Here is a 72,089-nt window from a genome sequence, read left to right as displayed (position 1 = left end):
ACCGCAGGACGATCATACCCCCGATGATGCTATCGACAAAGCCCTTGCCCTCTGGCACATTGGCCATGAAAACCGGGTATGCCACATCATTCTCGGAGAGACACCGATTCTCCAAAGAAAGAACACTGTCATGCAGACTCCGCATAGCACTGGTTGCAGCATTGAGCAGATTAGTCGGTAGCATCGGCCTACTCGCCACATGCGCCATCCTCGAGATATCCTTAGGTGAAGGTGGCTCGTCCTGAGCACGGATCGTACTCGGTGCCGGCTGGCTCGCACCCTTGTTAGTCTTTCTTTTTCGTCCCTTCTTCTGCTGCTGTAATGGGATCGAGTTCTGCTAAGTGACCACCTTCTTGAGTGTGTTGGGGCTGATAATATTTCGCACCTCGACTATCCGAGGCTCGGTGAAGCCGACAACTGGAGGCGTGTCCTGAGAATTGAACGCCAGACAACGCCTATTGCAATTGGGTTTCTCCGTGGTACCAGCTAGATCTCGATCGTCTTTTGCAGGGTTGGGTTCTTGAGAAGGAGGCGCCAAGAATTCGTCACCGTACCCATGTTCATTCAAGTACTTATCGACGTTGGTAAATGTACCGTCGTCGTCGTCATCATCCGGATCCTGTGCCATATGCATGTCCGGATCCTGTGCCATATGCATGTCCGGCATGTCCGGTAGCGTTGCGGCAGTCTTGCCATGGCTTGGCGCCGGCACGACTGGCGGTGTTGTCTGTGGGGTGGTGTCCCCCACCCCCAAACGAATCTGGCTCTTCGGCCAAAGTAGGGGCCAGCTTAAGCAGGCGTTGAGGGTCATCACATCATCTTCGTCGGCCCCAGTGGGTCGAAATGGAGGTAACAAGTCGTCGCAGCCTGGCAGCACTCGAACCAGTTGAACCCTGTACACGGTGGGTGGCATCGGATTACCGTGGAACACGGGGTTGCCCGGTTGAACGATTCTGCCCTTGGCGACATCGATCAACTCGCCGCCCATGAAGTGCAGGAGAGTGCATGGAATGTCGGTGGCGCCCTGTGAAAACATGTAGGGCATCAGGGATGCCCAGTCAAAGGCAAGGAGATGAAGTCATCAGCCGAGAGGCTTAGTTACCGTGATGGCGTCAAGCTCGGCAAATGTCAAGACACCGCCAACGGCGGGCGTGCAAGTGACGGAGGGGCTGCTTGCTGCCGAGGTGTCGGCCGGCGTATTCTTCGCACACCCGGGTGCATTAAGCTCCAATTCCCGCGCCGGCGCTGGAGACACCAATACCGCCTCCACCAGAGACACCAATGGCACCGCCTGCATGTTGTGCAAGTTGCTAGCCATGAAGCTGGGAACAGGGGGCGGCCCCTGTTGGCCGCCCGCAATCCACGCCTGCAGCCCCTCAATCAAGGTAGGCACAATGGCGGTGATCGTCACTCCTAGTTGGTCTCGCACTTTCTCTTGGACCATCTTCGGAATCCGCGCCACTTGTGCCTTGAGTTCTTGAACCTCGCGCGACTGGCTTTCCGAGCTGGTCTTTCTCTCCTTTCACCTAGCGTTATAGTATTCCGACCATTTTGTGGACAAGCCTTTGCCGGCCACACGACCAGCTGACGACGGCTTACTGAACTTATCCTTGTGTTTCATTACATTCAACGCCCTATTTCAAGTGGTGTCCCAAGGTGAGCTCTGAGACGACCCCGCTCTATTGCTTTCAGTGTCCTGCGGAAGGAACGTGAACCATTTAGAAATTTGGCTTCATTAATTAGAATGCAACCATATCGAGCTAATTACGCGGGGGTGTATTCCTTACTAGAACAAGCTCAAGCGCCTTGGTCTTTGGATCTGTGTAAGCTCCTTTGTTACCGGGTCCATCTTGTATCGGGCCCTGACATAGTTCCTGGTCTGCTTGTCACGGTATTTATCAAAGAGGGGCGGTAGGCCTTGCTCGGCACACTCCGCGTCGTCCTTGTCCCATATAGGTTCCGCCACTCTGTAACTGTCGGGACCGAGTTTGTGGACCCCTAAGTTCAATTCCCGCATTTCTTTCCCCCACTAACTTGATTCCGTGGATGCTTTGCTCTCGCACTTGATCTTGAACTCCCGATAGTCAGCTTTGTTGATCAAAGGATTTTTCTCCTTGATCTTCTCATAACTATCACCACGTAGAATCCTATGCCTCACCGCCCTTATCCAAGTAGATAGGGCCGTGCTCATCTTCGTGAGGGCGGAATTTTTCACTTTATTCCCTGAGAGGCGTGTGTTTGCAAAGTCACCGGGGAACTTGTATCGTTCATGCAACTTCGTGAAGAGGAGGTTGCGCAAATTCCCTCGGTCACGATGCCTTAGGTTCTCGGTGTTGATCGAGACGGTGCTCTAGAGAATGCACCCGAGTTGTCCCGGGTACCCACTGACTAATTCTTTAGGCGTCGTTGGATACCCACTAGAAGACACTTCAGTAAATTCCTCCTTGACGGTGCCAAGCACATTCGGGCGCCGGTCCTTTCGTTGCCTCTTCGGTTGGCTGCCATCTGTGTGTGCGCTGCCATCATCAGTGGTGGCATCCTCGGTGGCACCATCAGTGGTGTCATCCCCGACGCCACTAGGGGTTGTGTAGTCGGGATCGGTGTCTTCCGCGGCGTCCTCATAGCGGTGAGGTTCTTCCTCCATCTCCTGGGACAGCTCCCAGAATGCCTTGCCCGAACCACTGGCCTCATTGTTGTGGGACATGTTCGCTCTAAATAGGAAAAAAGTTTGGTCAAAAAGTTGGTTATTTTCAAGGAACAAGATCTCTAAGTTGACAAAATAACCTAATTCTCGAGGAATGTCACCAAAAAGTTGGTTATTGTCAAGGAACAATTGAGAGATGTTTGTGATATTTCCTAGCTGTTCTCGGATGGAACCTGTTAGTGTGTTGTTGCTAAGGTCCAAGTGCCTTCCTAACCCCCTTCTTCTTGTCTCCTCTCACTATCTCTCTCACACACATGGCAAGCACGGGTGTCTGAGTGTGTGCAAAAATACTAAACTAATCCAAGGGCTGAAAATTGATCATCTGTTTCAGATTGTAGTTTTCTTTCTTCGGGCTTCGGTGTGCAGTACAAAACTGAATTTTGGAAATCTACAGACTGAACAAGCTAAGGGCTGCAAATTCCCGCAAGGCTTCAAGGGTGACGGCATAATGGCTCAGTGTTATTTAAGGGTTGGTTTCTGAGGAACTATCATGGTCTCATCATTTAGGGTTTGTCGACACCGAGGCATCCTAAAAGCTAAGCTTTTATCCTTTAGGGTTTGTCGACGCCGAGGAACCCTAAAAGCCTACGCTTTCATCATTTAGGTTTTTATCAACGCTGAGGCACCCTAAAAGGCAAGGTTTAATCATTTAGGGTTTGTTGACGCTGAGGCACCCTAAATGCTAAGTTAAGTTTTCATCATTTAGGATTTATCGATGCCGAGGCACCCTAGGTTGACTGATATATATGGGTATCTTCTAATAATATACCATATCAAGTATGGCGCAATAGTTAAAAAAATAGCCAATACTGACATGCAAGTGCTGATAGAAAAGGGAAGGAGAATTCTAAGTTGGGCCTAATCACTTGGCTCTATTGCCACCTATGGCAGTTGCATATTAGTTGTGCAAAAAAATTTAAGAGCGGGCAGTAATGAAAAATATTTAATGTGATACCTCAAAAAGCTAATCTAGTATCTCCATTTAACAGTTTTCAACTAGAAAGTGCACAAAGTGCAACAAACAGATTATTTCAACCCCCCAAACAATAATGATAACATTCTTTTCCTGAACTATAAATGACTCATGGTTTCGTCTGTCCACACATGAATTCAGCATATGTGATTAATGCAGCAAGAATAAAGGGATACCACATGTCAAAATTCTCACATCCAAAATTTCACAATTGAGCCTAATGTGACAATGCATATATAACCAGGCTTATGGTGCATTCTACTTTCTACCTGTCCAAACTGTATTTGTCAGACTTAACTAAGTTAACTGTTATCTACACACCCTAATATTTTTATCTGATTAACACAAAATAGACATCTCAACACTTGCATTTGTAAATATAACACCATGAGACACTTCAACTAGGTACTTCTTGAAGGACAAACACCAAGAGACAGTAAACATATCAACCGTTGATAGAAGATTCAGAACTAGTCCTTAGCTTGAGCTTCTGAACTAGTACTGGCAAACCTAGAATAATGGCTCAAATGTTGAACTGTTTGAGCTTCTGAACGAGTACTGGCAAACCTAGAATAATGGCTCAAATGTTGAACCTATAATAGATTATACCATTAGTAATAACTATGCATTTCTCATGCTGTAAAAAGGCACAGAAAGAGAGCAACTGACATTAGTGATAACTATGAGTTGATATCACACTTCTATATGTATAACACAAGAGGCAGTTGATCCTACTTAATTAAGTACTAAGATACCCCGGACCATGCATTAGTCGCAAGTACCCCATATGTCCTATTTTTAGCAAAGTCATGCTAAAATTCACGGAAAATTTCAGCATGACTGAGGGAGTCCTGGATTAGGGGGTGTCCGGATGGCCGGACTAAGACCTTTGGCCGGACTCCCGGACTATGAAGATACAAGATTGAAGACTCCGTCCCGTGTCCGGATGGGACTTTCCTTGGCGTGGAAGGCAAGCTTGGCGATACGATATGAAGATCTCCTCCCATTGTAACCGACTTTGTGTAACCCTAGCCCTCTCCGGTGTCTATATAAACCGGAGAGTTTTAGTCCGTAGGACGAACAACAATCATACCATAGGCTAGCTTCTAGAGTTTAGCCACTCCGATCTCGTGGTAGATCTACCCTTGTACTACCCATATCATCAATATTAATCAAGCAGGAGTAGGGTTTACCTCCATCGAGAGGGCCCGAACCTGGGTAAAAACATCGTGTCCCTTGTCTCCTCTTACCATCCGCCTAGACGCACAGTTCGGGACCCCCTACCCGAGATCCGCCGGTTTTGACACCGACATTGGTGCTTTCATTGAGAGTTCCGCTGTGTCGTCACCATTAGGAAGGATGCCGCATCCCGTCTTTAAAGACGGCGTTGTTGCTAAAGGAACTTTGGCTATCGGCCAAACTATCTGGCTAGGCAGGTTTTTGATGACCGCCTGTCCGGCCGTCGCGCCGACGATGACCTCTCGGGCCATCGAAAGCAATCTTCACATCAGCTCGGAGCTTGCTGAGTAGTTAGATCCGATGGAGCTCTTCTCCCTGAACGAGCTCTTGGATCGCATCGCGGCCCTGGGAGTCGCTACTGATTACGACCAGATTGGGCTTAAACCCAATCAGAGAGAGATTGACTCTCCCGAGATAACTCACCACGTCAAAGTGGTGGAAGAACAATGCGGCGAGTCTTCGCCCGCCCTAAGGACCAGATGCATCCGGATTCCCGATCCCTCCAAGCCGGATACCCACAGAGGGGAAGGTGTCGCCCAAACCCTGAACCTAAAGTCAGGCAGCAAGACCGATTCATTGAATAATATCCGAGAAAGCAAGCTTCCGAATTTGGAAACCGCTCGGCCCCTGAATCTTACATCGGGCAGGGTTCCGGATTTAATTCCACCAGCCCACCCAACTGTACGGGATTTATCCCTAATACGGTAAGAGTCCGGAGAAACAGTACACCACTACTGGGCCAGATTCCTCCTGGTTATGAACAGGATAAAGGACTGCGGTGAGAAAGCAGCAATTTCACTCTTCTTTAACAACTGCACGCACATCGGAATCCTCAACGCCATAAGTCGCCGCGAAATTACACGATTCACCGACTTGACATCCATAGTACGAAAGTACTGTGCGACTGAAAGCGTTCGGAAAACCGAAGATAAATTCTGGGACAATCCGGCCCCGAATATAACACGAGTCCGAAACAAAAGGGTGCATTATCGCCAGGCATCTGAGCCAAACATCAAAAAACAAAAACCCTCTATAGGGTACGGGACCATATTGGAAGGATGGCTCAATGGACCCTGTAAAATTCATAATTCAGGGAAAGCCACACCAACGCACAGCCTCAAAGCATGTTGGATACTACTGCAGGTGGCCAGAAGTGGCGAGGAGCTTTTAGCTCCAGCACCCGAAGAATACCTCCCCAGTACGGTGTCGACAGTCTTCGAGACCTTCACATCAAATAATGCAAGGAAACGAACGCTCCGCAACCTTGCCGAAGTCTACCAAGTAGCAACAATAAACCCATGGAGTGACACGGCTATCACCTTTAATGCCAGTGACGAACCTAAATTCCGGACAGTCCGAGCACCAGCCGCATTGGTCCTCAGTCCGATAGTGGACGGCTTCCGACTTACAAAGGTACTCATGGATGGCGGCAGCGGACTCAACCTCATCTACGAGGAAACCCTGCGAAAAATGGAAATTGACTGGAGCCGCATTGAGCGAAGCAAAACAACTTTTAGGGGAATAATCCCAAGCCGGGAAGCGTGCTGTTCAGGAAAAATCACACTGGATGTGGTGTTCGGCACACTGGACAATTACAGATCTGAGGAGGTCACGTTTCAAGTGGCCCCGTTCAGCAGCGGATACCACGCTCTGCTAGGGTGAGAAGCATTTACAATCTTCCAAGCCATACCCCATTACGGGTACATGAAGCTCAAAATGCCCGGGCCCAACGGAATCATCACTCTCGCAAGTGATCCGGACATAGCGCTCCGCGCTGAAAACAAGACAGCCACTATCACATCCCTGGTCCTGGTCTGCAGTAGGCTAGCCCTTCATGTGTGCATCATGTTTAAACTTTGAAAGAAACTTGAAATGGGGATGTCCAAACCCTAGTACCAAATGGAATTCAAATAGGTTCAACCTAAAAATATTTTCTGTGAATCCAAATGGCTTTCAAAAATGTTCATCTTTTCTGGAAAATGCTAGAAACAATAACCAGAGGTGATGCACATTTTTCCATGACATATTTGGGCTCTGGGTTAAATCATACTCTATTTGCATTTGGGCATTTAAATGCTATTAAATATTTTAAATGCTCAAATAATCATAAACTAAAATGTTTACTGTTGGTTTTATTCTAAACAGTATCCATGATTAGTTTCATGATTTTTGGAAATGCCCTGGCATTTTTAATAAAGCCCAGAACAAAATAACAAAATAGAAAACTGAAATAAAAGAGAGAGAGAGAGTTAGTACCTGGCCTCACCCGTGCAGCCCACCTGGCCGGCCCAGCTGGTGGCCCAGCCATCTGGCCCAACCCACCACCGCTCTCCCTCCTGTCGTCTTCCTCCTGCCAGTAGGAGCAGCTGCGTGCTCGCACGCGCGCGGCCGAGGAGGCCACCTCCTCCCTGCCTGGCTGCCTCCTCCCCCCTTGGACGTCTTCCGCAGTGCCACGCACCCCCTCAGGCCCCTCTCGACTCCCTCCCGTGCTCATCCACCTCCCTGCTGCTCTCCCTCTCGCTCTACAACTCGTGCCCGAGCGCCACCATCGCCACCGATGTCGTTCGCCGCAGCCAAATCCACCTCCCCACCTCGCCGACGCACCAGGAAGCTCCGCCTCGCCCCCCTCTTCATCCTCACCCAGACGAAAGGCGCCGGAAGCCCCTGGATGCCGCTATCTCTGCCGCTCCCTTCCTCGGACACCGAGGATCGCCGCCATCGATTTGCCGCCGTCGATTTGCCGCCGTCTCCGCCTCCCCGAGCTCGCTGAGACCATCACCGACCCCGCTGTGAGCTCCACCTTCTTCTCCCCTGCTCCCCATGCCCGTACGCACCTGTAGCCGCCCGAGTCACCGGAGCCATGAACTCACCGCCGCCGTGGTTCCTCGCCGCCGCGGCCAGAGCTAGCCATGACCGCAACCGAGCACTGCAACATGCTCAGCAGACCGTCAGGAGTCCATAGCACCCACTCGTTGTTCCTGCCGTGCGCTGCAACGCCGTTCTCGCTGAGGTCCGAACTCCGGGCCCCGCGGTTGTCGTCGTCGCCGACGTTCCTGGCCGCCCCGCAACCAACCGCTTGCACCACTGGATGCGGCAGCTCCCCAGCTACGCGTAGCGCATCTCCGCTGTCGATTTGGTCGACGGAGGACCAAATCCGAAGCCTGCCGCCGCATCTGTCCTCACCGGCGGCTAAACGCCGGCGGGTTGACCGGTTTGACCGGTGGGGTTTGACCCCGTCTGCCCAAGGGTTTGACCCTCTCTCTCACTAACGTGTGGGCCTAGGCCCCTGTTTAATTAGTGTTAGGTTAGTTAGTGTTAATTAACTAGTTAATTAGATGATCCATTGAAACGTGGGCCCCGCAATGCTGACGGTTTAGTTAGGGCTAGTTTAGCACTAATTATCTCAATTAGATAACTAAGTCACTGACTAGTGGGCCCCACAGGTCAGGTTTGACCCGGGTCGTGCCCCGTTGACCTGCTGGCGTCATTCTGACGTCAGGCTGACGCAGTAAATCATTTTCTGGATTTATTCTTTTTAGGAAATTCCAGAAAATGGTCAAAACTTTTGAAAATCATAGAAATTCAACCGTAGCTCCAAATCTAATAAATTATATATGAAAAATGATCAGAAAAATCCAATCTATACATCTGTACCACTTGCATGCATGTTAGAAGAACTTATAGCTGCTGTTTAGGACAAATCATTAAATGGCATTTAAACCTTCACATATGGAGTTTGAATTTGAATCTTGGATTCAAACCAACTCCATTTAACCTACTGCTAGATGCATTAGCTCAAATCACAGCATATTGCCATGTCATGATCATGCATCATATTGTGCATTGCATTGATTGTGTTTCTTCCTTGTTTGTCGGTGTTTGTTCCCTCCCAATAGACGACATACCGACGATGAGTTCGATGACACCGATGAAGAAACTATAGTATCTTCAGAAGTGCCAGGCAAGCAAAACCCCTTGTTCATTCCGATAAAATCCCACTCTCTCGCTCCTGCTCTCTTTTACTGCATTAGGACAACAACGATTCATCTGTTACTTGCTGCGGTAGCTGAACCCCTTTATCCTCTGCATGACCTGTCATTGCCACAGTAAATAGATGAAACCCACTAGCATGAGTAGGAGTTGTTTGAGCCCTGATGTGCCTACTCATTCATGCTTGTTTGTCATGCCTGCTATTGCTTAGAGTTGAGTCAAGTCTGATTCATCGGGGATGAATCGGAGGTGCGTAAACATGTCCTACTGTGTGTGAGCTAATTTTGTGAACACGATTTGGTAAAGGTAGCGGTGAGAGGCCATGTAGGAGTACATGGTGGGTTTTCTCATTGAAACCGTCCTCAGGAACTGAGGTCTGTGTTTGTGATCCATGAACAGCTACTACCACACATTGGGTCCCGGTAACTCGGCCCCTCTCGGCTTATTAATCAACTTGATCTCTGTCCAGGAGTTGCAACTAGTTTCTGGTGTTTGTAGGTAGTGTTAGTAGTCTACCAAGTGGCACCCGGTACAGGTGGGCTTGGGACAAACTAGGCACAGTGGCACGGTGTACCAAGTGGCACCCGGATGGTGGGCTTGGGAACCCTGCTCACATCGTTTGGGGCCGTGAGCGACACCCCGGACAAATCTCCTTTTGGATGGAACCCGAATAGGTGATAAACCTGGACGAGAGACTTGTGTGGTTAGTCAGGTCGTGGCCGACACCCTCGATGGGCTTCCGCTTGAAGGTTGCCGAGTACATATCGTGTAAATGGCGGTAAGTGGTGAGAGCGTGTGTGAAGAAGTACACCCCTGCAGGGTTAACATCATCTATTCGAATAGCCGTGTCCGCGGTAAATGACTTCTGGGTTGCCTGTACAGTTCATAGACAAGTGAAAGTGGATACTCTAAAATACGCAAGATAAGCGTGAGTGCTATGGATGGCGTTCTCGTAGGGAGACAGCAGCGGACCCATAGTGGTGTATTGATATGGTGAATATGTGGACTCGTGTGCGCCACCTCAAAAGAGTTACTTGCAGTCGTAGTTCAGGATAGCCACCATGTCAAAGCTGGCTTGCTGCAGTTAAACTCCACCACCCCTTTGTTGATATCGATGCATATGTAGTTAGTTCTGATGTAAGTCTTGCTGGGTACATTTGTACTCACGTTGCTTAATTTATGTTTTTTGCAGAGAGACTTCAGTCTCGCTAGTAGTTCCACGTGGACTTCGACATTTAGCTTGTTACCTCATCTACGATCTTGTGCCCTCGGTAGGATCTGATAGATAGTCAGGCTTCTCAGCCTTTTTCATTTATAGTTGTATGTACTCAGACATGTTAAGCTTCTGTTTGTGCTTGACTTGTGTGCTCTGAATGCTGGGTCATGAGACCCATGTTTGTAATATCTCGCTCCTCGGAGCCTATTGAATAAAATACTTGAGTTGTAGAGTCATGTGGTGATGCCATGTAGTATTTGCACATATCGAGCATATTGTGTGTATGTTATTGAAATGCTTGGTATGTGTGGGATCTGACTATCTAGTTGTTTATCCTTGGTAGCCTCTCTTACCGGGAAATGTCTCCTAGTGCTTCCACTGAGCCTTGGTAGCTTGCTACTGCTCTGGAACACTTAGGCTGGCCGGCATGTGTCCTTCTTCGTTCCTGTGTCTGTCCCTTCGGGGAAATGTCACGCGGTATCTACCGGAGTCCTGTTAGCCTGCTACAGTCCGGTTTACCGGAGTCCTGCTAGCCCAGTTGCTACAGCCCGGATTCACTCGCTGATGACCGACACGTTCGTTGTTGGGTCATGTATGCCTGTTCATGTAAGTTAGTGCCACTTTGGGTTCACGACTAGCCATGTCAGCCCGGGCTCCTTGTCATATGGATGCTAGCAACACTATCATATACGTGACCCAAAAGGCGCAAACGGTCCCGGACCTGGTAAGGCGACACCTGTGGGAATACCGTGCGTGAGGCCGCAAAGTGATATGAGGTGTTACATGCTAGATCAGTATGCCATTGAGTCGGGGTCCTAACAGCTTTGGTATCAGAGCTTGACTGCCTGTAGGATTACCAAGCCAAACTACTCGAAGTTGAGTCTAGAAATTCTTTAGTTATATAAGGGAATTGATTGTAGGATGGAACGTAAGGCTCTTTTTACTCCTTATACCTTATGCCCTTCTGATCTGAGTCAACCTCTTCTCTTCTACGGGGATTAAGAACTAGGCTTCTCATCTTTCTATTAGGATCACGTGTTACTAATCTGTAGTCCTATAGGATTGATGGTTCTAAGCTTGAGTTAAGTTCCTACTATCTTCTGTATGTTCATAGTTGATCTCAGAACCTTGATATTATGATGATCGAGTGGCTATGCCACCATTTTTGTAGCATGTCTCCAATCTTTTTGAGCATTTATAGCCATTATGCTGTCCGAGTCATCCCAGGTTTCTAAATAATCTGATGCAATTGCAAAAACCTTTCCCTCTGTTTTCGATGACCTTTCTGGCCAGGTTAACCACACTAAACGGTGAGTTGAGGTACTCTATTGCCTCGACGTATATGTTGGAGTTATTATTATGACCCTAGGTGTCTGAGGGGATCATCTAGTAGTCTAGCCATGCTTTGAGTTCCCAGTGTGATGAATCTGGCCATCATTCTCGAGAGCATCCAGTGATGCCACTTAGTAGTAGGTATTCCATTCCTGGGTTTTCGAACCAAGATTCACCCTACTTACTTCATGTTGATAGTGTTGCTAGTTCCTTTAGGTTATTAGTAACCTTTGCATTAGTCCTTGAGGTCCATGGTATATCGTTCTTCCAAATACCATGAACTACTTATGGCAGTAGTTCCTCGTCGAACCGAAAGATCACAACCAGAGTGCTCTTGATGAGTCTTCCATTCTATGTTGTGATTCTGCCAGCTCAACCTTTTGGCATGGGTTATCCGGAAGAAATATGTTGAAATTGGTTTGACATACTAACCTATGCATCCACAACTCAGAAAGTCATATGTTCCTTTGAGTTGTCTCTCTTTAGTAGTTATCTGACCTTAGCCTATCAGTTGATAGTCAAGAGTATGTGTGCATCCGTTCTCATCGATGCCCGTTATTCTTGTGGTCCGTCAAGCCATTCTATTCCAGAGTGACTAGGAGAAACAAACTCCAGTACCCCATCCATATCCAGGATTGGGTCAAAGTAGTTGTGCTCCGCAGAACAAATACTAATCCAGCTTTTGCTCTGCTCCACCTTGGAGCATTACCATCTTTATATCAAGAATATCATGGGAATTGCACACCATCCTATGAACTCTTGATACAGTGATACTCTCTCCATCATTATTCATTTCTCGGTTCCCATGTTGTTGCAACCGGAATGTCGACAAGTGAATCGTGATGTGTGAAATCAATACTCCTAGCAACCTTGTTGCTTGGTTGTTAAAGGACAATAATTTCATTCTTATTGTGTTGGTTCTTGAATCATCATTCTAAGACTGAACGTGCTACCTAGTCCTTATTTTCGGTGCACCCTTCGATCAATGAGTTAGGATTGTGCCAATCCCTTGCTCTTTTGATCATCTCGTCTTGCCCTGAAAAGCAAGATTGTTCTCGAGCTTAATAGCATATCGGTGGTTCGTGATTTTTCGATTATCTTCTCAGAAGTATCACCAGGTTGTCACCTGACTGCTATGTTGAGCTCGTGACCAAGTTGGTTTTCGAAACCACCCTTTCTCCAAGAATCCGTGTTGAATACCCTGAGCTAGTTGGATAAGCTAAACAACAACTTGGAGAGTTCGAAGATAAAAGCTTGTCCGACTCAGTTCATTCCAAAGGGATATCCTTGTGTGTGTGTTGAAGAAAGATGATATTCTCATCGATTGGTCCTCGTGATCAGTTGTTGGATCTGTTGTCTTGTCAAAACTTTGATTTGAGTGTGGGCTATCCTCAAATCAAATCAGAACCAACGATATTCGTAATGTTATCTTACTCGTGGTTGATTCCTCGAGCATACACCATTACATCCTTTGGTCTGACCAATACTATCACATTGTTCACATAACGGTGGAAGTCCAGTGATATGGAAATTCCGATGAGTTGCTGTTGAGCCCATCAGCAGCATTTTGTCTCCTCCATGATTTGTGTTGAACATCCAGCTAGTGTTGAAAACTTGTGTAAGCATTTTCTTCATGCCCCGTTCATGAAGTATATGTTGGATGAAAGACGTCACTTCCTTTGATTCACGTGCATTTGATGTAAGTTGCCGTCGTGAATTCGAGAAAGTTTATTTTTGCCTCCTCCGGAATCATCCCAAGTTAGTCAAGCATATGTGCGAGGTATTATGTGGTTTGGAGACTTGCAACCTTCATCCCATATGTATTCCCTAGCACCCCAAGCCACTGATTGATTTGCTCAAGGAAAAGGAATTGGTTGTGTTAATTCTAGATCATGCACAAGACTCCGATATCCTCGATGATGGTTCCCAACCAGAACTCGGTAGTGTTTTGTTGTAAGACTACCATGTGGTCATGCTTGTCTGGGATAACATGTTCACATGTGTGTAGCAGAACCAGCTCATGTTTTGGAGCTTACTACTGTAGATCATTCCCCGAGAATTTCGCAACACCATCTCATCGATTTGTGTTGCAAGCTTTCATTTTTCCTTCTAGACTTGATGAGTCTGGAATATTCTGACACCAACCAGATCTGAATCTCAGGCAGATATGATGGTTGGAACGTTTTCCCAAGAACTATAATTTTGGTCCCTCGATAACCGGTAAAGTGGATGTCATGGCCAACACACCCAGCCGGAAGACCTATTATTGTAGTATCTTGTTTGAGGAAGTTGGCCACCTCCCCATAAGGATTTCGTAGGATTACTCCCTAGTTGTTCCTTATGGATTTTTGTGTTCCCGAAGTCCGACCTTTTACTTGATGTTCTAGATATCAAACCATAATTATCTATGGATTACGCTAGCACATCAAGGAGAACATTAGAAGCGGAGTGCTAAATGTCTCTCGGTCGATCATCCAGATTTTGTTTCCTTGGCCTCGCTAAGGTGAAATCTGAGAAGATGTTATCTTCCTATGCATATACATCATCCATCACTATCCATCATGGTAGTATGTTGTGTTGCCAGGATCCTTGACACAGATGTTGGTAAAACCTTGATGAATATGGAAATGCTCAAGTTCTTGAGAGCATGCGCAAGCGCTAGGTGTTATCATCGGCACTAACTGGGTTTGCTCTCAGCTTCCTCGGTTATGCTATAACTTCTCAAACAGTGGACTCACTCTCTACTGTTGAGCTTCTCCTCAGTTACTAAAGTCATCCCTTGTGTTGTTTTCAACAAGGTAATCCACATCATCCATTCTAATCAAAGCATGCCATTCTACCGACCCCCTCCAAACGATCGCTCAAGAATTGCCTTAGGCTGGTATAAAGAGTTTCAATGATCTCTAAATCAAAGGTAATTCTTTTTGCCACTTAAGGGGATATTTCTACAAATCACCTTCCCTAAGGTGCCCCGTTATGGTATCATGGCAACTCAACTCCTCGCTACGTTGACAATCGTTTACCACCTTCTTAAGTGTGGAATTATTGTCTACCTAGTGAACCCTCGTCATCTGTTCCACTCCATCCCTCTAGATGTATGCCTCGTGTCTCAGCTCGGGGGATGCTGCTATGTCTCATCCCATGAGTTGATCCTGAGTTGTTCGGTCTTCGAGAAGATCAATTCTTCTAGAGTTTTCCTTTCCTCTTCTTGTCTTGTTAGTTGGAGTTCTCAGAGGAAGACATCGAGTCAAAGATGGTGATCGAATCAACGCCCCTATGAAGTGCAACCTGGATTGTGAAGATTGTGTTAGTTTGCGTTCCCCCTTCATCTTACCCTATGCTTGAATCTCGGGACGAGATTTTTGCTTAGTGGGGGTGAGTTGTCACATACCTGGTCCTGGTCTGCAGTAGGCTAGCCCTTCATGTGTGCATCATGTTTAAACTTTGAAAGAAACTTGAAATGGGGATGTCCAAACCCTAGTACCAAATGGAATTCAAATAGGTTCAACCTAAAAATATTTTCTGTGAATCCAAATGGCTTTCAAAAATGTTCATCTTTTCTGGAAAATGCTAGAAGCAATAACCAGAGGTGGTGCACATTTTTCCATGACATATTTGGGCTCTGGGTTAAATCATACTCTATTTGCATTTGGGCATTTAAATGCTATTAAATATTTTAAATGCTCAAATAATCATAAACTAAAATGTTTACTGTTGCTTTTATTCTAAACAGTATCCATGATTAGTTTCATGATTTTTGGAAATGCCCTGGCATTTTTAATAAAGCCCAGAACAAAATAACAAAATAGAAAACTGAAATAAAAGAGAGAGAGAGTTAGTACCTGGCCTCACCCGTGCAGCCCACCTGGCCGGCCCAGCTGGCGGCCCAGCCATCTGGCCCAAACCACCACTGCTCTCCCTCCTGTCGTCTTCCTCCTGCCAGTAGGAGCAGCTGCGTGCTCGCACGCGCGCGGCCGAGGAGGCCAGTTCCTCCCTGCCTGGCTGCCTCCTCCCCCCTGGATGTCTTCCGCAGTGCCACGCACCCCCTCAGGCCCCTCTCGACTCCCTCCCATGCTCATCCCCTTCCCTGCTGCTCTCCCTCTCGCTCTGCAACTCGTGCTCGAGCGCCACCGTCACCACCGACGCCGTTCGCCACGGCCACAGCCACCTCCCCGCCTCGCCGACGCCCCAGGAAGCTCCGCCTCGCCCCCCTCTTCATCCTCACCCAGACGAAAGGCGCCGGAAGCCCCTAGATGCCGCTAGCTCCGCCGTTCCCTTCCTCGGCCACCAAGGATCGCCGCCATCGATTTGCCGCCGTCTCCGCCTCCCCGAGCTCGCTGAGACCATCACCGACCCCGTTGTGAGCTCCACCTTCTTCTCCCCTGCTCCCCATGCCCGTACGCACCTCTAGCCGCCCGAGTCACCGGAGCCGTGAACTCACCGCCGCCGTGGTTCCTCGCCGCCGCGGCCAGAGCTAGCCTTGACCGCAATCGAGCACTGCAACATGCTCAGCACACCGTCAGGAGTCCATAGCACCCACTCGTTGTTCCTGCCGTGCGCTGCAACGCCGTTCTCGCTGAGGTCCGAACTCCGGCCACCGCGGTTGTCGTGATCGCCGACGTTCCCGGCCTCCCCGCACCGAACTGCTTGCACCACTGGATGCGGCAGCTCCCCAGCTACGCGTAGGGTATCTCCGCCGTCGATTTGGTCGACGAAGGACCAAATCCGAAGCCCACCGCCGCATCTGTCCTCGCCGGCGGGTTGACCGCTTTGACCGGCGGGGTTTGACCCCGTCTGCCCAGGGGTTTGACCCTCTCTCTCACTAACGTGTGGGCCCAGGCCCCTTTTTAATTAGTGTTAGGTTAGTTAGTGTTAATTAACTAGTTAATTAGATGATCCATTGACACATGGGCCCCGCACTGCTGACGGCTTAGTTAGGGCTAGTTTAGCACTAATTATCTCAATTAGATAACTGAGTCACTGACTAGTGGGCCCCACAGGTCAGGTTTGACCCGGGCCGTGCCCCGTTGACCTGCTAATGTCATTCTGACGTTAGGCTGACGCAGTAAATCATTTTCTGGATTTATTCTTTTTAGGAAATTCCAGAAAATGGTCAAAACTTCTGAAAATCATAGAAATTCAACCGTAGCTCCAAATCTAATAAATTATATATGAAAAATCCATCTATCCATCTGTACCATTTGCATGCATGTTAGAAGAACTTAGAGCTGTTGTTTAGGACAAATCAGTAAATGGCATTTAAACCTTCACATATGGAGTTTGAATTTGAATATTGGATTCAAACCAACTCCATTTAACCTACTGCTAGATGCATTAGCTCAAATCACAGCATATTGCCATGTCATGATCATGCATCATATTGTAATTTGCATTGATTGTGTTTCTTCCTTGTTTGTCGGTGTTTGTTCCCTCCCAATAGACGACATACCGACGATGAGTTCAATGACACCAATGAAGAAACTATATTATCTTCAGAAGTGCCAGGCAAGCAAAACCCCCTTGTTCATTCCGATAAAATCCCACTCTCTCGCTCCTACTCTCTTTTACTGCATTAGGACAACAACGATTCATCTGTTACTTGCTGCGGTAGCTGAACCCATTTATCCTCTGCATAACCTGTCATTGCCACAGTAAATAGATGAAACCCACTAGCATGAGTAGGAGTTGTTTGAGCCCTGATGTGCCTACTCATTCATGCTTGTTTGTCATGCCTGCTATTGCTTAGAGTTGAGTCAAGTCTGATTCATCGGGGATGAATCGGAGGTGTGTAAACATGTCCTACTGTGTGTGAGCTAAGTGTGTGAACAAGATTTGGTAAAGGTAGCGGTGAGAGGCCATGTAGGAGTACATGGTGGGTTGTCTCATTGAAACCGTCCTCAGGAACTGAGTTCTGTGTTTGTGATCCATGAACAGCTACTACCACACATTGGGTTCCGGTAACTCGGCCCCTCTCAGCTTATTAATCAACTTGATCTCTGTCCAGGAGTTGCAACTAGTTTCTGGTGTTTGTAGGTAGTGTTAGTAGTATACCAAGTGGCACCCGGTACAGGTGGGCTTGGGACAGACTAGGCACAGTGGCACGGTGTACCAAGTGGCACCCGAATGGTGGGCTTGGGAACCCTACTCACATCGTTTGGGGCCGTGAGCGACACCCCGGCCGGATCTCCATGCGGATGGAACCCGAATAAGCGATAAACCTGGACGAGAGACTTGTGTGGTTAGTCAGGTCGTGGCCGACACCCTCGATGGGCTTCCGCTTGAAGGTTGCCGAGTACATGTCGTGTAAACTGCGGTAAGTGGTGAGAGCGTGTGTGAATAAGTACACCCCTACAGGGTTAATATCATCTATTCGAATAGCCGTGTCCGCGGTAAAGGACTTCTGGGTTGCCTGTACAGTTCATAGACAAGTGAAAGTGGATACTCTAAAATACGCAAGATAAGCGTGAGTGCTATGGATGGCGTTCTCGTAGGGAGACGGCAGCGGATCCATAGTGGTGTATTGATATGGTGAATATGTGGACTCGTGTGCGCCACCTCAAAAGAGTTACTTGCAGTCGTAGTTCAGGATAGCCACCGTGTCAAATCTGGCTTTCTGCAGTTAAACTCCACCACCCCTTTGTTGATACTGATGCATATGTAGTTAGTTCTGATGTAAGTCTTGCTGGGTACATTTGTACTCACGTTGCTTAATTTATGTTTTTTGCAGAGAGACTTCAGTCTCGCTAGTAGTTCCACGTGGTTCCATATGTAATATCTTGCTCCTCGGAGCCTATTGAATAAAATACTTGAGTTGTAGAGTCATGTTGTGATGCCATGTTGTATTTGCACATATTGAGCATATTGTGTGTATATTATTGAAATGCTTGGTATGTGTGGGATCTGACTATCTAGTTGTTTATCCTTGGTAGCCTTTCTTACCAGGAAATGTCTCCTAGTGCTTTCACTGAGCCTTGATAGCTTGCTACTGCTCCGGAACACTTAGGCTGGCCGGCATGTGTCCTTCTTCGTTCCTGTGTCTGTCCCTTCGGGGAAATGTCACGCGGTGTCTACCGGAGTCCTGTTAGCCTGCTACAGTCCGGTTTACCGGAGTCCTGCTAGCCCAGTTGCTACAGCCCGGATTCACTCGCTGATGACCGACACGTTCGTTGATGGGTCATGTATGCCTGTCCCTGTAAGTTAGTGCCACTTTGGGTTCACGACTAGCCATGTCAGCCTGGGCTCCTTGTCATATGGATGCTAGCAACACTATCATATACATGAGCCAAAAGGCGCAAACGGTCCCGGGCCTGGTAAGGCGACACCCGTGGGAACACCGTGCGTGAGGCCGCAAAATGATATGAGGTGTTACATGCTAGATCGGTGTGCCATTGAGTCGGGGTCCTGACAGCCGCACTAGCCCTGGAGGCATTATCTGAGGCCCTAGCGGCCGAGGATTAACGGCGTTGCGCTCTACGGTGGACAGGGACGATGTGATACTAGACAAGAGATCCAAGTCCACCTCTTTTAAACCAGCGGACGAAATAGTCAAATTCCAAGTCCATCCAACGGACCCTACAAAAACGGCCTCCATCGGGGCACAATTAAACCCGATGTAGACGCCGCACTCAGAGACTTCCTGCGAGAAAATTGGGACATTTTCGCCTGGCACCCCTCGGATATGCCAGGAATCCCACGCAGGCTGGCCGAGCACAGCCTGAACATCATAAAAGGGTTTAAACCCGTCAAAAAGACCCTACGGCGTTTTTCCGAACCCAAGAGACAAGCCATGGGAGAGGAGCTAGCAAAACTGCTGGAAGCCGGATTCATCAGAGACATAAAACATCCGGACTGGCTAGCAAACCTGGTGATGGTACCAAAGAAGGACAAATCTTGGCGCCTATGTGTCGATTTCAAAGACCTAAACAAGGCATGTCCAAAGGACCCTTTCCCACTCCCCCGAATTGATCAAATCATCGACGCCACCGCAGGACACGACTCATTGTGTTTCCTCGATGCATACTCTGGCTACCATCAAATCAAGATGGCAGAGTCAGACCAAGCCGCAACGGCATTCATCACCCCATACGGCCCATTCTGCTTCAACACGATGCCCTTCGGGCTCAAAAACGCCGGCGCAACATATCAGCGCATGATTCAGACATGTCTGGCCAACCAGATCGGCAAAACAGTTGAAGCATACGTAGATGACGTGGTCGTCAGAACAAAACATGTCGATACTCTAGTAGACGACTTAAGGCTCATGTTCGACAATCTCCGAACATATGACATTAAGCTCAACCAGGAAAAATGCGTTTTCGGCGTACCAGCCGGAAAGCTCTTGGGCTTCATCGTATCCGGTAGAGGAATTGAAGCAAACCCAGCCAAGATCCGAGCTCTGTCACAATTGAATACCCCAAAGGACCTCAAACAAATACAAAAACTAACAGGATGCGTGGCGGCTCTAAGCCACTTTATCTCCCGCTTAGGAGAAAAGGCATTACCCCTCTATCGCCTCCTGCGGCGCACCGACCACTTCGAGTGGACGGATGCTGCCACGGCCGGACTCGAAGAAATAAAAGCCATACTGGCAACAAATCCGGTCCTGGCCGCGCCCAACACGGGCGAACCAATGCTATTATACATCGCGGCAACCCATCAAGTTGTAAGCGCGGTGCTCGTCGTCGAACGAGAAGCGGACGGACACAAGTTCCCCCTCCAAAAACCAGTGTACTACGTGTCCACTGTACTAACTCCATGCAAGTCACGGTACCCGCATTATCAAAAGATAGCATACGCGGTGTTCATGGCATCCCGAAAGCTGCGACACTACTTTCAAGATTGCTCCATAACAGTGGCATCCGAAGTACCCCTTAATGATAGTATAAACAACCGCGACGCAACGGGCCGGATTGCCAAATGGGCCATCGAGCTCCTCCCGTTCGACATAACCTACAAGCCAAGGCGAGCTATTAAGTCGCAGGTTTTGGCCGACTTCATCGCCGAATGGACTGAAGCCGAACTCCCTAAAGAGTACGGCGCATACTCCAACTGGATCATGCACTTCAACGGCTCCAAAATGTTGGCTGGCCTGGGGGCTAGCGTCGTTCTGACGTCCCCAACCGGGGACACAGTTCAATACGGGGACAAAATCTGGCAACATGGTGGATCCCGTTCTGACAATGAAAAAGCATGGTGCCTTGTATTGCTCGGTGGGCAGCAAAGCCTGCACTCTGTAAAATAGTTTTGCAGATCAAGGATGAAATTTTTGGGCACTTGGAGATGCCGGACTTCATCATTGTCACGGGTTCTATCTGAAAATTGTACTACTGTGCTCGCGAGACTATGTCCAATTCAGAGTTGTTGTGTACCAAATTGTTTTTTAATGAACACAAGTGTTCAGGTTGAAGGTGAAGCTGGGATGTCACTATGATGGGCCACGAAAGCTGTTAAGGCTGAAAAGGTGAATCCATTGACTATGTTTCATCATGCTCTGAAGGTCATAAAGATTTTGTCAAAGGAAAATCAGGTAACCATGCTTGATCCGTTCAACCAATTGAGCAGCGGTAGCAATCTGGCCCTCGAAGCTTTACCTTGTTTTTCCTCTGTTCCTCGGAGACAGAACGTAAAGGTCCTGTGCTTCCTTTGAGCCTGATGTAATTCTGTATGCATGTTGGACTGCAGCATTTGGCATTATGTTGATTTCGTACAATTTTTTAAAGAGTCAAGTGTTAAATGTCTCACTCCAAAAATTTGTACTGTACTGTTGAAGGCTAGGAGATTTGGTCTTGTTGCTTAAACATCTTTCTGTACTGTGGCTACTTTGCATTTGCAGGGTCCTATCTCACAACTGTCTGTCAGAACCGCTTACATTTCTGTGCATATTTACTACTCTGACTTCATCCTCTTTTTTGCAGAGGAAGTTGAAAACACGACGCTTCTTTGGGGCTGGTTATGTCGTAGCTCGGTAGTATATACTGGTGGCTGTGCTCTCCAACAGCATCGGTTTGCTGCAGGGCATGGACACCTGTGCCTCCACCATGAACCTGAACTGCCTCGTCAATGACAGAGCTCTGCGCCGTGGTATCATGTGCTCCACCTCTTCTACTACATCTGCAACACCATCCAAGGGCACATGCTTGGAATTGCTCCCGTTTTACCATTTATACCATGCTCATCTTGATTTAGGTTTCGTCACTAGTTTTCATCTTTTAGGCAAGCGATAATACATACCATTTAGGATTGGGGTTATTTTGCTCTTGGTTCTGATAATCACCTCCTCGAAAAAGAAAAAGAAATGTTAAATTCATAATAGACAGACTATGAATATGGTCTTCGTGTATCCAGCTCCCTAAGGAAGTTGGAACAATTTTGAAGAACTCAGAGGCACTGTCCATTCAGTTATGCCACTGCATATTAACAGGTTGTATGGATCCAGCTATAGTAGTGTGTATTTCTCCAACAAAAAGTGTGTCCTAATTCATAGATCAGTCCATTCATCTTACCTCTTTTTCCAGGGGGCGGAGTCTGATGCAGAACAGTCTTTCTTTATGCTGAACCGCAGAATCCCATTATCTTGTTATATTGATTGCCTTTTTATTTTTATATGTTAGGAGAGCTCAAGTTCAGCCTTTTCCTTTTCCTCATAATAGTTCATTACTCGCTGAGAAGTGAAGGTCTTGGACCTGAATTTTTTGTACTAATTTCAGAAGCAGACTGTTCTTTGAGAAACACTCCAAAAAATGGTTTCCGCAGCTCCATGCACATGTTTGTCTGCTCTGAATAAACTGGCGCGACTAATACAGTGAATTACAATTAGTGTTGAATGCTTGCAACAATAACATACATGGAAAGATCCCCCAGAAACATTACACATTTTGGTTCTGTATATGTCCATGAATACTACTTTGTGAACAAGAATTTGGTAAATATTTCGGAAGATTTTTTTGGCTCCAGAGCTCAATTCATCCTTTTATTTTAGGAAAATATATTAAATATCATTATTTTTAGTTTTTTTTTCAAAAACTTTGGAGGAGGGGGGGGGGATGTCACATCTCAACAACGTTTTTTCAAAACCATGGTATTCCAAAACCTAAGTATTTCAATACATGGTCAATAAATACTTCAGTTTCTAAAAACCATAGTTTTTCTCAGTTTTGATAAAACTGCGAGGTGTTTGGCAAGTGGCAGTTTTTCTCAGTTTTCTTTGGTTTGCATCGACTGTTACATGCATGCATATTCAGCTACACTCAGGGATCAGCTTGTACTAATAGCCATCGTATGCATTCAGCCTTGCATGAGCATGTTCTCCTAGATGCTAAGATCTACAGTAGAGTTATCTCTTGTAATCAATCAAAGACCGAGGTAGTTAACACATGCACTGAAGGTCGACGTTTGCAGCTCGTGTACGAGTACATCCGCCTCCAGCCGGACATATCGATGGGCTACCTATCGATTTATGCATCACAGTCGTTGATGGCCAGAAGTTGGACACAAGAGAGACCAGCAGCCAGCGCTTTCTCGGTTTTAAAAAAAAGAGGTCAGGGCCTCTTTTTTATATACAACAAAAATACCACAGTTTTAGAGATATCATGGTTTGTTGAACTGCAGTATTTTTTTTATCCAAACGACTCAAAGTATTAAATACCAAAGTTTTTTTCAAAAACCACAGTATTCCAGAAAACCACAAAAATACTTCGGCTTCCAAACGCACCCTAAGTGTAAGAAGAAATCTACTAAGTTCACAAAATTCAGAAGAAACTCGTTTGGACCATGAGCGGTACAGAAAAGAAAATGGCGTGATCTAGAATAGCAGACATTAGGGTCTGTTTGCAGATATTATGGATCACTGTATGTTTGCAAAAAATAATAATTTGTGCAGCTATCAGATGCATGCATTTTCTATGAAAATTTTGTAGATCCAGTGTTATACCCAACAACAAAATTTAATACTTGGGTCACCACAACCCAAGATGGAGCTCCAAGCAAACTTAAGTAAGAGGATACCGAGATGTGATGATGATGTCTGATCTTGGGGGAATTTTTGTAGTGAGAAAATGCCTTAAACATCATCGCGGAATCCAAATGGTCAATCAGGACTGACACCACCAATGGCTTGATTCACCATCTCTATCTGCCCATTTTGACGTAGCACTATTTGGCTTTCGACGCGACGGGGTAATCAACGTGACACCATCCTGTCATGAGAAAGTCATCATGCCGAGTTCATTTTCCAGGCATCCCGTGTGGCATCTTGCCATTCTCCCCGTCCATGAGTTGATTACCCAAAAGCATCTGATCCCGGAGCACAACGAACGACATCAGAAGACATGGTTCGCATCACAAAACACCATTTGGTCATGTTACGCATGTTAGGCACATCTGAAGAAGGGAAGGCGTTGAGAACCTCGGCCACCACTAGTAATAGACTTCCAACTTTTAGTTGGGACAACATGGGCGGGATTTCACGGCACAAAATTCACCACCTAGATGCTAAAAAGATACCCCCCCCCCCCCCCCCCCCCCCCCATCCCCCACACATCCTCCTTGAAGACACGGGCGCCCCCTCCGCCTCCCTACCTCGCCGTCGCCGGAGGAGGCCGCCGGGCTAAGCCTGTGCGGTGGACGACGGCGGCGGGGCCTCTCTGCAGCGTCCGGGTCTCATGGTGAGGGAGGCACGCCTCCTCGCAGTGCGGCGCGGCGGCTACGGCACGAAGATTCTCCGAAGTTGCGTCTCCAGCGGGTGGCAGTCGCGGTGGTGTCGTCGGCAAACTCCTGGGCTTCGGTCCGGCGGCTCTTGCTCGGCGAGTATGGGCGGGGTGGCGGCCCCCCTTTCCTTCCTTTGGTCATTCGTCTCCGCGCAGGTCGACTGCTCTGGCCGGCCCTTGGTGGTTGTTGTAGTGCTGCTGCAAGGGGGCGCCAGATCCGGCGGTTCTTCATTCGGATCCAGCTCGTCTCTCATCTTACTCAGGGTCGGTCATCCCGGTGACCTTGCCTCTGGCAGCAAGGGGGTGTGTGTGCTCTATGGTGGGCCGTGGGCCTTGTGAGGCGATGGCGCGGTTGCTGCGCAGGGGTGTGCATGCCAGCGATTGCGCGGGCCAGCTTGTGTCGGCTGCGTGAGGGTGTTGGTTGAGTCTGCTCCAAGCGCAAGCTTGCCCGGCTATGGCCGGCCGGTGCTGGCGGCGCCTATGGGCGTCGTTTCCCTTGTTGAAGGCGTTGTTGTAGAGTTCTTCGACCTACTACAATCTCGAATCTGGTTCTTCAGGCGAAAACCTCGCCCATCTAGGTCGGGCAACGATGTCGTCCGTACGGTGTTTTCCCCCTTTGGGGCGTTGCTTTGAAGACCGGTTATCCTTTCCCGTGCTACCTTTGGGCTGGTCGTGCATGGTGTCATGGTTGGCTGGTGCTCAACCGGTGATACGAGTGGTTGGCGTTGCGACTCGTGCGGTGACGAAGATGGTGATGCGCGAAGCTGGGTCGCGGCTTGTCCTTCTGATATCGGCGGTTCGGTTCCCCTTTGGGTGCGTCTGTGCTTGTTTCTCACTGTGACAGAGAAGTTGAAGCTACATGCGGCGGGGGCCCTGCGGCAATGATGACTCCATGAGGGTGGTTTCGGCGGACGATGCTCTCCGCAGGTTGCACTGGACTAGCTTGGTGTGAGGCTTGCAACTTTCTCCTGTGATGCTCATCAACAAAATCGGAGATGTCGGTCCTCGACGCCTGCGGCCGATCATTTGGCTTGGCTGTCGAGGTCCTCGGGTGCCGTTTGTTCGGAGGGGTCTTGATGGGTCGTCAGCGAGGAAATCGGAGTTGCCTGCTCGTGGAGAGGCGATGACGATGACATTGCAGCCTCGACGGTGTCCTCTCGTCAGCAGTATGTGTGTGATCTTGTCAGTGCCAGGTCGGCTGGAGTGCCCTATTCGATGGGCGTGTTTTAATTAACCGGGCAACTCTCTTCTTCTTAATCAGTGAAAATGGCAAGTCTTTTACCTCGTTTCAAAAAGAGTTAAATGCACTGGAGGTCCTAAAGGTTTCGTCGGGGTGTCACTTTAGTCCTATTTCTTCCAAAATGCACCTTTAGGTCCTAATTCTTTATTAATTGGTTCACCCGAGGTCCTTTTCCACGAGCGCTCGCTGACCAGCACACGTGCCGCATTGACCCATGCCACATCGATAGAGGGTCTAACCGCCAGGCGAGAAGCTTCGCAAAGAGACCCCCCCCCCTCTTAGTGGCACCCTCTCTCCTCTTTCACGGTACTTTGGCGACATTGGAGGCGAGCGACAGAGGCAACCGGAGGTGATCTGGAGGTAATTTGTGTGGGTGCCCGTGAAGATGCCCCTTCTATGACGGCCAGTGAGCAATCCTCCTCCATGTTACCGTAAGAACCCTAATCTTGTCGATGATCTTCTCCTGTAGCTCTTCTAATATGTCATAACTTTGTCATAATCAATAGTTGTAGTCCTTGATTTACTTTGATTTGCATAACGGTGATACGGACACGGCAAAAAGGACACACCACCAGCGGCAACATACCCGCCGAAGTTGGAGCTTGCTTCGCCGCGCCGGCGGCGGTGCTGAGGATGTTGCCATGCTCCTCATCTTAGTTGTTTCCTTGCCGAGGAGCTTGAAGTTCCGGCCATGGATAGGTTTAGGGGACGCGCGCGCCGAGAGAGAGAGCAGATTTGGGGAAGAAATAAAGCCAGGGACTGGGGAATGAGAAGATAATGTTTATAAGGGGTTTTCTGTAAAAAGAAAGAGCAACCTACGCAGCCCTTCTGTCGATTTGGCATGGGTCAACGCACCACACGAGCAGGTCAACGAGCGCTCGTGAGAAAAAGGACCTAGGGTAAACCACTTACTAAAGAATTAGGACCTAAAGGTGCATTTTGGACGAAATAAGACTAAAGTGACACCCTGACGAATTTTTTAGGACCTTGAGTGCATTTAACTCTTTCAAAAAATAAAGATGCTAAAAAAACTAAATGCTTAAAAATACATTTTTCTATGGGAATACTTAAAAATACTAGTATAATTTGATGGCTTCCTAGTATATTTCTAGGGCTTACAACTAAATTTATATTCTTGGTCTAAATAAAATTATAATCTGATAAATTATGTGATATGAATATAGCCATATGAGACCATAATTTAATTTTACCTGCAAAAAGTAAGTAATAGTAGTAGTAGTACTACATACTCCCTCCGTCCGGAAATACTTGTCGAAGAATTTGATGAAAATGGATGCATCTAGAACAAGAATACATCTAGATACATCAATCTCCCTGACAAGTATTTCCGAGCGGAGGGAGTACTAGATAATACTCCCTCCGTTCCTAAATAATTGTCTTTCTAGCTATCTCAAATAAACTACAACATACGGATGTATGTAGACATGTTTTAGAGTGTAGATTCACTCATTTTGTTCCGTATGTAGTCATTTGTTGAAATCTCTAGAGAGACAATTATTTAGGAACGGAGGGAGTAAGATAACTACCCTAAAAAAAAAGATAACTGAAGGTTGCCACCTAGCACATTCACATTGGTACAACTTGGAAAAGCACAGCCCCGTCGTCCTGCTCCCAGTTGAGTTCGCGACCTACACACCGGCCATGCCCCGCTTCTCCTCCACCACGCCAATGTCGCCACCCCGCCTCCGCCTCCGCCTCCGACTCTGCGCCCGCCACTCCTCCTCCACCTCTCATCCCTCACGCATCTGGGATCCCCACGCCGCCTTCGCCGCCGCGGCACAGCGGGCGAGCTCTGGCACGCTCACTACGGAGGACGCACACCACCTGTTTGACGAATTGCTGCGGCGGGGCAATCCTGTCCAGGAGCGTCCCTTGAATAAATTTCTGGCTGCCCTCGCCCGCGCGCCCGCGTCCGCATCCTGCTGCGATGGCCCCGCCCTGGCAGTCACCCTCTTCGGCCGTTTGTCCCGAGACGTCGGACGACGGGTGGCGCAGCCAAATGTCTTCACCTATGGCGTCCTCATGGACTGCTGCTGCCGCGCTTGCCGCACAGATCTGGTGCTCGCCTTCTTTGGCCGTCTCCTCAAGACGGGCCTGGAGGCAAACCAAGTCGTCTTCAACACCCTCCTCAAGGGCCTTTGCCACACAAAGCGGGCGGATGAGGCTCTGGACGTGCTGCTTCACAGGATGCCTGAGCTGGGCTGCACTCCTAATGTGGTGGCGTATAACACCGTTATCCATGGCTTCTTTAAGGAAGGCCATGTAAGCAAGGCCTGCAATCTGTTCCATGAAATGGCGCAGCAGGGCGTTAAGCCTAATGTGGTGACATATAACTCAGTTATTGATGCGCTGTGCAAGGCCAGAGCCATGGACAAGGCAGAGGTGGTCCTTCGTCAGATGATTGATGATGGTGTTGGACCTGATAATGTGACGTATAGTAGCCTCATCCATGGATATTCCTCTTCAGGCCACTGGAAGGAGGCAGTTAGGGTATTCAAAGAGATGACAAGTCGGAGGGTTACAGCAGATGTGCATACTTACAACATGTTTATGACCTTTCTTTGCAAACATGGAAGAAGCAAAGAAGCTGCAGGAATTTTTGATACCATGGCTATCAAGGGCCTGAAACCTGACAACGTTTCATATGCTATTCGCCTTCATGGGTATGCCACCGAAGGATGCCTAGTTGACATGATCAATCTCTTCAATTCCATGGCAACACACTGCATTCTACCTAACTGTCATATATTCAACATACTGATTAATGCATATGCTAAATCTGGGAAGCTTGATAAGGCTATGCTTATCTTCAATGAAATGCAGAAACAAGGAGTGAGTCCAAATGCAGTCACATATTCAACCGTAATACATGCATTTTGCAAGAAGGGTAGGTTGGATGATGCTGTGATAAAGTTTAATCAGATGATTGATACAGGAGTACGACCGGACGCATCTGTTTATCGTCCCCTAATCCAGGGTTTTTGTACACATGGCGATTTGGTGAAAGCAAAGGAATATGTTACTGAAATGATGAAGAAAGGTATGCCTCCTCCTGATATTATGTTCTTCAGTTCAATCATGCAGAACCTATGCACAGAAGGAAGGGTAACAGAAGCACGGGATATCCTTGACTTGATAGTGCACATTGGTATGAGGCCTAATGTTATCATATTTAATTTGCTGATCGGTGGATACTGCCTAGTCCGCAAGATGGCAGATGCATTGAAAGTATTTGATGATATGGTGTCATATGGTTTAGAACCTTGTAACTTTACGTATGGTATACTTATTAATGGCTATTGCAAAAATAGAAGGATTGATGACGGGCTTATTCTGTTCAAAGAGATGCTGCACAAGGGACTTAAACCTACAACTTTTAATTATAACGTCATACTGGATGGATTATTTCTGGCTGGACAAACTGTTGCTGCAAAAGAGAAGTTTGATGAGATGGTTGAATCTGGAGTAAGTGTGTGCATTGATACATACTCTATAATTCTTGGTGGACTTTGTAGAAATAGCTGCAGTAGCGAAGCGATCACCCTTTTCCGGAAATTAAGCGCAATGAATGTGAAATTTGATATTACAATTGTCAATATCATTATTGGTGCCTTATACAGGGTCGAGAGAAACCAAGAGGCTAAGGATTTGTTTGCTGCTATGCCAGCCAATGGCTTGGTTCCTAATGCTGTTACCTACACCGTAATGATGACAAATCTTATAAAAGAAGGTTCAGTGGAAGAAGCTGACAATCTTTTCTTATCCATGGAGAAGAGCGGCTGTACTGCCAACTCTTGCCTGTTAAATCATATCATCAGAAGGTTACTGGAAAAAGGAGAGATAGTCAAGGCTGGAAATTATATGTCTAAAGTTGATGCAAAGAGCTACTCACTTGAAGCTAAAACTGTTTCGCTGCTGATCTCTCTGTTTTCAAGGAAAGGGAAATATAGAGAACACATCAAATTGCTTCCTACAAAGTATCAGTTTCTGGAAGAAGCAGCCACAGTTGAATAGTTGGTACATGATATCTGAAATTTAATTTGCATCGCTTGCCATGGGTCCGTCTGCTTGTACAAGAAATGCATTTTCTATTTGTAAATAGGAAGTCAGTTTAGAACAAGCCATCAGGATGACGCAAAGAGTACAATTCAGTTGCACCACCAATAAAAAGGCAGAACTAGGGCTGCCAAAACAACACTGAATCAAAACTCAAACAGAAGGAGCAGCAAACTTTTTTTTTTGAAGCTGGACAGTCTGCTAGCCAAACAACTACAGGAGACTGTCAGGCGGGGCATGTAGTGGCTGGCGTCTAAGCGCCTTTGCTTCTTCCACCATCCATGGCTTAGCCTCACACGGAATCGAGTCAACCAATTCCCGTCGGTTTTGGGTGGCTCCCTTGAAGATGCAATTGTTTTCAGCGGCCAGATACGCATGGTCAGATTAATCAGCGAGTGTGCCCCTTCTGTCTGGTTCGAGAAAGAATTTGAAGAGCTGAGCTTGTCCCAGCTGGAACCAGTTTGAGGTTAGTTAATCATAACAGGGTACTAGAGAGGTGTTTTATTGACTGTTGATGTGTAATATGTTATATGCCATCCTCTTGATGATTACGGTGATCTGTGAAGAGGCAGCATGCAAAAGTCTGAATCACATATGCTTATGTAATTGTGTTATTATTTGTGCAGCTTCTAGACCTTTTGCCTTGTAGATGGCTACATGGATCTAGTTGTAGCAATCTGTAACTGTTAGTGTTTTGTATATGCTGGCATTGATGATTAGGGTGACTTGTGAAGCATGCAGAAGTCTGAATCATACATGCTTGTCTAGTTATTTTTGGGGCTCTCTCTTTGCCATGTACATGTTTTATGGATGCAGTTGTAGTCTGTATGTGCTGGCATTTAATATGAGGGCTGGTCTGCAATTTTTCTGTTTTGATCGATACAGCGCCATGTTGAGTTTAACCCTGTAACTTGGCTTAACTAGATCATGCTGGTGTTATCTCTAGGAATCACAATATCAATACTCTCTGTTGTTGCACAAACTGACGCAGATCAATGTCCAGAGGTAATATGGTTCTGCCCGTAATTTTCATCGACTGTCAGCATGTTCCTTTTTTATTTAGTACTCTGTATATCACGGCGGTATGACTATAATAAGGATATACGGCTGGTGCATTTTGAGCTTCTCTGTTTCTTGGGATAAAGCTGATAAATTTCTATTCTTGTTGGCTTTGGTAGTATGAACAGAAAGCAGGCAGTAATAAACTGATATGTGGTACTATTTTGTTAGTGAAACAGGGTCCTTTTTATTATCTATTTTATCCAGCAATAGTGTTCCATAAAATTATAGATCGGTTCATTCATCTCATATGGATTTCGGTGAGCTTCGCCCGTCCTTGGTACATTTTGTTACTATAGAACAATTGGTGTGCGCTTTTTTTCTTTTGGCTGTACGTTATAGAACAACAAAACCTGTTTATTTCATTAATTCATTGTCTAATTTATTTTCTTACGAGAGCTCAGAAGTTCAGCATTTTATTTTATCTTGTTCCTTCCGCGTAATTTTTCATTTACTCACTGAGTAGTACAGGTCTTGGACCTGAAATTCTTGTACTAATTTAGTAGAACCATTCTTCGAGAAACACTCCAAAAATGGTTTGTCTTGGGTCTGAATCATATTGTCTCTGAACAAACAGGTGTGACTCATGCATGGAAAGATCCCCAAGAAACATTGCACATTTGGTAGATATGTCTATGCATGAATACTATTTTTTGAAAAAGAATTTAGTAAATATTTTGGTAGCATTTTTTATACGTATGATGCTTTTTCTTCTTCCCGAAATAAGGGTTTTGATTTTTGAATTTTTGTAAAGCAACATGGTTTGTAGTACGTACGAAAGAACGCTAGTGTGTTTTCGCGATCGTAAGAATGTTATAAACTGTTTTCCTGGGTCATGTAGGTGTAAGCTATAGAAGGAATTCAATATCGTCCTAAACATCCTTGGCAGTGGCCAGTGAAAGTCTTGGACCTGAAATCATACCAGTACTATTTTTCTGAAAGAGAACCCATTCTTGTATTCCATAAGTTGGCTGGTGCCTGGGCATAATTGTCTAATCATATAGTACTATTTGCATCTCATAATTCCATTCAGTTTTGCACTATAGCTGAACTGAAGGAGTACCTAGCACAAAATATGTATGACTGTATTTCAGATCTTGCAATCGCAGCTGTAATGGAGTAGCACACCCTGTAGCAGCATATGGATGTACTCTGAATGTTGGGACTCTTTGAAATGATAAATTGGTCTATTCTGGGAGCAGATTTTTTCCGGCTTTCGGAGATTCATTGATCTTTTTTTTTCAGAAAGTACAGTTGTAAGTTATAATCAAACATCCCGAACAAACCTCACTTGTACATGTAAGAATGCACTATGAATCAGTGGAAAGTAGATTTGTGGTGAACCAAAATAGCCAAGGAATAGGTTCACTTTCCTCCCTCCTTATGTCTAAAGTTGATGCAAAGAGCTACTCACTTGAAGCTAAAACTGTTTCGCTGCTGATCTCTCTCTTTTCAGGGAAAGGGAAATACAGAGAACAGATAAGATTGCTCCCCGCAAAGTATCAGTTTCGCGGAGAATGAGCTACAGTTGAATGGTTTTACATGATATCTGAACTTAACTCCTCAGAAGGTAAGGTTGAATTATTGTTTGCCATGAGTTTATCTGCTTGTACAACAAGTGCAATTTCCATATGTAAATAGGAAGGCAGTTGAGAACAAGCCATCAGGATGACGCAAAGAGTACAATTCAACTGTAGGACCAGCAATTGTTTTGAAGTTGTATGTCTGCTAGTAGAACACCTACGGGAGAGATTCAGGCGGCCGGGCATGTAGTGGCACCTGTGTAAGTCCCTTTTCTGCTGCCAGCATCCATGGCTTGGCCTCACAGGGAATGGAGTCAACCAATTTCTCGGCGTAGCTGTTGCAAATGTTTTCTCAGCCACCAGATACACCAAAGTTTCAGAGTAATCAGCGAGCGTGTCTCTTTTGTCTGGTTCGAGAAAGAATTTGAAAACGCTGAGCAGCAACAGGTGCTTGACCAGCTTGTCCCTGCCGAAGCCAGTTTGAGGTTAGTTAATCATAACAGGGTACTAGACAGGTGTTTTGTTGACTGTTGATGGGTAATACTCCTATGTTATATGCCAGCCACTTGATGAATAGGGTGATCTGTGAATCACATATGCTTATGTAATTGTGTTATTATTTGTGCAGCTTCTAGACCTTCTGCCTTGTATGGCTACATGGATCACGTTGTAGCAGTCTGTGACTGTGACTGTTAGTGTTTTGTATATGCTGGCATTGATTAATTTAGGGCCGGGCTCCAAATTATTTGTTTTGATCGATTCAGCACCATGTTGAGTTTAACCCTGTAACTTGGCTTAACCAGATCAATATCAGGGGCCTCGGCATTTTTAAACGTTGAATTAAACATACTCTGTGGCATATCAATGTTCAGAGGTAATATGGTTCTGTCCATAATTTCATCGACTGTCAGCATGTTCCTTTGTTATTCAATACTCTGTATATCATGCCGGTATGACTATAATAAGGATATAGTATGTTTGATGCATTTTGAACTTCTCTATTCCGTCCGATAGAGGTGATAAATTCTCTATTCTTTTTGGCTTTGGTAGTATGAACAGTAAGCAGGCAGTATATATTAAACTGATATGTGGTACTATTTTGTTAATGAAACAGGGTCATTGTTATTATCTATTCTATCCAACAATAGTGTGCCCTAAAATTATACTCCCTCCGTCCCATAATATAAGATGTTTTTTAACACTACACTAGTGCCAAAAAACGTCTTACATTATGAGACAGAGGGAGTAGATCGGTTCATTCATCTCATTACCTTTTTTTGAGACAGAGTCTGATGGATTTCAGTGAGCTTTGCCATGGTTTTCTCCCCTGTTCCTTGGTGCATTTTGTTACTATAGAACAATTGGTGTGCTTTTTTTCTTCTTTTAGCTGTGCGTTGTAGAAGCAGAACCTGGTTATTTCATTATATTCACTGTCCAATTTATTTTCTCCCATGTTCAGTATTTTTCTTTTATCTTCTTCCTTCCTCATAATTTTTCATTTACTCACTTAGCAGTGAAGATCTTGGACCTGAAATTCTTGTAGGAGTACTAATTTAGCAGAACCATTCTTCGAGAAACACTCCAGAAATGGTTTCTCTTTGGTCTGAATCATACTTTCTCTGAACAAACAGGCGTAACACATGCATGGAAAGATCCCCAAGAAACGTTGCACATTTGGGTATATATATGTCTATGAATACTATTTTATGAACAAGAATTTGGTAAGTATTGCACGAGAAAAAAAAAATCCGGCTCTGAAGCTCAAGCCATCCTTTTATTTGGAAAAAAGTATATGCAAAAGGCATTTATTAGTTTTCAAAAATTTCAGGGGGGGGGGGGGGGGGGGATCTCACATCGAAGTGCAAGAATACACTATGAATTTACAAAATTCAGGAAAACTCTTTTGAACCATGAGCGGTACAGAAGAGAAAATGGCAAATGATTTTGCCTTTTTTTTGTGTGCGGCTATCAAATGAATACATTTTCTATTAAAATTTTGTAGATCCAGAGTGTCTTCCCACATATACTGCGAACTACGCGCCACATCTCCATCAAGGCCGGCATGGTCCTGGGCTTGAAGTATCCGAAGTCCCTGGAGAGTATCACGGAATAATTGATGATAACCCCCCCAGTTCACGTCACTTTGATCATAACCCCCCCCCCCCTTTGTGTCACTGACATGTGGGACCAGACCCCACATGTCAGTGACACAAAGGGGGGGTTATGATCAAAGTGACATGAACTGGGGGGGTTATCATCAAATCCCCCAGAGTATCACACGTCGGTTACGCCGGATTTGAATACGGCGATGGCCTCAGCGTCATCACAGGAGACTATGTCATTCTTCTTCTTGAGGAAGCGTGTCCAGTACTTACGCATGTGGATCTACAAATTTTAACAGAAAATGTACAAAATTATGGAGGAATTTCTGAAGGCCTTGTACTAATTTCTCCAAGTATGCTCACTTCATCACGCTCGGTCATCCTTACACTGCTGCATCTGTGGCCCGTGCCTTCTTCGACGGTATCGTCCGCCTCCACGGGTTCCCCTCTTCGATCGTCAGCGATCGGGACCCAGTGTTCACCGGCCATGTCTGGCGATCTCCTGCGGTTGGCGGGCATGAAGCTCCGCCTGAGCACAACCTTGTTGGGGAACGTAGTAATTTCAAAAAATTTCCTACGCACACGCAAGATCATGGTGATGGCATAGCAACGAGAGGGGAGAGTGTTCGTCCACGTACCCTCGTAGACCGTAAGCGGAAGCGTTCTGACAACGCGGTTGATGTAGTCGTACGTCTTCACGATCCGACCGATCCAAGCACCGAACGTACGGCACCTCCGAGTTCAGCACACGTTCAGCTCGATGACGATCCCCGGGCTCCGATCCAGCAAAGCTTCGGGGATGAGTTCCGTCAGCACGACGGCGTGGTGACGATGATGATGTTCTACCGGCGCAGGGCTTCGCCTAAACTCCGCGACAATATGACCGAGGTGGAATATGGTGGAGGGGGGCACCGCACACGGCTAAGGAACGATCTGTAGATCAACTTGTGTGTTATGGGGTGCCCCCCTGCCCCCGTATATAAAGGAGGGAAGGGGAGGTGCAGCCGGTCCCCTTGGGGTGCGCCTGGAGGAGTCCTACTCCCACCGGGAGTAGGACTCCCCCCTCTTGCCTTGGTGGAGAAGGAAAGGGGGGAGGGGAAAGAGGAAAGGGGGGCGCCGCCCCCCCCCCCTTCCTTGTCCTATTCGGACTAGGGGGGAGGGGGCGCGTGGCCTGCCCTGGCCGGCCCTCCTCTTCTCCCTCATGGCCCACTAAGGCCCATTAACCCCTTGGAGGGTTCCGGTAACCCCCCGGTGTTCTGGTAAAATCCTGATTTCACCCGGAACCTTTCCGATGTCCAAACATAGGCTTCCAATATATCAATCTTTATGTCTCGACCATTTCGAGACTCCTCGTCATGTCCGTGATCACATCCGGGACTCCGAACAAACTTCGGTACATCAAAACTTATAAACTCATAATAAAACTGTCATCGTAACGTTAAGCGTGCGGACCCTACGGGTTCGAGAACTATGTAGACATGACCTAGAACCATTCTCGGTCAATAACCCATAGCGGAACCTGGATGCCCATATTGGTTCCTACATATTCTACGAAGATCTTTATCGGTCAAACCGCACAACAACATACGTTGTTCCCTTTGTCATCGGTATGTTACTTGCCCGAGATTTGATCGTCGGTATCCAATACCTAGTTCAATCTCGTTACCGGCAAGTCTCTTTACTCGTTCTGTAACACATCATCTTATAACTAACTCATTAGTTACAATGCTTGCAAGGCTTAGGTGATGAGTATTACCGAGAGGGCCCAGAGATACCTCTCCGACAATCGGAGTGACAAAACCTAATCTCGAATTATGCCAACCCAACATGTACCTTCGGAAACACCTGTAGAGCACCTTTATAATCACTCAGTTACGTTGTGACGTTTGGTAGCACACAAAGTGTTCTTCCGGTAAACGTGAGTTGCACAATCTCATAGTTGCAGGAACTTTGTATAAGTCATGAAGAAAGCAATAGCAACATACTAAACGATCAAGTGCTAGGCTAACGGAATGGGTCATGTCAATCACATCATTCTCCTAATGATGTGATCCCATTAATCAAATGACAACACATGTCTATGGTTAGGAAACATAACCATCTTTGATTAATGAGCTAGTCAAGTAGAGGCATACTAGTGACTTTATGTTTGTCTATGTATTCACACATGTATCATGTTTCCGGTTAATACAATTCTAGCATGAATAATAAACATTTATCATGATATGAGGAAATAAATAATAACTTTATTATTGCCTCTAGGGCATATTTCCTTTAGTCTCCCACTTGCACTAGAGTCAATAATCTAGATTACATAGTAATGATTCTAACACCCATGGAGTCTTGGTGCTGATCATGTTTTGCTCGTGAGAGAGGCTTAGTCAACGGGTCTGCAACATTCAGATCCGTATGTATCTTGAAAATCTCTATGTCTCCCACTTGGACTTGGTCCCGAATGGAATTGAAGCGTCTCTTGATGTGCTTGGTCCTCTTGTGAAATCTGGATTCCTTTGCCAAGGCAATTGCACCAGTATTGTCACAGAAGATCTTCATTGGTCCCGATGCACTAGGTATGACACCTAGATCGGAAATGAACTCCTTCATCCAGACTCCTTCATTTGCTGCTTCTGAAGCAGCTATGTACTCCGCTTCACATGTAGATCCCGCTATGACGCTTTGTTTAGAACTGCACCAACTTACAGCTCCACCGTTTAATAAAAACACGTATCCGGTTTGCGATTTAGAATCGTCCGGATCACTGTCAAAGCTTGCATCGACGTAACCGTTTACGACTAGCTCTTTGTCACCTCCATACGAGAAACATATCCTTAGTCCTTTTCAGGTATTTCAGGATGTTCTTGACCGCTGTCCAGTGATCCACTCCTGGATTACTTTGGTACCTTCCTGCCAAGCTTATTGCTAAGCATAGTAGGTCTGGTACACAGCATTGCATACATGATAGAGCCTATGGCTGAAGCATAGGGAACATTTTTCATTTTCTCTCTATCTTCTGCTGTGGTCGGGCATTGAGTTTGACTCAACTTCACACCTTGTAGCACAGGCAAGAATCCTTTCTTTGCCTGATCCATTTTGAACTTTTTCAAAATTTTGTCAAGGTATGTGCTTTGTGAAAGTCCTATTAAGCGTCTTGATCTATCTCTATAGATCTTGATGCCCAATATGTAAGCAGCTTCACCGAGGTCTTTCATTGAAAAACTTTTATTCAAGTATCCTTTTATGCTATCCAGAAATTCTATATCATTTCCAATTAATAATATGTCATCTACATATAAAATTAGAAATGCTACAGAGCTCCCACTCACTTTCTTGTAAATACAGGCTTCTCCAAAAGTCTGTATAAAACCATATGCTTTGATCACACTATCAAAGCGTTTATTCCAACTCTGAGATGCTTGCACGAGTCCATAAATGGAACGCTGGAGCTTGCACACTTTGTCAGCACCTTTTGGATCAACAAAACCTTCCGGCTGCATCATATACAACTCTTCTTCTAGAAATCCATTCAAGAATGCAGCCTTGACATCCATTTGCCAAATTTCATAATCATGAAATGCAGCAATAGCTAACATGATTCGAACGGACTTAAGCATCGCTACGGGTGAGAAAGTCTCATCGTAGTCAACCCCTTGAACTTGTCGAAAACCTTTTGCAACAAGTCGAGCTTTATAGACAGTTATATTACCATCAGCGTCAGTCTTCTTCTTAAAGATCCATTTATTCTCAATGGCTTGCCGATCATCGGGCAAGTCAACCAAAGTCCATACTTTGTTTTCATACATGGATCCCATCTCAGATTTCATGGCTTCTAGCCATTTTGCGGAATCCGGGCTCATCATCGCTTCCTCATAGTTCGTAGGTTCATCATGGTCAAGTAACATGACTTCCAGAATAGGATTACCGTACCACTCTGGTGCGGATCTTACTCTGGTAGACCTACGAGGTTCAGTAGAAACTTGATCTGAAGTTTCATGATCATTATCATTAGCTTCCTCACTAATTGGTGTAGTTGTCACAGGAACTGGTGGTCTTGTTGACCATCAACACTTGATGCTCCTTCTTGATTTCTACCTCCGCAGCTTTTAGCATTGCGAAGAGCTCGGGAATAGTCTTGTTCATCCCTTGCATATTATAGTTCATCACAAAGCTCTTGTAGCTTGGTGGCAGTGATTGGAGAATTCTGTCAATGACGCTATCATCCGGAAGATTAACTCCCACTTGAATCAAGTGATTATTATACCCAGACATTTTGAGTATATGCTCACTAACAAAACTGTTCTCCTCCATCTTGCAGCTGTAGAACTTATTGGAGACTTCATATCTCTCAATCCGGGCATTTGCTTGAAATATTAACTTCAACTCCTGAAACATCTCATATGCTCCATGACGTTCAAAACGTCGTTGAAGACCCGGTTCTAAGCCGTAAAGCATGGCACACTGAACTATAGAGTAGTCATCAGCTTTGCTCTGCCAGACGTTCTTAACGTCGTCAGTTGCATCAGCAGCAGGCCTGGCACCCAGCGGTGCTTCCAGGACGTAACTTTTCTGTGCAGCAATGAGGATGATCCTCAGGTTACGGACCCAGTCCGTGTAATTGCTACCATCATCTTTCAACTTTGCTTTCTCAAGGAACGCATTAAAAATCAACGGAACAACAGCACGAGCCATCTATCTACAAACAAACATAGACAAGCAAAATACTATCAAGTACTAAGTTCATGATAAATTTAAGTTCAATTAATCATATTACTTAAAAACTCCCACTTAGACAGACATCTCTCTAGTCATCTAAGTGATCACGTGATCCAAACCAACTAAACCATAACCGATCATCACGTGAGATGGAGTAGTTTACAATGGTGAACATCACTATGTTGATCATATCTACTATATGATTCACGCTCGACCTTTCGGTCTCCGTGTTCCGAGGCCATATCTGCATATGCTAGGCTCGTCAAGTTTAACCTGAGTATTCTGCGTGTGCAAAACTGGCTTGCACCCGTTGTAGATGGACGTAGAGCTTATCACACCCGATCATCACGTGGTGTCTGGGCACGACGAACTTTGGCAATGGTGCATACTCAGGGAGAACACTTCTTGATAATTTTAGTGAGAGATCATCTTAAAATGCTACCGTCAATCAAAGCAAGATAAGATGCATAAAGGATAAACATCACATGCAATCAATATAAGTGATATGATATGGCCATCATCATCTTGTGCTTGTGATCTCCATCTCCGAAGCACCGTCATGATCACCATCGTCACCGGCGCGACACCTTGATCTTCATTGTAGCATCATTGTCGTCTCGCCAACTATTGCTTCTACGACTATCGCTACCGCTTAGTGATAAAGTAAAGCAATTACAGGGCGTTTGCATTTCATACAATAAAGCGACAACCATATGGCTCCTGCCAGTTGCTGATAACTTCGGTTACAAAACATGATCATCTCATACAATAAAATATAGCATCATGTCTTGACCATATCACATCACAACATGCCCTGCAAAAACAAGTTAGACGTCCTCTACTTTGTTGTTGCAAGTTTTACGTGGCTGCTACGGGCTTAGCAAGAACCGTTCTTACCTACGCATCAAAAACCACAACGATAGTTTGTCAAGTTGGTGTTGTTTTAACCTTCGCAAGGACCGTGCGTAGCCACACTCGATTCAGCTAAAGTGAGAGAGACAGACAACTGCCGGTCACCTTTAAGCAACGAGTGCTCGTAGCGGTGAAACCAGTCTCGCGTAAGCGTACGCGTAATGTCGGTCCGGGCCGCTTCATCTCACAATACCGCCGAACCAAAGTATGACATGCTGGTAAGCAGTATAACTTATATCGCCCACAACTCACTTGTGTTCTACTCGCGCATATGACATCTACGCATAAAACCAGGCTCGGATGCCACTGTTGGTGAACATAGTAATTTCAAAAAAATTCCTACGCACACGCAAGATCATGGTGATGGCATAGCAACGAGAGGGGAGAGTGTTCGTCCACGTACCCTCATAGACTGTAAGCGGAAGTGTTATGACAACGCGGTTGATGTAGTCGTACGTCTTCACGATCCGACCGATCCAAGCACCGAACGTACGGCACCTCCGAGTTCAGCACACGTTCAGCTCGATGACGATCCCCGGGCTCCGATCCAGCAAAGCTTCGGGGATGAGTTCCATCAGCACGACGGCATGGTGACGATGATGATGTTCTACCGGCGCAGGGCTTCGCCTAAACTCCGCGACGATATGACCGAGGTGGAATATGGTGGAGGGGGGCACCGCACACGGCTAAGGAACGATCAGTAGATCAACTTGTGTGTTATGGGGTGCCCCCTGCCCCCGTATATAAAGGAGGGAGGGGAAGGTGCGGCCGGCCCCCTTGGGGTGCGCCTGGAGGAGTCCTACTCCCACCGGGAGTAGGACTCCCCCCTCTTGCCTTGGTGGAGAAGGAAAGGGGGGAGGGGAAAGAGGAAAGGGGGGCGCCGCCCCCCCCCCCTTCCTTGTCCTATTCGGACTAGGGGGGAGGGGGCGCGCGGCCTGCCCTGGCCGGCCCTCCTCTTCTCCCTCATGGCCCACTAAGGCCCATTAACCCCCCGGAGGGTTCCGGTAACCCCCCGGTGTTCCGGTAAAATCCCGATTTCACCCGGAACCTTTCCGATGTCCAAACATAGGCTTCCAATATATCAATCTTTATGTCTCGACCATTTCGAGACTCCTCGTCATGTCCATGATCACATCCGGGACTCCGAACAAACTTCGGTACATCAAAACTTATAAACTCATAATAAAACTGTCATCGTAACGTTAAGCGTGCGGACCCTACGGGTTCGAGAACTATGTAGACATGACCTAGAACCATTCTCGGTCAATAACCAATAGCGGAACCTGGATGCCCATATTGGTTCCTACATATTCTACGAAGATCTTTATCGGTCAAACCGCACAATACCATACGTTGTTCCCTTTGTCATCGGTATGTTACTTGCCCGAGATTTGATCGTCGGTATCCAATACCTAGTTCAATCTCGTTACCGGCAAGTCTCTTTACTCGTTCTGTAACACATCATCTTATAACTAACTCATTAGTTACAATACTTGCAAGGCTTAGGTGATGAGTATTACCGAGAGGGCCCAGAGATACCTCTCCGACAATCGGAGTGACAAAACCTAATCTCGAATTATGCCAACCCAACATGTACCTTCGGAAACACCTGTAGAGCACCTTTATAATCACCCAGTTACGTTGTGACGTTTGGTAGCACACAAAGTGTTCTTCCGGTAAACGTGAGTTGCACAATCTCATAGTTGCAGGAACTTTGTATAAGTCATGAAGAAAGCAATAGCAACATACTAAACGATCAAGTGCTAGGCTAACGGAATGGGTCATGTCAATCACATCATTCTCCTAATGATGTGATCCCATTAATCAAATGACAACACATGTCTATGGTTAGGAAACATAACCATCTTTGATTAATGAGCTAGTCAAGTAGAGGCATACTAGTGACTTTATGTTTGTCTATGTATTCACACATGTATCATGTTTCCGGTTAATACAATTCTAGCATGAATAATAAACATTTATCATGATATGAGGAAATAAATAATAACTTTATTATTGCCTCTAGGGCATATTTCCTTCAGTCTCCCACTTGCACTAGAGTCAATAATCTAGATTACATAGTAATGATTCTAACACCCATGGAGTCTTGGTGCTGATCATGTTTTGCTCGTGAGAGAGGCTTAGTCAACGGGTCTGCAACATTCAGATCTGTATGTATCTTGCAAATCTCTATGTCTCCCACTTGGACTTGGTCCCGAATGGAATTGAAGTGTCTCTTGATGTGCTTGGTCCTCTTGTGAAATCTGGATTCCTTTGCCAAGGCAATTGCACCAGTATTGTCACAGAAGATCTTCATTGGTCCCGATGCACTAGGTATGACACCTAGATCGGAAATGAACTCCTTCATCCAGACTCCTTCATTTGCTGCTTCCGAAGCAGCTATGTACTCCGCTTCACATGTAGATCCCGCTACGACGCTTTGTTTAGAACTGCACCAACTTACAACTCCACCGTTTAATAAAAACACGTATCCGGTTTGCGATTTAGAATCGTCCGGATCAGTGTCAAAGCTTGCATCGACGTAACCGTTTACGACTAGCTCTTTGTCACCTCCATATACGAGAAACATATCCTTAGTCCTTTTCAGGTATTTCAGGATGTTCTTGACCGCTGTCCAGTGATCCACTCTTGGATTACTTTGGTACCTTCCTGCCAAGCTTATTGCTAAGCATAGTAGGTCTGGTACACAGCATTGCATACATGATAGAGCCTATGGCTGAAGCATAGGGAACATTTTTCATTTTCTCTCTATCTTCTGCTGTGGTCGGGCATTGAGTTTGACTCAACTTCACACCTTGTAGCACAGGCAAGAATCCTTTCTTTGCCTGATCCATTTTGAACTTTTTCAAAATTTTGTCAAGGTATGTGCTTTGTGAAAGTCCTATTAAGCGTCGTGATCTATCTCTATAGATCTTGATGCCCAATATGTAAGCAGCTTCACCGAGGTCTTTCATTGAAAAACTTTTATTCAAGTATCCTTTTATGCTATCCAGAAATTCTATATCATTTCCAATTAATAATATGTCATCTACATATAAAATTAGAAATGCTACAGAGCTCCCATTCACTTTCTTGTAAATACAGGCTTCTCGAAAAGTCTGTATAAAACCATATGCTTTGATCACACTATCAAAGCATTTATTCCAACTCTGAGATGCTTGCACAAGTCCATAAATGGAACGCTGGAGCTTGCACACTTTGTCAGCACCTTTTGGATCAACAAAACCTTCCGGCTGCATCATATACAACTCTTCTTCTAGAAATCCATTCAAGAATGCAGTCTTGACATCCATTTGCCAAATTTCATAATCATGAAATGCAGCAATAGCTAACATGATTCGGACGGACTTAAGCATCGCTACGGGTGAGAAAGTCTCATCGTAGTCAACCCCTTGAACTTGTCGAAAACCTTTTGCAACAAGTCGAGCTTTATAGACAGTTATATTACCATCAGCGTCAGTCTTCTTCTTAAAGATCCATTTATTCTCAATGGCTTGCCGATCATCGGGCAAGTCAACCAAAGTCCATACTTTGTTTTCATACATGGATCCCATCTCAGATTTCATGGCTTCTAGCCATTTTGCGGAATCCGGGCTCATCATCGCTTCCTCATAGTTCGCAGGTTCATCATGATCAAGTAACATGACTTCCAGAATAGGATTACCGTACCACTCTGGTGCGGATCTTACTCTGGTAGACCTACGAGGTTCAGTAGAAACTTGATCTGAAGTTTCATGATCATTATCATTAGCTTCCTCACTAATTGGTGTAGTTGTCACAGGAACTGGTGGTCTTGTTGACCATCAACACTTGATGCTCCTTCTTGATTTCTACCTCCGCCGCTTTTAGCATTGCGAAGAGCTCGGGAATAGTCTTGTTCATCCCTTGCATATTATAGTTCATCACAAAGCTCTTGTAGCTTGGTGGCAGTGATTGGAGAATTCTGTCAATGACGCTATCATCCGGAAGATTAACTCCCAGTTGAATCAAGTGATTATTATACCCAGACATTTTGAGTATATGCTCACTAACAGAACTGTTCTCCTCCATCTTGCAGCTGTAGAACTTATTGGAGACTTCATATCTCTCAATCCGGGCATTTGCTTGAAATATTAACTTCAACTCCTGAAACATCTCATATGCTCCATGACGTTCAAAACGTCGTTGAAGACCCGGTTCTAAGCCGTAAAGCATGGCACACTGAACTATAGAGTAGTCATCAGCTTTGCTCTGCCAGACGTTCTTAACGTCGTCAGTTGCATCAGCGGCAGGCCTGGCACCCAGCGGTGCTTCCAGGACGTAACTTTTCTGTGCAGCAATGAGGATGATCCTCAGGTTACGGACCCAGTCCGTGTAATTGCTACCATCATCTTTCAACTTTGCTTTCTCAAGGAACGCATTAAAATTCAACGAAACAACAGCACGAGCCATCTATCTACAAACAAACATAGACAAGCAAAATACTATCAGGTACTAAGTTCATGATAAATTTAAGTTCAATTAATCATATTACTTAAGGACTCCCACTTAGACAGACATCTCTCTAGTCATCTAAGTGATCACGTGATTCAAATCAACTAAACCATAACCGATCATCACGTGAGATGGAGTAGTTTTCAATGGTGAACATCACTATGTTGATCATATCTACTATATGATTCACGCTCGACCTTTCGGTCTCCGTGTTCCGAGGCCATATCTGTATATGCTAGGCTCGTCAAGTTTAACCTGAGTATTCTGCGTGTGCAAAACTGGCTTGCACCCGTTGTAGATGGACGTAGAGCTTATCACACCCGATCATCACGTGGTGTCTGGGCACGATGAACTTTGGCAACGGTGCATACTCAGGGAGAACACTTCTTGATAATTTTAGTGAGAGATCATCTTAAAATGCTACCGTCAATCAAAGCAAGATAAGATCCATAAAGGATAAACATCACATGCAATCAATATAAGTGATATGATATGGCCATCATCATCTTGTGCTTGTGATCTCCATCTCCGAAGCACCGTCATGATCACCATCGTCACCGGCGCGACACCTTGATCTTCATCGTAGCATCGTTGTCGTCTCGCCAACTATTGCTTCTACGACTATCGCTACCGCTTAGTGATAAAGTAAAGCAATTACAGGGCATTTGCATTTCATACAATAAAGCGACAACCATATGGCTCCTACCAGTTGCCGATAACTTCGGTTACAAAACATGATCATCTCATACAATAAAATATAGCATCACGTCTTGACCATATCACATCACAACATGCCCTGCAAAAACAAGTTAGACGTCCTCTACTTTGTTGTTGCAAGTTTTACGTGGCTGCTACGGGCTTAGCAAGAACCGTTCTTACCTACGCATCAAAAACCACAACGATAGTTTGTCAAGTTGGTGCTGTTTTAACCTTCGCAAGGACCGGGCGTAGCCACACTCGATTCAGCTAAAGTGAGAGAGACAGACAACCGCCGGTCACCTTTAAGCAAGGAGTGCTCGTAGCGGTGAAACCAGTCTCGCGTAAGCGTACGCGTAATGTCGGTCCGGGCCGCTTCATCTCACAATACCGCCGAACCAAAGTATGACATGCTGGTAAGCAGTATGACTTATATCGCCCACAACTCACTTGTGTTCTACTCGTGCATATGACATCTACGCATAAAACCAGGCTCGGATGCCACTGTTGGGGAACGTAGTAATTTCAAAAAATTTCCTACGCACACGCAAGATCATGGTGATGGCATAGCAACGAGAGGGGAGAGTGTTCGTCCATGTACCCTCATAGACTGTAAGCGGAAGCGTTATGACAATGCGGTTGATGTAGTCGTACGTCTTCACGATCCGACTGATCCAAGCACCGAACGTACGGCACCTCCGAGTTCAGCACACGTTCAGCTCGATGATGATCCCCGGGCTCTGATCCAGCAAAGCTTCGGGGATGAGTTCCATCAGCACGACGGCGTGGTGACGATGATGATGTTCTACCAGTGCAGGGCTTCGCCTAAACTCCGCGACGATATGACCGAGGTGGAATATGGTGGAGGGGGGCACCGCACACGGCTAAGGAACGATCTGTAGATCAACTTGTGTGTTATGGGGTGCCCTCCTGCCCCCGTATATAAAGGAGGGAGGGGAAGGTGCGGCCGGCCCCCTTGGGGTGCGCCTGGAGGAGTCGTACTCCCACCGGGAGTAGGACTCCCCCCTCTTGCCTTGGTGGAGAAGGAAAGGGGGGAGGGGAAAGAGGAAAGGGGGGCGCCCCCCCTTCCTTGTCCTATTCGGACTAGGGGGGGAGGGGGCGCGCGGCCTGCCCTGGCCGGCCCTCCTCTTCTCCCTCATGGCCCACTAAGGCCCATTAACCCCCGGGAGGGTTCTGGTAACCCCCCGGTGTTCCGGTAAAATCCCGATTTCACCCGGAACCTTTCCGATGTCCAAACATAGGCTTCCAATATATCAATATTTATGTCTCGACCATTTCGAGACTCCTCGTCATGTCCGTGATCACATCCGGGACTCCGAACAAACTTCGGTACATCAAAACTTATAAACTCATAATAAAACTGTCATCGTAACGTTAAGCGTGCGGACCCTACGGGTTCGAGAACTATGTAGACATGACCTAGAACCATTCTCGGTCAATAACCAATAGCGGAACCTGGATGCCCATATTGGTTCCTACATATTCTACGAAGATCTTTATCGGTCAAACCGCACAACAACATACGTTGTTCCCTTTGTCATCGGTATGTTACTTGCCCGAGATTTGATCGTCGGTATCCAATACCTAGTTCAATCTCGTTACCGGCAAGTCTCTTTACTCGTTCTGTAACACATCATCTTATAACTAACTCATTAGTTACAATGCTTGCAAGGCTTAGGTGATGAGTATTACCGAGAGGGCCCAGAGATACCTCTCCGACAATCGGAGTGAAAAAACCTAATCTCGAATTATGCCAACCCAACATGTACCTTCGGAAACACCTGTAGAGCACCTTTATAATCACCCAGTTACGTTGTGACGTTTGGTAGCACACAAAGTGTTCTTCCGGTAAACGTGAGTTGCACAATCTCATAGTTGCAGGAACTTTGTATAAGTCATGAAGAAAGCAATAGCAACATACTAAACGATCAAGTGCTAGGCTAACGGAATGGGTCATGTCAATCACATCATTCTCCTAATGATGTGATCCCATTAATCAAATGACAACACATGTCTATGGTTAGGAAACATAACCATCTTTGATTAATGAGCTAGTCAAGTAGAGGCATACTAGTGACTTTATGTTTGTCTATGTATTCACACATGTATCATGTTTCTGGTTAATACAATTCTAGCATGAATAATAAACATTTATCATGATATGAGGAAATAAATAATAACTTTATTATTGCCTCTAGGGCATATTTCCTTCAAACCTTCCATCCTCAGACAGACGGCCAATCCGAGGTTGTCAACAGGGTGATTGCCATGTATTTTGCGTTGTGTCATAGGTGATCGTCCTCGCGCTTGGGTGGATTGGCTCTCGTGGGCGGAGTACTGCTACAACACCTCCTATCACTCCACCCCGCGCGCCACTCCATTTGAGGTGGTCCATGGCCGGCCGCCCCTGCCCATACTGCCGGTTGATCCGGCGATGGCTCGGACGGAGGTGGTCGGTGATCTTATGCGGCGCCGTGACAAGATGCTGGCCGAGGTCCGGCAACGTCTCCTTCAGGCCCAGCAGCTGGCCAAGCACTACTATGACGACCACCATCGCGAGGCGGAGTTTATGGTGGGTGACTGGGTTTGGCTGCGTCTCCTTCATCGCTCTACGCAGGTAATGGACCCACGCGCGAAGCGCAAGCTGGGTCCTCGCTACGCCGGGCCCTTTGCTGTCTTGGAGCGCATCGGGAAGGTAGCATACCGTCTTCAGCTTTCGGCCGGTGCCCGCATCCACGACGTCTTCCATGTGGGGCTGTTGAAGCCCTTCTGTGGGGCGCCACCTGCGGCTCCTCCAACGCTTCCCCCGACCTTCGACGGGCGTCTCCTCCCAGCACCGGAGAAGGTCCTGAAGGCCCAGCTACGTCGCGGGGTGTGGCATGTGTTGATTCAGTGGGCTGGACTTCCAGAGGAGGACGCTACTCTGGAGCAGCGCGACGAGTTCCGCCAGCACTATCCAGACTTCCAGCTCGAGGACGAGCTGTTTGTGCAGGCGGGGAGAGATGTTATGACCGGGCAGACTTATGCCTGTAGGAGGCCCACTGGGTAGGTTTAGTTAGGGGCTTAGCCCGCAGGTTATCTATTTTATTTTCCATCCTGGTTATATATACTAGTCGTAAGACTCTATGACAATTAAGCAATAAGAATAAATCTATTGCCCGGCTCCCAGAGGAGCCGGACCCTAACCCTAGCCGCCTCCAGCTCCTTGCGCCGCCGCCGGCGACCGCAAGCAACACCACGCCCAGCCCCCTCCTTCCCCTACAACCTACGCCCTAGACCCAGTAGGGTCCTAGAGAGCATATTGTCGGTTACGCCGGATTTGAATACAGCGATGGCCTCGGCGTCATCATAGGAGACTATTTCATTCTTCTTCTTGAGGAAGCGTGTCCAGTACTTACGCATGTGGATTTACAAAATTTTAACAGAAAATATACAAGTGGAATCCAGTTTTGCCTGGTAGTTTGATTTTGTTCTCCCAAACTTGCTAGGGTTGTTATAGCCATTATTCAAATTGCACCGCCAGCCAGCCTAATTAAGTGTTTTTCTTCCTTAAGTTGTTTGTCAACTTTTTCTGCCATGAGATTTTCGACTTGTATCTAGGCCAAGCTGATGAATCGCCTTGCTTCATGCTTTGTCCATAGAGCGCTAGTTCGGCTATGTTGGCAGTGGGAGCACAACTCTATTTCAGCCGCAGTTATCTTGATCGCCTGCCGAGGCCCGAGGAGGTCAAAGCCAAAAGCTAGCTGGCGCAATACGGAGGCTCAGAAATAGAAAATTTTAAAGGCGCAACAGAAGCACAAATTAATTTTAAGACCAATTAGCTTGGTAAAATACTTGACTTAATTAAAGCATAATGGTTTTACATTACTACCTCAATATTCCGAGCTTAACGTACTCAATGAATTCATCCAGGTTGCAGTCCTCATAGTCATAGGTTGTCCTGGCCAACTCCAAGATTTTTTTTTGCGACAGTGGCCAACTCCAAGATGGAGTCGAAGAAAGACTCCCGCTGTACGTCTCGCCCATCAGGACCTTTTGGGTTCGCTTTCCATGATGGGGGCGGTTTAAGGTCGGGGTAGTGTGGGTCTTCAGCGTTGCCCTCCTTCCCGAGCAGCCCAAGATTAGTTTTGTTATTCTTATTTGGCACAACGGTAAATCCTCCCTTTTTGGACGTACTGTGTATTAGTATCATTTACTATTGGAGGTAGGAAAAATAATATCAGCGCTAGGCAGTCAAATTATCTGTTTTCTTACCACCTCTTCCATATACGGGGATTACATTTTCGTTGATATTCAATTAGTGGTTCGGCAGAAGCGCAAACCACTACTACAAGCCATCCGCAACTTTTTTTTTTGTGAATACACAAAGCTTGCGTATCATTGCATTGATAGAAAGAAGTAGAATGAGTACAAAGGGGTACAACACATAACACGAACGCAAGAAGGCGTGTACATGGTGCCCAGAGCAGAGAGACAGGGGATGAGAGGATACAACACAGCTAAAACAGCCAGACCCTAGCCAAGAATGGTAATTCCAAACCAACAAGAATTTCAACACCGTCCGAGCCAAAAATGGGGACACCTCGAGCGAGCAAGATAGTGCATTCAGGAAGGAAGATGACGCCAGGACATCGCCACTATCCGGTCCGGGGGACCCGGACCTAGAGTTTCCCCTGAGCTCGAAGAGGGGCTAAGCTGAAGGCCTTGGCATCGCCTCCAAGAAGGACACGACACCCGCGGGCGCCGTCGCTGCCAGCACCGTCAAGCCGAGCAGGGATCTCTACCTGGCCTAAAGCTGAGCAATCCCATAGCCGCCAAATCCGGAAACGTAGATGGGGAGGCCAATGCTAGTCGAAACCACCATGTCAAGAAGGGGTAGGCAGGCTGCACCTGCCGTCGGAGGATGGCACCTCCTCCGAATCCACAAGCGTAGGATCAGGCAAAAGGGGGAAGCTTTGAGGCGTACTAGGTAGGGCGGGCGACAAGGCGGACCACGCGGGGGTACCAGGGCGACGGCGTCCAGCAACGCCAGCAAGCGAGGACTGGAGGACGCAGATCCAAACTGTTGTGGCCTTAGTCGTCGGGACATCGGCAAGCAAGGTGAGCTGGAAGGGACGCAGCTACCTGTCGCCAAGGCCGGAGCTGCCCGGTAGCGGACGCCGGCAGCGAGGAACACCGGGGAGACGCGGGCCTGAGGCTGCCGGGTATAAAAGACTAGAAACCCAAACGATAGCTGTTGAAGAAAGAGGAACACTGACAAGGACCACCGCGAGAAGCCTAGTGCCAGCCACAACCGCAGATGCGTCGCCGCCTCCACACGAGAGCCGCCACCGCGGCTCGGGAGGGAAGAAAGGCCGCCGGAGACGAGGGGGCCGCCTGCACAGGAGGCAGACCGCGAACGCACCCGAAACCGGCCGCAGGCCTAAGACCCAACCACGACCGGCCGAAACGAGGCCATGGGAGGGATGAGGAGCTGCAGGGGGGTGGCGCCCATGGTAGTGGCCAGGAGCGTCGGGTCGCCGCCGGCCAGCAGGCTCGTGCAATAGCTGGGGTAAGGGCGCCCGAGAATCGCCAGGGAGGATCCCGGGGTCGCGGGCCGAGGGGGGTGGAGGCGCGAGTGGTGCGGGGGTCCACGGCGGTCGAGGACGACGAGGGTGGCGCGGCCAGCCGGAGACGCGCAGGGGCCAGGCCGCGGGGACCAGATCCACCGCCGTCGGACTGGCGGGGAAAGGGGTGGCGCCATCGCGGTAGGGGTGATGCGTGGGGGTGGTCGTGGGGCGTGGGGGCACGGATCCGCCCCGCCGCCACCTTCCTGGGGCCCGGCGCGGCTTCGCCGACCGGCCCTCCGGCGGCGGCGATGCGGGAGAGGGCGGCGGGGGAGGTTGCTAGCGACGGCGGCTAGGGTTCCCCCGTGTCGCCAGAGGAGGGCGACGCGGGGGGGGGGGGGGATGAGGCTCCGGCCCGCGGCAGTCGAGGACGACGAGGGTGTCGCCTCCGCAACTCATTTCAGGCACGACACCCATGTTGAAGAACTCAACCACCACCGGCAGTCGACTTTCGGCCTTGGTTTTGGAAGAACGTGCCTAGGGTGTCGGGAGGCAAGAAATTCAGTCACCAATATTGCCCTAACGATGGTTTTCCCCAAATAGATTACACTGTATATTTCTATGGTTTGAAGAAAAAAGAATTTTTCTCAAGTCAATAGCTTACACTAGTGTAACAAGACACTTATTTTGAATCGGACAAACATTCTTGGTCTAAAAAATTACTCTTTACAATTACTATTCTGTAGTATGTGATAATATACAAACATAATTTATTCCCCATATAAAAAAAAAGAACATAATTTGGTTTTACCTGTTATAGGAAAGAAAAAAAAGCAGTACAAATAATTAAACGTGCAACAGTAACCGCATGATGATATCCCACTCGTTTTACCAGAGTTCACTACCTACTCCCCCGTCACCACCACCACCACCACCACCACCATGCCTCGCCTCTCCTCCACCACGCCAATGTCACCACCACGCCTCCGCCTCCGACTCCGCGGCCGCCACTCCTCCTCCACCTCTCATCCCTCACGCATCTGGGATCCCCACGCCGCCTTCGCCGGCGCGACGCAGCGGGCGCACTCTGGCAACCTCACCCCGGAGGACGCACACCACCTGTTCGACGAATTGCTGCGGCAGGGCAATCCTGTCCAGGAGCGTCCCTTGACTAACTTCTGCACCAAGTCATCTTCTGCACCCTCCTCAAGGGCCTGGAGGCAAACCAAGTCATCTTCTGCACCCTCCTCAAGGGACTCTGCCACGCAAAGCGCACAGATGAGGCTCTGGACGTGCTGCTTCACAGGATGCCTGAGCTGGGCTGCACCCCCAACGTGGTGGCATATACCACGGTCATCCACGGCTTCTTTAAGGAAGGCCAAGTAGGCAAGGCATGCAATCTGTTCCATGGAATGGCGCAGCAGGGCGTTGCGCCTAATTTGGTGACATATAACTCGGTTATTGATGCGTTGTGCAAGGCCAAAGCAATGGACAAGGCAGAGTATTTCCTTGGTCAGATGGTTGATGATGGTGTCGTACCTGATAATGTGACATATAATAGCCTCATCCATGGATATTCCTCTTCAGGCCACTGGAAGGAGGCAGTTAGGGTATTCAAAGAGATGACAAGTCGGAGGGTTACAGCAGATGTGCATACTTACAACATGTTTATGACCTTTCTTTGCAAACATGGAAGAAGCAAAGAAGCTGCAGGAATTTTTGATACCATGGCTATGAAGGGCCTGAAACCTGACAACGTTTCATATGCTATTCTCCTTCATGGGTATGCCACCGAAGGATGCTTAGTTGATATGATTAATCTCTTCAATTCAATGGAAAGAGATTGTATTCTACCTGACTGTCGTATCTTCAACATACTGATTAATGCATATGCTAAATCTGGGAAGCTTGATAAGGCTATGCTTATCTTCAATGAAATGCAGAAACAAGGAGTGAGTCCAAATGCAGTCACATATTCAACTGTAATAGATGCATTTTGCAAAAAGGGTCAGTTGGACGATGCTATGATAAAGTTTAATCAGATGATTGATACAGGAGTACGACAGGGCACAGCTGTTTATGGTTCTCTAATCCAGGGTTTTTGTACACACGGCGATTTGGTGAAAGCAAAGGAATTGCTTACTGAAATGATGAACAAAGGTATGCTTCCTCCTGATATCAAGTTCTTCCATTCAATCATGCAGAACCTTTGCACAGAAGGAAGGGTAATAGAAGCACGGGATGTCCTTGGCTTGATAGCGCACATAGGTATGAGGCCTGATGTTTGCACATTTAATATACTGATCGGTGGATACTGCCTAGTCGGCAAGATGGAGGATGCCTCAAAAATATTTGATGATATGATGTCATATGGCTTAGAACCTTCTAATATTACGTATGGTATACTTATTAATGGCTATTGCAAAAATAGAAGGATTGATGACGGGCTTATTCTGTTCAAAGAGATGCTGCACAAGGGACTTAAACCTACAACTTTTAATTATAACATCATACTGGATGGGTTACTTCTGGCTGGACGAACTGTTGCTGCAAAGGAAAAGTTTAATGAGATGGTTGAATCTGGAGTAAGTGTGTGCACTGATACATATTCAATAGTTCTTGGTGGACTTCGCAGAAATAATTGCTTTAGCGAAGCAATCATGCTGTTCCAGAAATTAAGGGCAATGAACATGAAATTCAATATTAGAATTGTCAATATCATGATTGATGCCTTCTTTAGGGTTCAGAGAAAGCAAGAAGCTAAAGATTTGTTTGCCGCAATACCAGCCAATGGCTTGGTAGCTAATGTTGTTACCTACAGCATAACGATGACAAATCTTATAAAAGAAGGTTCAGTGGAAGAAGCTGACGATCTCTTTTTATCAATGGAGAAGAGCGGCTGTACTGCTGACTCTTATATGTTAAATCTTATCGTCAGAATGTTACTGGAAAAAGGAGAGCTAGTCAAGGCTGGGAATTATATGTCTAAAGTTGATGCAATGAGCTACTCACTTGAAGCTGAAACCGTTTCGCTGCTTATCTCTCTCTTTTCAGGGAAAGGGAAATATAGAGAACACATAGGATTGCTCCCTGCAAAGTATCGGTTTCGTGAAGAAGCAGCCACAGTTGTGTAGTTTGATACATGGTAAACTTTAGTTCTCCTAGGCCTGCCAAAGTATTCTTCTGCTTGTACAACAAATGCATTTCCTATATGTAAGAAGAAATTCAGTATAGAAGAAGCTATCAGGATGGCGCAAAGAGTACAAATCAAACATGCCCAGAACAGAAGACAGACCTAGGCCTGCCAAAACAAAGCTGAATCCAAATTTTAACAGAAGAAGCAGCAAAAAACTGAAGATGTGCAGTATGCTAGCCAAACACCTATGGGAGAGTGACAGGTGGCCGAGCCGTTCACCTCCTGCCAGTATCCATGGCTTGGCCTCACATGGAATTGAGTGAACCAGTGCCTGGCGATTTCAGGTGGCTCCACTGAAGATGCATTCATTTATCAGCCAGTGTGCTCCTTGTCAGCGCCTGTGTGCCCTTATGTCTGTCTCAAGAAGGTATTTGAAGAAGCTGAGCAAGAATCGGAGTTTGGCTGGCTTGAGATCTACGCTGCCAAAGCCAGATTGAGGTTAGTTAATCATAACATGGTACTAGAGAGATGTTTTGTTGACTGTTGTGGTGGCTTTGATGATTTACTTTGGATGATGTGTGAAGAGGCAGCATGCAAAAGTCTGAATCATATATGCTTGTGTTGTTATTTTTGCAGATTCTAGTCTTCTTTCCATGTGCAAGTTGTATGGGTCCAGTTGTAGCAGTCTGTACGTTAGCCTTTTGTATGTATATGCTTGCATGGATTATGAGGTGTACAGCCTTGGTTTAGGGTCTGCCTCCATTTTTTTTTGATCGATGCTGCACCATGGTGAGTTTAACCTCGTAACTTGGCCTAATTAGATTGTGCTGGTGGTATCGCCGGCAATCGAAATATTGATGGCTTCAGAGTTTTAAAAAAAAAAAGCATACTATGTGTTGTTGCACAAACTGGTGCAGATCAATGTTCAGAGTTAATATGGTTCTGCCGGTCATTCTCGTTGACTGTCAGCCTGTTATTTTTGGTTCCATACTCTATATCACAGCGGTACGACTACAATAAGGGTATATGGCTGATGTATTTGGAACATCTTTGCCATGGGACAGAGCTGATAAAGTCAGTTGTGTCTGCACTTTGTGTGCAATCTGGGCTATGCTTTAATCTTCTATTCATTTCCTTTTGACTTTGGTAGTACATACTACATCTGTATCAAAATATAAGATGTTTTGTAGGCTAAACTAGCCTAAAAAACGTCTTATATTTTGGTACGGAAGAGTACTATTTTGCTAACGAAATCTGGATCATTATCTTATCCCCTTAATCCAACAAAAGTGTGCCCTAACATTATTGATCGGTTAATTCATCTCATCTCTTTTTTTTTTTGTGACAGTCTGATGGATTTTGGTGAGCTCGCCATGGTTTTCTCCTCTGTTCCTTCTTGAAGAGCCGATGGTGTAACATTTTGGTACTACAGAACAGTGTTTTTCTTCTTTCCATAGAACAGCCGGATCCGATTATCTTTTTATATTCATTGTCTAGTTTATTTTCTGTTACGTGAGCTCAAGTTCAGCATGTTCTTTCATCTTCTTCCTCATAATTTTTCATTGCTCACTGTGCAGTGAAGGTCTTGTACTAATTTCTGAAGCAGAACCGTTCTTTGAGAAATACTCCACAAAAATGTTTGTGTTGGACCTGAATCGTATTTGCTCTGAACAAACAGACTGACTGATACAGTTATCTACGTACGACAATTTGAAATTAGTGTAAAATGCTTGCAACAGTCAGATGCATTAAAAGCTCTCCAAAAAACATTACACATTTGGGTATATATATCCATGAATACCGTTTTATGAACAATAATTTGGTAAATATTTCAGAGAGCAATATTGAAAGATCTCACATGTGAGTGTAGGAATAAACTTCCACAAAAAAAGAAGGGTCAGCGGAAGAAGCTGACACTCTGTTTTTATCGATGGAGAGGAGCGGCTGTACTGCCAACTCCTGGATGTTAAATGTTATTATCAGACGGTTACTGGAAAAAGGATAGATAGTACAAGTCAATTGCACCACCAAAAAAAATAGGCATACCTGGCTTGCCAAAACAAAACTGAATCGAAACTCAAACAGAAGAAGCAGCGAATTTTGTTGACTGTTGAGGCATAATATGTTATATGCCAAGCTCTTGATGATTAGGATGACCTGTGAAGCATGGAAAGTTTGAATCATATATGCTTGTCTAGTTATTTTTGCAGCTTCTAGTCTTTTTGCCATATGAAGAGGAGCATTGGTGCAGCGGTAAAGTTGTTGCCTTGTGTTCCAGTCCTGGATTTATATTATGTTCTTATAATTATGCTTCTTTGCCATAGTTATGCTTTATATTATAGTTGTTGCCTTATATTAACTGATGGATTTGAGCTTCTTTGCCATAGTTATGCTTTGTACTATGTTATTTTCGGCTTTGGTAGTATGAACAGAAAGCAGGCAATAATGAACTGATATGCGGCACTATAGAGCCGTGATGTGCTTCTTTTTTTAGTTGTTCTCTGTAGAACCACCGAATTTGATTATCTTGCTATACTCCCTGTCTAATTATTTCCTGCTAGGAGAGCTCAAGTTCAGCCTATGTTTTCTTCATAATTTTCCGTTACCCATTGAGCACCGAGGCCTCCTTTGGTTGCGTGGGATCCCAGCGGGAACCCTGTGTTTTCCCCGGGCGAGAAAAGCACGGGCCAGATCGAGCCATGGAAATCGAGCGCGTTATTTGGGCGCATTTCTAGGAAAGGGATCCCTGCCCGACCCGCGTCGTTTCCCCGGGGAAACGTTCCACGCCCCTAGGGGTTGGGGAGAGAAACCACGGCTCGAGCGAGATCGGCCAAGATTCAGTCTTCTGCCACCGAGCTTCTCCGCCAGCGAGGGATTCCCTTCTCTCCCCTTGTTCTCATTTGGACACCTGAGGTCCAAGGGAACATGCCCCGCGTGGTGAGAGGGATCCCATATGCACAGGGAAATGTCTCCCTAGTGGTTTATTGCCCTGGTTTTCTCCTCCCCAACAACCAAATGAGGCCTGAAGGTCTTGGTTTCCTGGACCTGAAATTCTTGTACTAATTCTGACGTGGAACTGTTCTTTCAGAGATACTCTAGAAATGGTTACTGGAGCTGCTCGCGCATTTTTGTCTTGGACATGAATCATATTTGCTCTAAACAAACAGGCCTGACTGATACGGTAATCTACATATTACAGCTTGAGAGAGTGTAAAAAGCTTCCAACGATCAAATGCATGGAAAGGTCCCCAAGAACATTCAATATTTTATTGTAACTATTTTGAGAGCAGTTGTTCTGGCTCTTGAGCTAAGTGACCCTTATATTTTGGAATATATATATATATATATATATATATATATATATATATATATATATATATATATATATATCTGTGTGTGTGTGTGTGTGTAAGAAAATGTTTGTAACTATTATATATATTAAAAGCATTTCTAATTTACGAAAACTCCAGAAAAAAATCTCACATGTATGTGTAACTGTAAGAATACAGTATAAATTTGCAAATTTCGGAAGAAGAAAAAAACTCGTTTGGACCATGAGTTACTCTGACAAGAAAATGGCGTGATCTAGAATAGCAGACAAGAGGAGTACTATTTTCTAGTTGACAGATCACTAAATTTTGCATCTCCTTTTTGTGCAGCCATATGAATGCATTTTCCATGAAGATTTTGCAGAAGCTTAAGGGCCTATTCGGTTCCTAGCCTAAGCTTGCCATGCGTAATCTTAGTCATGCCACAACATTTTAGGCATGTGTTTGGTTCATTGCCATATTTGGCTTGCCACCCTTTTCTAGTTATATGGTCCACATGTGATAGACTCAACTTTTTGCCAAATCTTGCCACACTTGTGGTGACCATTTTGGCAGCCACACTTTTTGTGGAACCACACTTTGCCTAAGTTTAACTGTGGCAAAGTTAGTCATAAACCAAACATGCCCTTAATGCCTTCCCCATATATACACATGATAACAAATTGGATGTCGGGCGCGAAGGCTGAGTAATTTGACGAAACAAGGCCCAAAAGATGATAGGGATGCAGTGGGACGAGAAGGCCGACATGGTCACCCTAATGTCAGACAAGGTAGGGAAGCATACTGACCGGTTCGGCGTATCAGGCTGAAGGCATCGTGCAACAGTAGGGCAATGGGCATACTGACCTCAAGTTCCAGTACCATCGGTCCCTATACACTGCAGCTGTACTCCTTTTATCTCCTCTTCAATCCGAACAAAAAATTCAGCACACCCTGAGATATTATCTTTGCCCTTGCTCATAATAATTTGTAGAAACAGAAATAATTTGTAAAATTTTGTACAATGCAGAATATTTTTAGAAACAGAAATAATTTATAAAATTCAAAAAAAACGAAAATGAAATAAAATATTGGAATTCCAAAAAAATTTAAAGACGTGATTTTTTTGAAATCCCTGAATAGTTCTTAAAGTGAAAACACTTTTCGAAAATCCTGAACATCTTTTTGAAACATGAACATTTGTTGAAACATGAAAATTTCTTTGTAAAAAATAGAACAAATTTATAATAATTTTCTGTAACATTAACATTTTTTGTAACATCTTAAAAAATATTTGAAACATTAACATTTTTTGTAACATCTTAAAAAATGTTTGAAACACTAACATTTTTTGTAATAATTTTTAAAATTCTATACAATGCAGAATATTTTTAGAATCAGAAATAATTTATAAAATTCTAAAAACTGAAAATGTCATAAAATATTGGAATTCCAAACTTTTAAAGACGTGATTTTTTTTGAAATCCCTGAATAGTTCTTACAGTGCGAACACTTTTTGAAAATTCTGAACATCTTTTTGAAAACATGAACATTTGTTGAAACTTTAACATTTTTTGTAAAAATTAGAACAAATTTAGAAAACGTGACCAAATTATTAAAATTCCAAACATTTTCTTAATTTTCAAACGATTTATGAAAAGTAGAACTTTTTTCCAATAATTTTTTTTCATGAAAACATGAACATTCTTTGGAACACGCAAATATATTTTTTCAAAACATGAACACTTTTTCGAAATCCTCAAACATATTTTAACTCGTCACAAAATTTGATCAGGAGAAAATTTTAAAATTCTGCACAAAATTTAGAAAGGGTTAACATTTTTTAGTGTTTGTAAAATATTTGAAAACGGGAACAAAATTTGGGAAACTTTTAGTGATTTTTTTAAAATCCCTGAATAGTTCTTACAGTGCGAACACTTTTTGAAAATTCTGAACATCTTTTTGAAAACATGAACATTTGTTGAAACTTTAACATCTTTTGTAAAAATTAGAACAAATTTAGAAAAGGTGACCAAATTATTAAAATTCCAAACATTTTCTTAATTTTCAAACGATTTATGAAAAGTAGAACTTTTTTCCAATAATTTTTTTTCATGAAAATATGAACATTCTTTGGAACACGCATATATATTTTTTCAAAACATGAACACTTTTTCGAAATCCTCAAACATATTTTAACTCGTAACAAAATTTGATCAGGAGAAATTTTTAAAATTCTGCACAAAATTTAGAAAGGGTTAACATTTTTTAGTGTTTGTAAAATATTTGCGGGAACAAAATTTGGGAAACATGATTTTTTTATTTAATAACAACCATTTCATAACGAACTGTTTCTGAAATTTAGATCTTATTTAAAGATAGAGCATTTTTTATTTTTGAACATTTTTTAAAAAATGTGTACATTTTTTAAAACTAAACATGAAAAAAGCGCAAAAACAAACAAAAAGCAGAAACAGAAAACAGTAAAAGAAAACAGAAAACGAAACCGGTTGCTCGCTGTGTGGTGTGGGCTAGCCCATTTCTCGCCTCAGTGCGTGCGGTCGACCCAGAGAGGGTCACGTATGATTTCCCCGTACGTTTCAAGAGTAGTGTCAAAAAGACAGCGCCACACACAGGAGGCCACCGACTGAGCCGGCCCATTTTCTCACGTGGAAACAGGAAAAATTCAAGGAAAAAGAAATGTCAGTGCGAGGGATCAAACCTTGTAACTCCGGCTGTTGTCCGCTCGCCGCTAGCCACATGAATGAATAAGCTTCAGTGCCTAACTAGGAAACGTGGACTAAAATAATTACTCCGGCTGTTCCGATTTACTCGTCGTGGTTTTAGTTAAAATTTGAACTAAAACCACGACGAGTAAATCGGAACGTAGGGAGTATCTCTGAGCGAACTAGTCTTTTTTTCACTATCTTTTCCTTCTTTCCTGTTAGTTTTTTCTTTTCCTTTTTCCTTTTTTGTTTCCCTTTTCGAAAAATGCTTGAGCTTTGAAAATTTATAATTTCAAAAAATGTTTACTTGTTCTTTTTGTTCAAAAAATACAAATACTTGCATTTTATAAAATGATATGGAAATTTCAAAAAATGTTCGTGTCTTTAAAAATTGCTCGGGATGTCAAAACACAAACAGTTTTTGACAAGAGCAAAAAAAATTAAACACGAACATTTTGTGATTTGTTTTGAACATTGCTTGAAAACACTAACATATTTGGAATTAAGAAATTGAGAAAAATATAAATAAAAAATTGAAACGAAATTTATTTTAATTTTCCTGATTATTTTTGTATTTGCGTGTGAATGTTTTGGAAACGGGAAAACTTTTTAAAATTCCAAACAAATTTTGAAAGCGCGAACATTATTTAAAATCCCGTAGGCTATACTCTGGGTAGTCTTATACTTCATCTCCATTGTAACCTCCTCACATGAGTACAAATCAGAAGCATGATGTAGAATATTACCTTGCACCAAGGACCTGAACCTAGGTAACCCGCTTATGCGAACTCCCTTCTAGTGCTTCAGACCGCGTTCACCACAATACCAAGGGTACTAACGGTTCTAAGTACCATTAGTTGGCGCACTAGGCAGGGGTTGCGCCGGGCGGAGACCAAATCTCGATCAGCTCGCATCACTCCTGGCGGTCTTCGCCGGGAGAAATCCTTGCCTACGGCTCCTTCACATTCACCATTGATGGGGAGGGCCAGATCCACCTCAACCCGTCGGCCTCCCTGACGGTGACATGTACCTAGGGTAGGCCTGACCTATATGCCCCTCCTAAGGACATCACACGAGAGGCCAAGGCCTACAAAGCTGAACAAAAGATACCGACTGAAACCCTCATGAGGTACAATCCACTTGACAAACAATTCCACTCGGACACCCAATTCCACTCGACGAGTACCATCTCACTCGGGGTACAAAATACCTAGAGTCACCCCTGGATGGCAACGGTCAGGCATTCACTCTGTCATCATAAAGACCATTTTTAATACAGGCATTACCAGTAACGAGCAGGACTTAACTCACATTGCACCCCTGTGTAACTGAGGGCTGCGAGGGGCCGGCGCACTCTATATAAGCCACCCCTCCCCTCTGGCACAAGGGTTCGCACCCCTATTTCCACACTCCAGTCGACAAGCCTCCGCGGCACCGAGATGTAGGGCTACCTCCTCCGAGAGGGGTCTGAACTCGTAAACTTGTGTGTACAACCTCGCCGTAGCTAGGGCCTGAGCCTTCTCCCGCGTGCCCCCTGTTTCTACTGCCAGACTCATTCCCACGACAGTTGGCGCTCACCGTGTGTCATGGAATTATCACGTCAGATGCCCTAGTGAAAGGACTTAGTCGTGGAGCCATCGCGACCGGGTTAGCTTAGAGGGGTTAAACCGGACAAAGGAGACAGGGAGTTTATACTGGTTCGGCCCCTTGCGGTGAAGGTAAAAGCCTACGATCCAGTTGTGGTGTTCTTGATGTGGTCTCGATTACCAGGGAGCAAATATGCTTTGCCTAGTTTTCGAGTTGTTGTCTCCTGTCCCTGAACCGCCGCCGGGTCGTCCCTTTATATACACAGGTTGATGCCCGGCCGGTCTACAGAATCCCGAGGCCGGCTCATACAAGTGTCCGGCTCGGTTTCTCCTTTCCCTGACTTACAATACAAGTTATACATCTATGGCGGTTTACTACTATGGGCCCTAATCTGCCATTGGGCTCTGGGCCTCTAGTCTTCATAGTTAAAATGCCATAGCCTTCATCTTCATGGGATCTTGTACAAGACTCCTTGTGAGTGTAAACCGGCCCCTCCTGGGCGGTTTAACTCAGTAGTCATATCCCCAACATTAGGCCCTAGGTTGATTTGAACTTGTTCATGTCAATCTTCAACTTACAGAATTTCTGATGTGAACATCTTTATGTTGTCCATGTAAACCGCCGTGACATCATCTTCTGGAATCACCTTAAACCACCATGATGTCATCTGCATAAAAAACTCCTAAAGATCCCTTTTTATTAATTGATCTCCGAAGATCGAGGCGACAGCTGTGCCCTAATCCCCCTTTTTAGGCTCCTCGATTTCCGCGCCGACTTACTTATCCATTTCCTTATAAATAGGACCAGACGGTCTCCCTCTTTTCCCTTCCGTGCCTTCTCATCTCTTCTTCCTCCTCGCGACTCCGAAGATCTCGGGCTCCGCCGCCGCCCTCGACCTTCGAGCTCTGCACCAACCTTGGCCGCTGCATCAACCTGAATGTACCAGAGATCCACGGTGCTTCTCCGCCCCTCCTGTGAATCTGGTAAGTCTCCTTCCTTCAACCCTAGATCTCCATTAGGGCTTCGGTGTTCATCCGTGTTCATCGATGTTCATCTGTGTTCATTGCTTTGACCCTACAGTCTCATCAAATCTAGATAAGCTTGCCATTTTTCCCTTGCGGCTAGAGCTGTAGTTTATCTTGCCTTGTCATAATATCCTTTCGGCTGCGAGTAGATCCCATCTGAACCTTTGCCGTTCTACTATCACCACTTTAGGGCTTTGATATTGTTCCTTTTCCTAAAATGTGCTAGATCCATAATAATAATCTTAGCTTGCGAAACCTATTTGTGTAGCACTTAGCAAATTTCAGATCTGCTTCTTCCACTATAGGCGGTTTAACCTTTAGAAGTTGATAATACGCCAGGTACCATTAGCCCTCACTTAAACCACCAATTTTACCTGAACATAAATAGCCGATTTAACATGTTCATATGCTTTGATCAAATCCTCTGGTTTGCACCGGTTTACTCATATCAACCTTGAACCGTGAACCAACACTTAAATTTCCTTTATAGCTTGTCAGCAAAAATGGCCAAACAATTCTCCTCTTGTAATTGGGTCCCCTCCCGGATTAAAGAAGAGCAGCTTACTGGATATGTTCTGACTGGCGCTTTAGCTAAGAAGGAAACTATTCATTGGCGAGTCCCTGGACCTGAGAATCCTCCTGAACCTCAAGAAGGAGAAGTGGTTGTGTTCATGCAGCATCTGGACCGAGGATTTAGTCCTCCCGGATCAATGTTTTTCCGGGATGTACTTGCCAGCTTCCAACTCCACCCTCAAGACATTGGACCGAATTCTGTGTCCAATATTTGCAACTTCCAAGTGTTCTGTGAAGTTTATCTGCAAGAGGAGCAGACTATTGAACTTTTCAGAGACTTCTTCCATTTGAACCACCATATAGAATTTTGTGATGGCCCCAATACTGAACTTGGCGGAGTGTCGATTCAAAATAGGAAAGAAGTATATTTTCCTCATGCCAAACATCATAGCCACCCCAAAGACTAGAATCAAACATGGTTCTATTGCCGGAACACCGCTCCTGCCGATGAAAATCCTCTACCGGGTTACCGTCCTCATCGACTCAGCAATGGACATCCACTGCCTCAGCGGCTTACTGCCAAAGAATGACAAACTTATGCGCCACAGCTTGCTGAGCTCCGGGCTCTTCTAGTAAACGGTTTAACTGGCATTGATCTTGTCCGTTGCTGGGTCTCATGGGGTATCCTACCCCTAAGCCACCGTACCAGATTAATGCATGAATATACCGGGGATGTCAAAGATCCTCAACGACACACTGAAATACAGATGACTGACGATGAGATCACTGAGTCTGTCAAAAAGATGCTAGATGAATCGATCTCGGAGTATGGCAAGACCGGGCTGCCCCCCTTTTACACCTCCAACAAACCGCCGGCTGTAAGAATTTATCTTTCTGCTTTTTTAATCCATCTCCCCTTTAACATTTTCTGATAGCCTTTTGTTTATTCGTACAGGCCAAAGATCCATTCTGGAAGAGGAAGCCTCAAGACAAACCGGCAAAACCACAAGACAAACCGATGAGAGCTCCTCGTGCCAAGAGCAAGGTCACAAAGAGGCCAGCAAAAAAGAAAACCGCCGAGTCCTCTGATCCGCCCGAAGATGTTGAAGATTCGGAACCAGAGGTAGAACTTGACTCCCTTGGTTCATTTTTTATGCATCTTATTGACAATGATCATTATCAGGATGATGCGGAAGCCAGTCGTGCTGATCATGTAGAGGTAATCTCTCTTTCCTCCGATTCAGATCATGTACCAATACAAAAACTTCGCCGCGCTGTCTGGAAAGTAAAACACTCACATCCTCTTGCTCATTTGGATCCACACTTTTCTTTGAAGACACATCATCATGAAATTTGTCGCATAACCCGGCACAGTGGCCAGCAGGTCACTTCCTCCGATTTACCAGACACCCCAATCCGGAAGCGTCGTCTAGTGGTCTCTTTTTCTTCTAATAAATCTTATCCCTTGGCAGGTTGCTTCCGATACCCACTTAATCCGTCTGATTCAAATTATCAGGTAACTTCCAACTCATCTTCTGGCGACTCTTCAACCACTCAAATGCCTCCCCTCAAGACCGTCCCTGGGTGAGTATGATAGTTTAAGCTTTACTTTCTTGCACCGATTTACCATATCAACCTCTATTTGCCATTTACAGCGCCAAAGCCCGACTCAGCAAAAAGGCAAAAACGAATGCTGCCACTGAGGAAGTTGAACCAGAGAGGACCCCAGAAGGTACTGGTGGAGATGGTGATATTGCTATGGATGATCCTGTACCACAAGGTCAGGACACTTATGTTTATCCGCCGGAAGTTAACCCGGTCAGTCCTCATGTTGATCCGCCAAGCCCAGTTGTTAATCCTCCAAGTCCCGCCGTTGATCCGCCAAGCCCAGCCAAAGCCTCAGATAAACCGGCTAGCCCAAGTAAACCAATTGACGATGTTGTGATTACCAGGTTTGGCCATACTTTGCCTGGCAACCCTGTCGCTTTGTCAAAACACAGTGCCAAAGAGGAATTTGCTGCTGTGGAGAAAGGCAAATGGAAGACTGATCTGTCAAGCTATGCTCATCTCAACGCTCAAGAACTTCACTCTGGATACCTAAACCGCCTATACACAAGCCGTGACTATGAGGCCGGTTTAGTCAACTTGATGAAGGAACGCTATGAGGTAACTTCCATTCCAAACCCTTCATAAATTTTCTTTATATTGTATATCACCTCCACTGTAGCCCCCAAGGGCCAGTTTATCTCTTCCAGATGAACCGGAACTTTGGATAAAAAAAACTTCAACTATGTAGCCCCCAAGGGCCGGTTTACCTCTTCAAGATGAACCGGGACTTTTTGTGCAAAATTTGTCCTTGTTGACTTCCTTCACCTTTGATTTGTCTAATCAATTAGGCATTAGCCCCCAAGTGCCAAGTTTAATAGTTGTATTGAGCCTTGGCACTTTAAAATATCAGTTAAGAAGCAATCCACATTAGCCCCCAAGTGCCAAGTGTATAACTTGTTATGTGCTTGGGACTTTGAAGAAGATATGAACAACTTATCATCTGTCTGTTGCTGGCTGACTTGAGCAATAAAGATTCCCAAATTGCCGATCTTCAAGAAAATATTAAGTCCCAGCAAGTAGAAACCTCCAAGGACAAGGAGGAACTGAAAGGCGCTTTGACAACCATGGAGCAATTGAAAGATGGCTTCAAGAATGAACGGACGAACTGGGAAACCGAGAAGGCTGCTCTATTAAAGCACGCTGAAGATGCCGAAGCAGCTCTTAAACCGGTGGCGGAAGAGCTAACTGGGCTAAAGCATCAAGTGAATGCTATGACTTCTGCAATATTTGGTAAGTACTTTGTAAGAACCTCTCTTAAACATCTTTGAAATTGCCGGTTTAAGCTCAAATTCTTAAACCGTTGCAGGCAGTCGTGTTGCTCATCTGGGCTCGGATATGCGGATGAAGTTGAAGGCAACATATACGTTGATAGAGAAACTGTATACTGGTGCACAACGAGTCATCTATGCGGCCTCATACAATAAACAGGCACCAACTTTGATCAAGGATACGTTGGCCAAATTATCTGTGACGCCAGCCCAGATAGAAGAGGTGAAGCAATCCGCTGCAAGGGATGGCGCTTTAACAGCACTGACTCGGGCCAAAGCTTGGATTGCAGATCTTGATCCGGCAGATATCACAAAGGGCTATCCTGGTGAACAATAAGATGGGTCAGAATTTGATAATGAAGCCCTCAAAGCCCTGACAAAGGAGATGCGCCCGCTGGCAAGCCAATTGGCTGAAGAGGTTGACTTGTCTGTTCATCGGTCCAACTATGATGCAGACAACAAACGGGTTGATGCCACTGTTAAAGAAGTGCAGAATCTTATCCCGCCAATCCGTAAGCACACCTACGCCCCTGACGTTGAACCGTCCAATCTTATAAGTGAAGAAGCTGTCTTCCAAGCTTTAACCCGGATTGACTGGGCCACCATTGACTTCCAGCCACTGGGTGGGGAGGAGGAGGTTGAACCGACACCAGAAGATCCATCAACTTCACGTCAACCTGGTGACGAGTCTTAATCCGGCAATCGGCTTGATTTACACAGACTGTGTTCTGTGCAAAAACAATCATTATTTTGGGCATCAAAGCGCCTTGTAATAGGCTAGTTGAAATACTGTGATCTGCTGCCATCATGCACTGCTACATGACGTTGTTTGATCCTCCATGATTATTGCTATGCTTTCTTATATACCTTGATAATTTCATGCAATCCTTATGTCTGCATAAGAAAAGTTGTCCTGGCGGTTTACCGCCGGACGGGTCATAATGCCCAATACAAAGCCTGGTTGGTAACCAAGGCTGTAAAAATATCAAAATATGAAATAGATCATACCTGTGATATTAAATCATATTGTTGGCTTACCAACTTGATTGTAGTAAGGGTGAGGACCCAAATCTTGAGTATTGATAACTCCCACCATGTAGTGTTGGTGTATATAATAAGTCATACCAGGTTGTGATGAACACCGGACGATCATTCTGGCGACATGTAGTCAAAGCCAGACCGGGTTATAAAACACTGGTTTAATAATGAATATGGTCTGACAACTTGTAGCTGAAAGCCAATCCGGGTTAACAAACACCGGGTTATTATGATGACTGATAGCCATGCCGGGTCAATAGACGTCGGTTCAACATAAAATTTCATCAAAAGAGAAAATCTTTGACAAAGGAAAATAAAAACCGTGTAGTCGAGGCTTTTCAAGGGCTGCCAGGCCTAAATTCGAGGCTTTTCATGGGCTGCCAGGCCGCTGAGTTAACCATTTTGCAAAGCCTTTCAAGATGGGCCTCCAACTAACCAATCGTCGTTTTAACTTTGACAAGTTCAGGGTATGTATAAGATTGACTTGTCAAACGTTCAGCAGGTCATGCCAGGATTACCTGGATAGGAGTGGCTTACTTGATAAAGGCAGGTTAACCCGGGGTTTTAGGTGAATACACCAGGCTTCCAAGCCGTGCTTGATAGCATATTACAAGGGTCCTTTCAAACTCTTAGTTGCATTGCACAAAGAGCCCCCAAGTAACTTTGTGAGCTGTGCTCAATGGGTGCCTATGTTTGAGCTGTGCATAGCAACCAGACTCTCTTTGGCCCCTTGGGTGTGAAGCTCCCAAGCTGTATTGTGGCGTGATAGCCGGTTTAACAGGCGGAGCTCCGCTTTGTGAGCTGAAGCCCCCATGTAATCAAAAGATATTGGAAAAAATGGCGGAGGCCCTGCTTATAGCAAGGGTGCCGGTTTATTATATTGATCATAATATATACATTGTCAAAATATGTACATAAAAGGAGCCTATGGCTCAGGTGTAGTAAGGCCGAAGGAGAGCTATGTTCCACAGCCGCAGGGTCTCCTCCTCAGATTTGCGTCAGTCTGTGTGCTCTCAAACATCAATGAGGTAGTATGATCCGTTGTGAAGATTCTTGCCGACCACAAAGGGTCCTTCCCAAGGTGGGGATAACTTGTGCATATCAGTCTGATCCTGGATGAGCCGAAGCACCAAATCGCCTTCTTGAAAGGTTCTTGTCTTGACCCGGCGGCTATGATAATGCCGCAGGTCTTGCTGATAAACCGCCGAATGAGCCAAAGCCATGTCCCGTTTTTTATCTAACAGGTCCAGTGCTACCTGGCGTGCTTGCTCGTTGCCCACTTCAACATAATTGGCAACCCGGGGCGAGTCATGACAAATATCACTTGGGAGTACCGCCTCTGCCCCGTAAACCATGAAGAAAGGTGTATAACCCGTTGATCGATTGGGGGTGGTGTTGATGCTCCATAACACAGAAGGTAATTCTTCCACCCAACAACCCGGCGTCCTCTTCAAAGGAACCATAAGCCGGGACTTGATGCCCTTTAAAATTTCCTGATTTGCTCTCTCAGCTTGTCCATTGGACTGGGGGTGTGCCACTAATGACATGTCAAGCCGGATATGCTCTCTTTGACAGAAGTCCTCCATCTCACCTTTAGAAAGTTTCGTGCCATTATCCGTGATGATGATGTGTGGAAAGCCAAAATGGAAGATCACCTTCTTGATGAATTGAACCGTCGTGGCTGCGTCACACTTGCTTATGGGCTCCGCTTCAACCCATTTAGTGAACTTGTCAACCGCCACCAATAGGTGGGTCTTCTTATCTTTGGACCACTTAAAAGGTCCCACCATATCAAGCCCCGAAGTAGCAAACAACCAAGTGATTGGAATCATCCGTAGCTCTTGAGCCGGAACAGGAGCTCGGCGTGAAAACTTCTGACAAGCATCACATCGCTTTACCAGATCCTCAGCATCAGCATGAGCCGTCAACCAGTAAAAACCATGGCGAAAAGCTTTAGCCACTAGGGACTTTGAACCGGCATGGTGACCACAATCTCCTTCGTGGATCTCACGCAAAATCTCTTGGCCCTCTTCAGGAGAAACATAGCGCTAGAACACGCCTGAGACACTGCAGTGATGTAACTCGCCATTGTGAACAACCATGGATTTTGATCGCCGGACTATCTGTCTGGCCAGAACTTCATCCTCTGGTAACTCGCCCTGGTTCATATATGCCAAATATGGAACCGTCCAATCCAGAATTATATGTAAAGCGGCCACCAACTATGCCTCCGGGTCAGGAATAGCTAAATCCTCCTCTGTAGGTAAATTAACAGATGGGTTATGCAGGATATCCAGAAAGGTATTGGGTGGTACTGGTTTACATTGAGACCCCAGCCAGCTTAAAGCGTCTGCTGCTTCATTTTTGCGCCGATCAATGTGCTCAACCTGATAACCCTTGAAGTGACCCGCCACAATATCCACCTCTCTTCTGTAAGCCGCCATGAGTGGATCCTTAGAGTCCCAAGTACCAGAAACTTGCTGAGCCACCAGATCAGAGTCTCTGAAGCATCGTACTCGGCTTAAGTTCATTTCCTTGGCCACACAGAGACCATGAAGTAAGGCCTCGTACTCAGCTGCATTGTTAGTACAAGAAAACATTAAGCGGAGAACATAACGAATTTTATCACCTCGAGGGGAAGTAAGGACAACTCCAGCCCCCGAGTCCTCCAATTGCCTGGACCCGTCAAAGTGGATAGTCTAGTATGTGGTATCCGGTTTGTCTTCCGGTGCCTGCAACTCCGTCCAATCATTATGAAGTCAACAAGTGCCTGAGACTTGATGGCTGTCCAAGGCATATACTTCAACCCGTGTGGACCAAGCTCAATAGCCCACTTTGCAACCAGGCCAGTCGCCTCCCTGTTCTGAATTATATCGCCCAAAGGAGCAGAACTGACCACCGTGATGGGATGGCCTTGAAAGTATTGCTTAAGCTTCCGACTCACCATAAAAACCCCATACAACAGCTTCTGCCAATGCGAATATCTTTGTTTTGACTCGATGAGCACTTCACTGATATAGTAAACTGGTCTTTGAACCGGATATTCCTTCCCAGCCTCCTTGCGCTCAACCACAATCGCCACACTGGCAGCCCGGGCATTAGCAGCCACGTACAATAATAGTGGCTCATTGTCAACCAGAGCAGCAAGGACCGGCGTTTCAGCCAACTGTCTCTTCAAGTCCTCCAACGCCGCATCAGCTGCGTCACTCCAGACAAAAGTGTCTGTTTTCTTCAACATCTGATACAGAGGGATCGCCTTCTCTCCCAAGCGGCTGATAAAGCGGCTCAGTGCTGCAATTTGACCCGCCAGACGCTGAACATCATTGATACACGCTGGTTTAGCCAGAGACATAATCGCTTTGATCTTTTCCGGATTAGCCTGAATGCCCCTGTTAGACACCAGAAATCCTAAGAGCTTGCCTACCGGAACACCGAAAACGCACTTGTCCGGATTGCGCATCATCTTATAAACCCGAAGATTGTCAAAGGTTTCCTTGAGATCATCTATCAATGTCTCCTTCTTCTGGATTTCACCACAATGTCATCCACATAGGCATGAACATTGCGCCCAATCTGAGTATGAAGACATTTCTGCACACAGCGCTGATAAGTCGCCTGGGCACTCTTGAGCCCAAAGGGCATAGAAACATAGCAGAAGGCTCCAAAGGGAGTGATGAAGGTTTTCTTCTCCTGGTCTTTAACTGCCATTTTGATTTGATGATAGCCAGAATAAGCATCCAAGAAACTCAAACGCTCACAACCCGCTGTAGCATCAATGATCTGATCAATACGCGGGAGAGCAAAAGGATCTACCGGACAAGCTTTGTTCAAGTCCGTGTAGTCCACACACATGCACCAAGTGCCATTGTTCTTAAGCACTAGCATCGGATTAGCCAGCCACTCCAGATGAAAAACTTCGATGATAAACCCAGCAGCCAACAGCCGGGCTACCTCCTCTCCAATGGCCTTGCATCTTTCCTCGTTGAAGCTGCGAAGAAACTGCTTAACCGGTTTAAACTTGGGATCAATATTGAGAGTGTGCTCAGCGAGTTCCCTCGGCACACTTGGCATGTCAGAAGGCTTCCATGCAAAGATGTCCCAGTTCTCACGGATGAACTTGATGAGCGCGCTTTCCTATTTTGGATCCAGATTGGTGCTGATACTAAACTGTTTGGATGAATCACCAGGAACAAAATCAACAAGTTTAGTCTCATCAGCCGGTTTGAAATTTAGGGTCTGGTCATGCTCTGTGGTGGGCTTCTTCAGAGGAGTCATATCTGCCGGATCAACATTGTCCTTGTAGAACTTCAACTCTTCTGTTCCACAAACCGACTCAGTATAGGCTGCATCACCCTCTTCACAGTCCAAAGTGATCTTACGACTCCCGTGCACCGTGATGGTTCCCTTATGACCCGGCATTTTGAGCTGTATATAAATATAACAGGGCCTTGCCATGAACTTTGCGTAAGCCGGCCATCCAAACAGGGCGTGATATGGGCTCTGGATTTTCACCACTTCAAAGGTCAAAGTCTCTGACCTAGAATAATGCTCATCACCAAACACAACCTCCAAAGCTATCTTGCCAACCGGATATGCCGATTTACCTGGTACTACACTATGAAAGACAGTGTTCGACGGTTTAAGATTCTTATCTATCAACCCCATGCGACAGAAGGTCTCATAATACAGGATGTTGATACCGCTCCCTCCGTCCATGAGTACCTTGGTAAATTTATAACCTCCCACCTGAGGTGCCACCACCAAAGCCAGATGACCCGGATTATAAACCCCGGGCAGATGATCCTCTCTGCTCCACACAATGGGCTGCTCGGACCAATGCAAGTAACGGGGTACTGCCGGTTCAACATCATTAACTGCCCTCTTGTGAAGCTTTTGTTCACACTTACACAAGCTAGTAGTGAAAACATGATACTGCCTGCCATTCAACTGCTTTGGGTGACTCTGAAAACCTGATTGCTGCTGATTCCCCTGATTGTTCTATTGGTTGTTGTTGGAAATATGCCCTAGAGGCAATAATAAAAGGATTATTATTATATTTCCATGTTCATGATAATTGTCTTTTATTCATGCTATAATTGTATTATCAGGAAATAGTAATACATGTGTGAATACATAGACCACAACATGTCCCTAGTGAGCCTCTAGTTGACTAGCTCGCTGATCAACAGATAGTCATGGTTTCCTGACTATGGACATTGGATGGCAATGGTAACGGGATCACATGATTAGGAGAATGATGTGATGGACAAGACCCAATCCTAAGCATAGCGCAAAGATCGTGTAGTTCGTTTGCTAGAGCTTTTCCAATGTCAAGTATCTTT

At 45.8% G+C, this 72,089-nt stretch overlaps 2 protein-coding genes across 2 annotated transcripts; both read left to right on the top strand.

Annotated features, from left to right (window-relative positions):
* The first annotated feature begins 27,011 nt into the window (after positions 1–27,011).
* On the top strand, positions 27,012–32,873 carry LOC123104344 (protein Rf1, mitochondrial). Its single transcript, XM_044526176.1, has 3 exons — positions 27,012–29,941; positions 30,400–30,480; positions 31,991–32,873. Exon 1 carries the CDS (start codon positions 27,061–27,063, stop codon positions 29,431–29,433), a length of 2,373 nt encoding a protein of 790 aa, XP_044382111.1. The 5' UTR covers positions 27,012–27,060; the 3' UTR covers positions 29,434–29,941; positions 30,400–30,480; positions 31,991–32,873.
* An 18,605-nt stretch (positions 32,874–51,478) lies between these two features.
* LOC123104336 (protein Rf1, mitochondrial) lies at positions 51,479–55,180 on the top strand. Its single transcript, XM_044526166.1, has 2 exons — positions 51,479–54,172; positions 55,023–55,180. Exon 1 carries the CDS (start codon positions 51,846–51,848, stop codon positions 53,670–53,672), a length of 1,827 nt encoding a protein of 608 aa, XP_044382101.1. The 5' UTR covers positions 51,479–51,845; the 3' UTR covers positions 53,673–54,172; positions 55,023–55,180.
* The last annotated feature ends 16,909 nt before the right edge of the window (positions 55,181–72,089 follow it).

The sequence above is a fragment of the Triticum aestivum genome, chromosome 1B, assembly GCF_018294505.1.
Source record: "Triticum aestivum cultivar Chinese Spring chromosome 1B, IWGSC CS RefSeq v2.1, whole genome shotgun sequence".
NCBI classification, from domain to species: Eukaryota; Viridiplantae; Streptophyta; class Magnoliopsida; order Poales; family Poaceae; genus Triticum; species Triticum aestivum.
The sequence above is the reverse complement of the archived record's forward strand: the minus strand, read 5'-3'. Positions and strand labels throughout refer to the sequence as shown.

What these genes read in the sequence shown, in the direction of transcription:
- LOC123104344 (XM_044526176.1), top strand. Translation starts at nt 27,061, where the DNA reads ATGCCCCGCTTCTCCTCCACCACGCCAATGTCGCCACCCCGCCTCCGC.
- LOC123104336 (XM_044526166.1), top strand. Translation starts at nt 51,846, where the DNA reads ATGCCTGAGCTGGGCTGCACCCCCAACGTGGTGGCATATACCACGGTC.